This window comes from Tachypleus tridentatus, chromosome 7 (genome assembly GCF_004210375.1).
Source record: "Tachypleus tridentatus isolate NWPU-2018 chromosome 7, ASM421037v1, whole genome shotgun sequence".
Lineage (NCBI taxonomy): Eukaryota > Metazoa > Arthropoda > Merostomata > Xiphosura > Limulidae > Tachypleus > Tachypleus tridentatus.
This window is the reverse complement of record NC_134831.1, coordinates 165,186,783-165,244,436: the sequence shown is the minus strand read 5'-3', so window position 1 is coordinate 165,244,436 and position 57,654 is coordinate 165,186,783. Positions and strand designations below refer to the sequence as shown.

General features: G+C 33.2%; 1 protein-coding gene across 1 annotated transcript; it reads right to left on the bottom strand.

The window, feature by feature from the left end:
* Nucleotides 1-237: 237 nt before the first annotated feature.
* On the bottom strand, nt 238-57,406 carry LOC143257118 (uncharacterized). The gene is made up of 13 exons (XM_076515371.1): nt 57,252-57,406; nt 36,259-36,857; nt 33,673-33,852; nt 28,771-28,860; nt 22,530-22,568; nt 20,391-20,524; nt 19,626-19,723; nt 13,274-13,421; nt 12,729-12,822; nt 10,996-11,254; nt 7,750-8,504; nt 7,264-7,394; nt 238-3,658 (listed from the first exon to the last, which is right to left on the bottom strand). Exons 2-13 carry the CDS (start codon nt 36,850-36,852, stop codon nt 3,460-3,462), a joined length of 2,721 nt encoding a protein of 906 aa, XP_076371486.1. The 5' UTR covers nt 36,853-36,857; nt 57,252-57,406; the 3' UTR covers nt 238-3,459.
* Nucleotides 57,407-57,654: the final 248 nt, after the last annotated feature.

The window sequence follows — 57,654 nt, the reverse complement described above, 5'->3', positions numbered from 1 at the left end:
GTTTTATAAATATTTCTTCCTCCTTTCATCTTCAGCAATAATTATACAATAATGGAAAAAAACTAACCATCTGTTAATCTTGAACTAGTAATAGTTGTGGGTGCTTTTGGTTCAACCTTAAGTTTTTTATGTTCATATGTAAACATTACTTTGCTGTTTTCAGAGATCAAGTGTATGAAATACCCGTGACAAACTTTAAAGGTGGAATTACATTTGGAAAGGCACACCAGATGATGAATCTTTAAATATCTTTTTTTTTAATGCATTAATTACAATATTTAGGTGAGTGCAAGTTTTGTATATGGTATTTGTAAACAAAAAAGTACACAAAAACAAACAAGAACAACAAAGACATCTCTCTACTTAGTAAAATAACTAAACAAAATAAAATTAACTATTTGCATCCATATCACCTTATAATAATTTAAACACACCAAAACCAACATCACCCTATCTCTAAAAAGTGATTCTACAAGTTTAACAGAGAAGTATATTTGCTACATTAAACCTGAACTTTCAAAACTTATTCTTACTGTCCTTGGTACTTAAGTTTGTTTCTAAAATATGAATACCTTTAGTTGAAGGCCTCCTATGTAGACAGTTCATCTAAGCCTTTAACAATGTTAAACAACTGAGGCAACTTGTTTCTAGCATCTCTTCATACTCAACTTTATTTTTTGATATCCCCAACATTTGTTTAATTTTACTCATAGGATTATAGATGAGATACAAAACACTGTTGTTTCTTACTTGTTAATCCTGTAATATAATGTAAAAAGCTAATTTTTCTTAAACAGATTCTAAGGTACTATTAATAATTGACATTGAACTATCATTAAATTTTGTGATGAAGAAATTCTTTGTTAACCTGAAAATTACCTAAGAAGATTGAAACATTGTTCTCTGCTTTATTTTAGTAAAATTGTTAATACCCATTCCAGCCATCCTGAGATACATCATTAAATCTGTTAAAGGCTATGTAGAGTATTTGGTTTAAACCCTCTTTAAAATACTATATGTTTAATGACAGTCTATTCATTAAAGCTGTCTCACACTTTAGTCCAGTAAGTTACTCCTGAAGTCGTCCAGATGGTGTTTTTTAAGTTGAAGTGTAAATTTCTTCTAATTGTGTACTATCAGAGGTTGGGTTTTAATTATTTTGATTTTAATATTACACAAGTAGACCATTCATACTTCTATCAGTTATTATTACCAAAACAAGCTTATCTCTTTGCTGTTATGGTAACAAAATCATGGTCTAACATCTGACTCAGTTTTCAGGTTAACAGAAATTGGAAGGGTCTTCATACATTTTTTTCTTTTCTGGCCACTGGAATTTGAGGTGTCTTAGTACAACCAGTCAGTAGTCAGCCACTCCTTGTTTGGAGACAATCTTAGGTCTTTACAGATCAGTAGCACCAAATTTTGTCAGTGTATTGTATAAAATGGCTCAAGCTATCACATGAATTGATGAAGGAGAAATGTTTCATAAAATTAAACCTAAGATTTATAATGATGTCATATTTGATTTTCATATGATCTTCAGAATACAAGTTCACAACATGAAAAGAAGAAAAAAGACCTCGTGAAGACATTGTAAAAAGGGACAATGACCTGGCATTGCAGGAATATTAGCAAGACAGTGAAGTTCCCAACCATTTGGAAGAAAACAGAACAGTTTCAACTCAGGTTTAATATTCGTATTACCCTATTTGGGTGTGATTTAATCCTTGCATTACCCCACTTACTTTATACTTGCCTGTACAGTCTATATCAGTTTGTTTTATTCTTAAACCAGGTAAGTGCATTTTCACCAATTAGTAAAGAGCCATTCTTGAGAATCAAACTTGTAGTTGAGGTTACTACCACAAGTATTCCATGAAATTAAGGAAATCTTAATGTTTAAATGAATGCCTGACAGTATGTAGAAAACGTTAAATACAAGCTTTTGAAAGGGCTCTTACATTTGAATAAAATTTTTTTTAATTGTAATGAAATTCACTAAATTTACCACATACAGTTAAAATGAAAAATATTTATTTTTAGTCTTTTCACAGCATCTGCATAAAATGCAAAAGCAAGCACTATTACAAATTCCATGAGCATACAGAAAGCACTTATTTTCAAAGTATGAAGTGAAGTTAGATTTGTTGAAGTCATTAAGAAAGAGGTTTATACGTATACTTAACAGTATTTGTGCTAAGTTCTAAGCTTTCACAGACTAGTGTAGTGCTATCATATATGTCAGGGATCATTAAAAACTTATCTATGACAAAATTTCAAAAAAAGATTAACAAATGTCTTTAAAATTAAGCTCCAAATTAAACATTACATAATATCAAACAACAAATGGGTATGAATGTTAAAATAAGCTGTTTATAATTATAGCAAAAAAAAACCAAATAGTTTCAATTATAATTTATTTGCAAAAATAAAATCAAATTAAATTTGAGAAAACATTTTGTTAAACATCAGCCATGATTTCAAAGGATTGTAATATTTTAGAAATAAACTTGAAGTAAGATTAAAATTAGAAGTTTTGTTAAAACATGAAGTTATACAACTGATATGTTCTGAAAACCAATGCAGATAGAATAAAAGACAACAGTCAAGTGACTGGAAACTTCCCTTAATCCAAAAGAGTAGAAAAATTAGTGCACAACAACGACAAATTATCAATTTTTTTATTTTTTTTTTCATTTTTCCTAAGAGTTACTTAGAAATTATCCTTACTGCTTACGAGTACTGACCAGATAATTGGCACATTTACCTTAATAAACACAAAGATATTGTCTCACAAAATTACAAGTTACAACATTTGAGACTTTAGCTAAAATACTAATGCTGAAGACATATTACTATGTACATCACTAAACTTCAAACCTACATTAAGCTGAGCAAAGCACATTTCACACAAAATTAATGTATTTTGGACAAGTGTGGTAGAAATATAGATCATGGACTTCTTTTGCTTTCTGGAAGTTTTTACATTAAGCCACAGGAAACATTAATTACAAAACTTAAGATGGTGATTGTGTGTGTTCAAGATATGTGAAACATAGGAGGTTTAGAGCAGTCATTGGTTATGCAGAAGTCACACTGTATCTATTTATAGACTTGTAGCTCTAACAGTAAGTCATATAGTAACTTGAATTCTCAGTTGAATGAAGGAAAGTCTTTTTAGTTTTACAAACGATTTCATTAAAAAAAAAAAGAAACTTGTTATGAAATTAAGTACTTAAGAGTTATAAAACTTGTAAATTTACAAACAATTTTAACTAACAAATAAATTGTAATATTAAATATTGTATTACATTGAAGTACTTTTCTTTGGGAATGCATATCATTTACTATTAGGAAACCTGATAATGATATAACAAAGCTAAAGCTTCAAGATTCTTAGCTGTATATGGAGGAATATAGTGGCTGGGATCTATTGCTGGATTTACTTATAGAAGTTCAAACTGCTACTTTTTGGTTATTTGTTACTTGATTCACATCACAAGTGTTACCACTAGTGTAGCCTGATGTGTCCTCACTCAGCTCCTTCTTACCATTGTTAATAAATCCATCCTCATAGCTTCCTTTTGATTTGAAATATTGCTTGAAGTGTGGGGTGCAGTAAAACTTGCGGCTGTTGATAGTGTAATTATCCAACCTGAGGAATGAAAGACTTGGTTTTAGATAACAGTACAGTGAATTACAGTAAGGTAGGATGTTGAATGAATTCCACAAATATACACTGGATATTCATTTTCTCTCCTTTCTCATAGTGGGAATACTTAGCCAATTTGCATGAAACTCAGAATAAAATTACTGAGTAATATTCAGCTTTTGCTTTAAATAAATTATATTATAATTTAGATTTATGGATGTTTCAGTTGTTTTTTTTTATGCCACAGAATTTCCAAAATTTTCTTATAAAATATTTTTAAAACCATTAATATACCTTCTTATTCAGGTTTCAGTTTTTAACGTTGATGGAAAGTTTCAATTTACATGTGCAATCAGTTTCAACGTATTTCTTTTGATATTTTATTGTGCTTATTGCAGTAGTCACCACTTCCATCTCAGTCTTAGAAAGCACCAAAACTAAAGATGATATTCAATAAATAAGGATTTGAATCAGAATATTCCGACATTTCCTATTGTATTCATTAAACCTAAGTAGAGTCACCTAATTTCTTATCAAGGGAGGAAATTTTTGTAGCTTTCAGATGAAAATAATTTAACATAAGAATACTTTCAGTACAGAAAATTTCTAAGAAACTGTGACACAATTTCCAGGTCCATGGTTTGTTCAAGTTTTATAAACTACCTCTAGATCAGTGGGAGCACAAGACAACATTTTGCTGGCATGCAGCATGCAATGCCACATCTTAATTGTTTAAATCCTAACACTAACCCATAGTAAATAAATATGTATAATGATTATCATTATTGTCAAATGCAGCAGCAAATGATTTTTTCCAACTTCGGAGTTGAGAGAAATGTTCACAGAAAATGTATCAAGCCCTCTTGGTGCCAGTTTTGTCATAATAATGGTAAATATGCATTTATTTTTTCACAGTAAATATGTGAAGTATATTGTTAAAATTATGTTACTTGGTGTGGCATCATATATATTTGATCAGTAAGTTAATTATAGATTTATCTTTATGTGAATGACAAATTTTCACATGCTGGTATTTTAGTATGTTAAATTACCATATTTAAGTCAATTGGAGAGATATTTTTAAATTGTATTTACCATTTTCGGCTTCTCAGAATGTCAGCTCAACCAGAAGAGAAACAAAAAACGTTCAAATAGAAGGAGCAGCAGCAATGGTTTAAGCATTGTGGACTGAAAGATCTGACATGACCAAGAAGGATGATAAAGCATTATGTATCTTATGTTTTGAAACAGTGGTGAGCAGGACTTCCTCTGTAAAGTGGTATTATGAAACTGTTCATGAATAGATTTGTGATAAGAGTGAGCAAGAACAAAATGAACACATTTCTCCAGAAGTCAGAAACAACATGCAGTCAAATGTTTTGATGAAATTTGTTTCAGATAGTTCCAACTTAGTTGCTGCTAGTTTTGAGATTTCAAAGATTATTGCTCAACATGGATGGGGAGTATATTAAAGAATCATAGCTAGAACACACTCCTTTCCTTTTTGACAGTTTTCCAGAAAAGAAAAAGTTATTCAGCATTATTCAGCTTTGTATGGGCGATGAAATCTGTGACGAAATGGCTAACTTAGTAATGTTACCTGAACATACCACAGGGGCTGAAATATGTAAGGCAGTAGTAAACGAATTATCCAGTCGACAGGTTGACCTTTCAAAAACAGTTTCTGCGACAATTGATGGTGCACACCAAACATGATCGATAAAGAAGCAAGTTTTGTAAATCTATTTGCAAAATATGTTTGAAATTTATTGTGTTATATATGAGGAGGTTTTGTGTGCAAAAACTGGCCTTAAGGAGCTTGAAAAAGTGATGGAAATTGTAATTAAGATGGTTAATTTTATATCTGTGCATACTTTGAAAGAAAAAAAAAAGACAATTTTAGAATTCACTGAGAGAGGTTAGATGTACACAGGACTACTTATGTAAGACAATGTTTGTTGGGGAAGTAGAGGTTCTGTATTAAAAAATTTGTTTGTTTTTGACAAATAAATTTTTTTGTCAAGAATTATCGGATGTGTAGGTTTGTAGTTTGGTGTTTTTACAGATTTCTCCTCACATTTAAATGACTTGAACACCAAATTGCAGGGATCTGGCAAAACACTTGATGTTTTTTTTATATTATCAAACACTTTTGAAATCAAATTGAAATTTTTTTAAACATGACGTTTACAATGGTACTTATTAAATGTTTCCCAAACCTGAAAAGAATACGAGAGAAAATATACATTTAGAGCTTGCAGATGCAATTTTCAAGCATCATTAATTCAACATTTGAACTTATTAAATCTTAAAGAAAATTGTTCAGGTTATTTGAAGAAACTGCATAATTCATAAAGTATGCAGACAGTATAACGTCAGACAAAGTAAACATAAAAGTGTTGCAGTGGATTGACTAGGATAATTTTGAGATGCAACTGATCGATTTATAAAGCAGCTCGATTTAGGGGCAAACAATATGTCGACTTAAGAGCTGAACTACAAAATATTGAAAGATCGGTTAATGACTGGAATAATACCGAAAATGAGGTTCTGAAACTCTGGAATTCTATTCCTTAAACCTTTGACTGTGATAAAATGTCATAATGACAGTATTAACAGTATTTTCATCAACATATTTATGACTCATTATATTCAGTGATGAGCTTTGTAAAGTGTAATTATAGGAATAGACTTGATGATGAAACTAGTGCTGCATGCATAGTTCTCAAAACAACCAAGTACAAACCTGATATAAAATATCCGTTATCATTGGTGCAGCAGTAAAGGTCTCACCGAGAGTAAAATATGCTTAATTTTCCTTTCCTTGGATATTTTACTTTTTATAATATGAACCAAAGCTTATTGTTTCACAAAATGCTTTCTGTTAACAGTAAAACAATGAATAAACATAAATAAACAAAAGGACTTAAAGGTCCATTATCATTGTTACTAATCCATTAATTTTATTTCTCATGACTTACTATAGTTTTAAAGAACACGTAACTCCTGAAGCTGTTCCATATAAAATAACTCAGGACAATAATAAATATTAATCTGCTGCTGCTAAAAGCTACAATGAGCACACAAGAGACTTTTTTTAAAAGATTATCACCAATTTGGGCACATACTCTCAGAAAGGTTCACCATCCCTGCCGTACATTCTATTGCAGTGTTTACAACTACATTACTGACTATATCAAGATAGATAGTCTATAATCTGTTCTTATTGTAAAACAGATTCATTTTTTGTTAAAATCACATCATAATAGGGTACAAATAAGAGGCTGTACCAATAAAATCATCAGAAGTGTGATTAAGTATTTTTGAAGAAAAAAATTTGGAATAGGAATCTACAACTACTGGCAAGCAACAAATTTATGTAACAGCTTTGAAACACTTCAACGACCTAAAACTTGTACTGAAGTTGTTGGTACTTTGATACTAGTAAAACATCATGAAGTATTAGAAACCAAAAGAAATTTCTTATGAATGCTACACATACCTAGTGTTTTAGTGTTTAAACACTAAGGTTTCAGAGAGAGAGAGAGAGAGAGAGAGAGAGAGAGAGAGACACACACACAAGGTTTTGATGGATCCTGTAAACATACCTGAGCAGGCTATTGCAGTGTGAGCAACGGAAACAGTTTCTGTGAAATTTAAATCCACTGGCTTCCATCTTTTCCATTGGGTAAAGTTTCTTCCCACAGAGATCACATTCTTCACCAGCACGACCGAGCTCCTAAAAATGTTATAAAACATTTAAGTTCAATTATTACTCTAAACAAAATCAGAATTAAATTTTCTTTACAAGGAACCATGTTATTTAATGTGACACTATTTCTGAATACTAACACACTTAGCTCCTTACTTTGAAAATAAACAGAAAAAATAGCTAATAATGCTTTGTGATAACTATAACTTTAGGCATCAGCTTAGCATAATTTAGTATAGATTCTCCACATCAATGACAAATTTAAAATCATATGGTTAATCATATCTGGATATAATCTGCTAGAATTCTGTTTGAACAGAGATTCCTAAACTGTACAATATTTTTGTAATTTTAAATTCTGTATACAACAAAAAGTACATACCGCAAACTTTTTTCCTCTGGGCTGTGGTTTCTCAATTGTCCTGCTGCTTTCTACACGAATAGCCTCAAACTTAGCTCGCAAGTTTTTAGTTGTGTCAGACTCTGGTAGACCCTCATCGTCAGCAATCTTATTCTCTCTTTCAACCTCATTATCCCAGTGTTCAAATTTCGCCTTCAGATTTCTGGCTTGATCAGCTTTCCACGTCATATCATCTTCCACCTTGTAGGTGTAGCGAACAACATCAGGTTTGTATTGTGGTTCTGTTGAGGGCCTGTGTTTCTCTGGTATCTTGGTGGCTTCCTGTGAAGAGCTCACTTTACTTATAGGTTTACTAACACACTGAGTAGATAATCCAGCACTCTTGTTCTCTAGCTGTTTAAACTTATCCAACATCCGTTTTGCTGTGTCTGTTCCCATAACTTCTTCTTGGACATCAGAGGCACGAACCACATTTGGATCTCTAGGAATTTCATCACTAACTAATGACGATTTTAGCTGAGGTTTAGTTTCCTTGTAGTTTTCAAAATAATTGAACTTTTCTTGGAGTTCAGCCGGTTCCAAATCAACTTGTTCTTTGGTACCTGGCTTGCTGCACTTAACTACTTCTTTAGCAATAGTAGTTTTACCCCCATACATCAATTCACGGGGCCACTTTGTCTCTCCACAGGAAGACCTGCCAGGAAGAAGAGAAGTTACATTTGTGTTGACTGTGTCGTACTGTTTGAAAAGTGTTCTTGCTCCAGCCACACTGTCTCCTGCAATAAAAGTTCACATCAGTAAACCTACCACCACCTTCAACACTTTCAAACTGTACTTCTTTGAATGAGTTGTTGTACAGGTGATATTAATACAAGTTTATTTAAAGTAATAAACATGTTGCTATTTTAATGCTACTAATACTTAATTTCTGACATTAAAAGTCTGCTAACATTCAAGTTCACCAAAGTATAATCCATTTTGCATCTCATCTTGTTTCTTGTTTAAAATCATTAGATTAGTACTTAGATATTCAATGATGGAGCAGCTTAAGAACACCGAGGTTTAAACAACATTCAGTACTTTTACACTTATGAAGAACAGTAGTATTCTTCATTCATTTGAATAATATGCTAGATACAACTCGTATGAAACACTGGAAGTAAATCAAATAATTTTCTCTATGCCATTTAGCTATTTCTACTATTGTTTGAAACTGCAGACTTGTATTGAAAGGTAACAAACTTCATAGGTCAGTGATGTCGAGAAACCCACTTGTTGAGAAATTTATATGCAAAAACGGCTCGTGTGGGTTGAGAAAATATTTTACATAGAAGAGCGAACAACGTTTCGACCTTCTTCGGTCATCGTCAGGTGTCATCTACATATCTGTAGATATGTAACAAATTTAAACCAATACACACAAATCCAACAAAGACACACGAGACGCAACTGAACAAATTACTACTACAAATGAAAAAAGCCAACACAATTTCACAAACACTTTATTCCTACCTACGTAAAACCGACTCACGCACACCGCAAATATACGGCATCCCCAAACCTCATAAACCAGATTGTCCATTACGACCAATAATGTCCACATATGAATCGTTTAATTACAATCTTGGTAAATACATAGCATGGGCATTCTCTAAATATGTAGCATCAGCCAGCTCATTCATCAAAGACTCTTTTAATTTCAAGTCTAATCTAAATCAACTTAATCATAAAGCCTTAATGGCCAGTTTCGATGTTATATCCCTCTTTACAGAAGTTCCAACCACTGAAGCCTGCAAGATAGCCTTAGAACTCTATATCCGAAACCCTAACCCAACTATAGAAATTCCCAGTAACCCGTTAGCAACCCTCATAGAATTCACCACGATAAAGACAAACTTCATGTTCAACAACCAAAACTATATACAAACAAATGGCCTAAGCATGGGCAACCCAGTATCACCAGTTCTAGCCAATATTTTTATGACACAAGTTGAAACACAAGCAATTAACACAGCATTACATCCACCACTATACTGGTACAGATATGTAGATGACACGGTCGCGGGATTCAAATCTACAGAACACATACTTAAATTTTTTCAATCACATTAACTCTATACATCCCAACATTAACTTCACATGTGAACAGGAAGAAAGCAATCAAATATCATTTCTTAACCTCAAAATTACAAGAACTGACACACAATTCAAAACAGAAATCACCCGTACTGGACTATACATTTCTTGGGACTCAGCACATGAAACAAAACAAAACAAAACAAAAACTCAACATACTAAGAAACCAAATAAACACAGCCATAAAACTATGCTCACCTGATAAAATTAACGATGAATTAGACAAAATAAAACAATACTTCATCAACGTCAATAAGTTTCCTCCACAAACCGTAGAAAACATTATACGCACACACCTAGCCAGAAAGCAAAATCAACCAACTAAAGTAAATACAGCTCACGAATCAAAAAACCACGAAACCATATACTGCTGTATACCATATATTCCTGACATCAGCAAACAAATAACCAACATTTGGCAAAAATTAGCAACAAAATATGACATTCCAGTTAATACCAAATTTATTCAAAAACCAGGCACAAAACTGAGGTCTATACTTTGTAAAAACTACACTGACAAACACCACACCAACATTATTTATAAAATACAATGTGATAACTGCCATGACTTCTATATTGTAGAAACAAGCAGAAAAATGGAAACCAGATTCAAAGAACATAAAAAGTCACCTTCACACGTTTTCGAACACTGCAAGTCAAATAAACACAACATAACCATAGAAAACACTCAAATACTAAATAAAGAAACAAACATAAACAAACGCAAAATTAAAGAAGCCTTACTTATACAACAACTTAAACCCAAAATAAACCAATATAAAGGAACGCCTTTATACCTATATTAATATAATAAAATAAATATAAAATTATATATTCAAACATCTAATACCACCCTCTACATTTCGACACACAGTTACACAACCCCTTTCAAACATGTGGTCAGCTTCCGGTCAGTTACCTCTTTCTTTGTGAACCTGACGATGACCGAAGAAGGTCGAAACGTTGTCCGCTCTTCTATGTAAAATATTTTCTCAACCCAAACGAGCCGTTTTTGCATATAAACTTCATAGGTCAAGTCTGTAACATAAAATAATGTCCGTTCTGTTAATTAATAACTATATAGTTGTGTAGATTGAATGTATACAAAGTGTGAAGTCAGCTAAAACTTACTGGTTTCACTAACAATGCTCAAATCCTCTTCTTTTTCCCTACGAACTTTTTCCATCTTCTCATTACTCTCTTGGTCTAGAACTCCTTTCTCAAATTTTTCTTTAATGCTAACAGCTTTGAGCTCGAGACCCAAACCTATGGACTCGCTACAAGTTGGTGATACACTACTAGACTCTTTACATGCTTGTTCATAGGCTGCTCTCATCGATGATGACCTTTCTGTTCCAATTGTTTCTTGCAAATTTGATGACTGTTTGATCTAGATAAAACAGATTTATATCTTTGGCATATATTTTATAGATCGTTAATCTTTATACGAGAGATAAAATAAGCAAACAAGATATAAACCATTTATTAGCAACAATACAAGTTGTATAATTAACTTATCACTATATATATTAAGTGTTATTTTAGTTATCTCTACAGATAGTATTTTCTGTAAGTATCACATGAACTGGTATATCTTTAAGAAATATTTTTTTCAGGACAGATGCTTCATGATATTAATGTATCTGCTGATACACACATACACACTTTGTCAAGAAGTACCAGTGGTGCTACCATCAATTCAGGGACTAATCATCAAAACAACTTATACAGTTCAATAAACCCTGTGACAGTTTAACTACACCTAATCTAGTTGTTAGTCGTCTTTAAAATGAACACCTACCACTTATCAAACAGCCTTGGGGACCATTGTTTATGTTACAAACAATGATAGCTAATGATTAAACCACAAGGAACAAGATATTAAAAGTAACCCTCTGTTGTTAAAAGCTGTAACTTTATTTGTTAATTTATTAAAACAAAGTTAATAAACACAACAAACTCAGGAGAAATGGGTTGGCTAATTGTATACAGAAAAGATCCTTCTGACCTATATGTAAACACATTAAAGTTACATAAAAAGTAATAAACATTAACAGTCGGTTCAGAGACACATTTACCAATATACGTGTACTTGAACAAATGAACAATTACTGTTCAAACACTAAGTAAAAGTGATACAACAAAATTGTATTACTTAGTTAATCTTACATGCCACTACAATATGAACTTAATGAACACACTGCTCATTTAGTAAGGAACCACCATGACAATTCTGTGCTGAGTACAGTTACTATAAACATAATACTAGTTTTTTCAGCACAGAGCATCTGTGCTCTATCTACCCCATATTTTAGCATTAACTCCACAAACTTACTGCTAAACCAATAGGTGACAATCTACAGAAAGAGTAAAAATACTCCCACAAGTTAGCATGTTTGTTTCACACAACCAACATTTAACCAAAATTGAAACCTAAACCTTTTAATTTTCATTTTACTGTGTGGACATAACTTATAAATAACTCTGTGCTATTTATAGGCTTACCATGTTTTATATTGTTGTGCATACTGATGTGTAGTGTTAAAGATAAAACACATTAAAACAAATCAGTGATTATGTATTAAACTGCTTAATATTCTTAAAGCCAGCATATGTAGAACTTGATTATTCTCAAGCATGGATTTGAAGTTAAAACTCATTTCTGTGAACAGTAGACAAATGTTTTGAATGCAATAAAAATATAACTATTCACTGAAGTCAAAACTAGGTACACATACATGTGGTAGTTAATAAGGACTCTACTTCAGAATATGTAAATGTCAGAACAGAAAAACTTCAAAACATTAACAGGACTCAAACAGAAAACAATAAAACAAACATTAATTGTTTCCAAGGGTCCTCACTTCATCATTGGTTATCCTTCCAGAAATTTGCTCTTCCTTTTCTGAAGATAGGACCTGTTCATTTTGATGACTTTGGCTCGTAGTTGACTGGTATCTAAGGAAATGTATTACATACTGCTTATTTGAAACTCATAAAACACAGACATTACAACTAATGTATGTTTGAAGTACAAAACACCAACATATCTTATTATCACAATCTTCTTGGTCAGAAGAACAGTTTCAAGTAAGTTTTCTGCTTCAGGTGATGCAAATCTAAATCATGTTTTGTTCTGCTGAATATTGGTAGAAAAAATTTAATGGGGGAAAAAAGGGAAATGATTAAAAGTTTTGTTTCTTTAAGCAGCAGCTTTAACTGTATGCTCACAAATGAATAACAGTTAACAACTAATATAAAAACTACTATGAGGAACCACTAGACTCCAAATATGCATCACAAGTGTGCTCTACTAACCCAACTGAAGGAAAATAACTACTATAAGGGCAATATTCAGTATATAGACTGCACTACCAAAATTAAGATCCATATCAGAGGAGAATTATACCTTTTCATTCTATCTTGAATCTCCTCGCTCCCTTTTATGAGAGTTTCATCTTTGGTGGAAAGAGGGTGAACTTCCTCTTGAGATGACTCACACTGATGTCTAACATCAAGAACTTGAACATCTGTAGCCTCCTCTTTCTTGCTGTCATCTGAAAAGACAGTGATTTTATTTTATTTATATATATACATATGTGTGTGTGTGTTGGTAAATATAAACACAAGTTTACCTACTGCTACAATTATCAGTTCCCAATATATTTGTGCCAACTTGATGGTTGGATTTTGATGTATAACAATGTCCAACAAATTTATTGCAACACTGAGACCAAAAAACATTTCCAGTTGATAAGCAACACAAAAATTGAAATTTTAGAAAAACATTGTTTCTAAAAATAAAACTTGACTTATCACAATTCCTTTGTTTAGTATTTGTCTTCACTTGTTGACATGTTACACAACATTTATTTTGTACATATACTAACTAGCTTGATTCAACTTGTTCTAGTACTGTTCTTCATAGTTTGGTCAAAATTTTCTAATGACATAATTAATTATTAATTACACAGAAATGGTTAAAACAAGTTTTTAATGTAATAGGCAAAAGTGGTATATTGGTCTATACTCATTTCATGTTCAACAATTAAATATTACTATTGCTGTTAGTTTGGAACCAGAATCATCATTAGTTTGCAGAAGTTGAGATTTGATGTCATTTTGGGTCTGTTTTGCCATAAAAATTAAACAGTTGTTAATATTATGGATGTTTTAAAAAGCAACATATGCCATATTTGATAAGAATTGGCAGCTAAGACCATCTGTACAAATTAAACTTTGTCTGTTGATTTTGTGTACCCACTTCACATTTCCAGTTGGAAGTTCAAACAACATTACATAGTTGTCATACAGAAATAGTTATAAACAGAAGTCATTGTTAGATGCAAGAAAACTACTTAATATATCAATCAAATTCACAGGTGTTTTTCATAGTCTGTTCTTAGTTCTGTGTGACAGGTGGAATTGGTTTCAAATTTTAAAAAATAAAACCTCATACACTTGTATTGATTTAATTTCTTTTTGTCAGGAAATATAGTTCTTCATTAACTGCAATAAAAGTAGAAACTCCTAGGGCATTGATATTAACTTGAAAAGAAATGTACTTGACATTTTATTCATTATGTCTTTAGTTATAACTTGTACTCACTTAGTTGCCTACATTTATATGTTGATCACCGAGACCTCAAACTTTCTGTAAAGTATGCAGATGGCATGGTAATCAACAATACCGACTGAAGGTAATGACAAAAATACTGAAGGTTCACATAACTTGGGGTCAAGGATATTGCAACAATTGAAGCACAATGTACAATTCATACAGAGTTATGCAATCAAAAGTGTCTTAACCATCACCTTTAAAATAACTACTTTCAACTTTGTTATGAAAAGTAAATATTCATTAAATATGAAATCACCAAATAAACTAAATAATAACTTAAAATAAACAGTCTTTTATATCCAACAATAAGCCCCTCTTCAAGAAAAGTATTTACAGCATTGTTTACATTAGCCTTCTGATATACTCTACACCAACATTCACATCTCCTTTGTCAGGGTCTCCAGTAAAGCTTCACCCTGTCAGGATTCTTGATCTTGTGTTGCCCAAGATCTCTTTCCCAATCTATCTATATACTGGCACAATAGATCTTGTACCTTTTTTGTTCTTGCCAGTTCTTGCCATAATTATACATCTGATCTTAACCAAGTGGTCCACTTTAACTTTATAGTGCATTCTGTTACTATTTCCTATACTGCAAAATGTCCTTTTCATTGCCAGGTGATTTTATAGTTAATTGTGGATAGCAGAACTAAGACTTTCTGTCAAACCTCAAAATGTCAACTATTGGCCTTTTTATTACAGATATATTTCTGACTGCCTTTTGCTTTCCCAGTAGAACTGTTTGATAGGTTCAGTTTAATACTCCTGTCAGGTCCTCTGTTTTGCAAGTCTATTTCCTCTTTGTCACATGCTTAACTTTCACTTGGTACTATCCCAAAGTTTTGGTGTGAAAGGTCTTCCACACTTCTTTCAGTTTTTGCAAACCTACATTTGGGATGTTGCCTTTTGATGCTTCCAAGGACTTGATGTCTTGTTTATTCATCTCTCGAGATTTAGTGGTGACTGAAGATGCTCAAGTCTTCTTTATTTCTGGTTCCTCCAAATATTTTACTGGTATATTTACAATAACTTGGTCATAGATGGCTGTTCTTATACACATGGCCTACAGGTCTCCCACATAATATGGTGTTATGTACTATTGTTTTTGCTCTTGTAAGCTTTCCCACTGTTCCATCAGTTAGTGCATACAAATTTACTTTGCCTGTCATTGTGTCATCAGGTTTCAGACTAGTTCTCACTGCTGCACTACTGCACCTAGTGTCTCACAGGACTTTAACTTTCTTATTCCTGAAATATCCTTCACCTACTGGCATGTTGTGATTTAATATCACATACTGATGTCTGTCACATGCTCCAATCACCACTGGCTATGTTGATCCATTGCTAACTTTAGCTGACCATTTGTCATGTACAGATTAATCATGGATATGGCACTTCCTTATTATGATGAATCAGATGAGTTATCTTAATTCTGTTTCTTCTGACAGAAGCATCCATGGTAAGTCACTTTTTTTTTCTTACCAGCAATGTCTTTGTAAATAGCTCCAGCTGCTTCATGTTGAGATTTCTGCTGTTTCCTGTTAGTGGTGAACTTTCACTCCTTGGCAATGTGCTCTAAGTCATTACAAACATACTACCTCTTCTCCCTTCTGTGCATTAGCCTCCTGTCACCTTTGGTGGACTCCTGCTTCTGGTCAACAATCATTGGTTTTGAATTTAACTAAATATTTATGGACTTATCAGTTGTACTACCTTCATGGTCTTCCATATCTTGTTTTTCCAGCCCGATCATTTCCTCAAATCTTTTGGGGCGCCTTTCTTCAGAAACAGTGACATGTCAGTTGAGCACATGACCATGTACTAGTTCACATACTAGTAGATCTGCTAGTCCATCAATACTATTGTCACACTTGTTCACGTCAGTCCATATGGTGAATTGTTGCAGTAGACATGCAACAAGCTGAAATACAGTTTCTCCAGTGTGCAAGTTTGACTTCTCTGAGCTTCCAATGAAACCTTTCTTCAATAAGTTCATATCTTTTCAGCAAAGCCACTTTTAATTTCTCATAGTCTTTATCATCTTCTAATCTCATGCATGCATATACTTGTAGGCCCATTCCTGTGAGAAGTGGACTGAAACAGACTGTCCTGTCACCTTTGTCCTAATTCTGTTTCGGGCAACTTCATCTCTCTTCAAAAAACATCTATCATCTTTCTCTTCATCAAATATGGGCAGCTTGGCCCTAACCCAATTTTCATTTTTGGGCCCCTCATCTTTGTTGGGTGAGCTTTGCAGTTAAGTGTCCTCTTATTCTCTCTAATTATAGTTTTTCCTATCTCTTCTTTTCTTCTTTCTCAAACTATATTCTTGTTCTCTCCATGCACTTACCGGTTTTTCTCATTTCTCTCCATGTACTTACCGGTTTTTCTCATTTCTCTCCATGTACTTACCGGTTTTTCTCATTTCTCTCCATGTACTTACCGGTTTTTCTCATTTCTCTCCATGTACTTACCGGTTTTTCTCATCTCTCTCCATGTACTTACCGGTTTTTCTCATCTCTCTCCATGTACTTACCGGTTTTTCTCATCTCTCTCCATGTACTTACCGGTTTTTCTCATCTCTCTCCATGTACTTACCGGTTTTTTTCATCTCTCTCCATGTTCTTACCGGTTTTTCTCATTTCTCTCCATGTTCTTACCGGTTTTTCTCATTTCTCTCCATGTTCTTACCGGTTTTTCTCATTTCTCTCCATGTTCTTACTGGTTTTTCTCATTTCTCTCCATGTTCTTACCGGTTTTTCTCCTTTCTCTCCATGTTCTTACTGTTTTTCTCCTTTCTCTCCATGTTCTTACTGTTTTTCTCCTTTCTCTCCATGTTCTTACTGTTTTCTTCTCTCTCTCTCTCTCTATGTTCTTACTGTTTTTCTTCTCTCTCTCTCTCTATGTTCTTACTGTTTTTCTCTATTTCCAGTCTCTCCACCTCTCTCATATTCTTCACTTTCCTTTTATTCTTTCATCCTTTCTTCTGTTATCATTCATCTTTCTCTAGTTCTTGTTTAACAAACTCTCATAATTCACTGTCTTTTAAGAAGACATTCACCTCTTTCTTCCAATTTATCAAAATCTGTTGACATGGTTACATAGAGCGATTGTAATCTCTGCACTATTCTTCCCATCACTACAATTGTGCGTATATAGGCCTACTTGTTCTAGTTTTCCTTCATCACCATTTACCAGTGTATAATCCTGGCTGGCTCAACACATGTCAGGATTTTATGAATATGTAAATGGGCTAAGGATTCTTCTACAGTAGGTGTCTCCAACTTGTTGACAATAAATTTTGTAAGTAGACAGCACATAGTATACTTATTTTAAACTTATTTTTATTTTTTAGTATCTTCAAAACAAGTCAAAATATGTACAATAATTCTTTACACTGTAGGATGTCAGTTTTATCTAAAACTCTAAATAATCCTCCTTTCTTGTCAGAAGTCCACACAGCCTGATCAGTTACTTTGACTAGTTGACAAAACAAGCTGTTTTTCTCCACTCTTATCACAATAATATCAGTGAATAATTCACTTATGCTACCCTGTTGGTTACCACAGTTGTATCATGAATTTAAAATACTTGTCTCCTTTCTGTCAATTGCTTCAATTACTTTAGAACACCCTTTGACAAGACATCTTAACTGAATTAAGACAAGTCTTCATCTATTATTCAACATACCAATGCAGTGTTGTAAATATATTTTCAATTTTAGTTATATAGTTTAAATACTGGAAGCCAGCATAATAATGGAAAACCATTTACAATTAACTAATTTTCAACTTTGTAAATAATCGAAGTAAACATTGCTGTCAGGTAGTTGTGTAATGTTTGATAACTGTTGGTAATTGATAGAGATTTTAATTTATGTGTCTTCATTAAACATGTTGTAACATTTTACACAGTAACTTCAGATATCAAATTGTATGAAAAATTATAAAATAGTACTTGTCATTGTAATATCTATTATGCCTTCCAGTTTTTAAAGCATAGAAATGACAATGTTTTATTTTGTATTTCTATTCACTTTAATATACTTTAAAGAATGTCAAAATTAGCTGAATCTCACTCATCACTATTAATTCTTATATCCTGTGAAAGTAGTATACAACACAATGCATAACTACACATATTGTTGATACACCATGCAATGCTACGTGTGGAAGTGTATACAGGTGCTGACAACATGCTAATCTGGGTTAAATGAAATAGGTTATGACATGTTTTAATCTCAGAATTTATTACACATTTTATAAGTATAAAATGTGACATTTTTTGAAAGTTCAAAAGCATACCAGAGTTTGGTAATAAAAAGAATTATGACACTTGTATTGAACAACATTGTTCACTTATTTTAAAAAAGGGACACAAACAAATATTTTGTAATTCTACAGATTCCATCTTCATTATTTAGAGTAAAATACAGAAAATTAACAAATCTATGGCCAACATTAAAACTGTTAAATATTTAACAGCTTAAAGAAATCAACTGACAGTTTTGATCATATTTTATTGATTGGACCAGAGATTTAATAGGCATATGATAAGTTGTCATTTTGACAGTAACTATGACAAAAGCAATGTTTGATTTCAAATTTCACTCAAAGCTACACAAGCACAATCTGCACTAGCCATCCCTAATTTAGCAGTGCAAGACGAGAGGGAAGACAGCTAGTCATCACCACCCTCTGCCAACTGTTGGGCTACTTTTTTTTACCAACAAATAGTTGGATTGACTGTAACATTATAATGGTCCTGTGGCTGAAAGGGTGAGCACTTTTGGTTTTACAGGGATTCAAACCTGCAACCCTCAGATTACGAGTCAAGCGCCCTAACCACCTGGCCATGCCGAGCCACAAGTAATCTATTAATGTCTTAAGATTGCAAAATATTATTACAGTTCTCTCAAAAACTTTTGAAGATTAGACTAGTATCCATAGAATTATTATAATTGTAACTGCTTACTATTATATCAGGAAATAACTACATAAAAGTACATATTTGACTTCAATTCTTACAAACAAACAAAGATCTGTTTTCTCTTGCTCTAAAACCATTAAAATGTATTATGACTAACAGTATCTAATAAAATACTTTCAGGTGCATACAGTCATATTCAATTCTTTCTCACCTTCAAATATCTCTTCACCATCCAATTTAGGCTGAAAAATCTGTTTGTGGTGAAGTTTGCAGTAAATGTCTCCCTCATGTGATGAGTAGATGTCTGGGCTTAAAAAACATACAGTAATTTCACTAAACAAATGAAATGTCTTGTGGTTTAGGTAGTATAAAAATTAAATTAATGCACAAATTCCTATTTTCAGTCTTGAAAAAAAAATGTTATTGTTACTAAATGAATTAAAGCTGGTTTAACTTAAGGGTTTTTTTTTTTTAATATATAAAAGTTTGAGAAATTTACAGCATCATAAGCACTTACAGCTGGTTCTTATGTTGGGAAAGGAAGGTTAACACTTCAGTGTTTTCAAATTCAAATTTGTAGCAACCTGTAATTGGAATTATATCAATAGGGCTAGAGGTTGTGTGCCAAGAGCTCATGCTTAGCATGGGCTTATAGCTCACCAGTACATTATAATAATGAAATACAATGCAGAACAACAGTGCAAGTAAGAGGTCCATGATCAGGCTGCCTCTTGGGACCCAATTCATCTTTAATCCATCCCTGCAATGATTGGTTATCAAGCAGGTGACCAGTTACAACCAGTTAAATTCACCAAATGATTATAAGGTATAATTCCAGTGAATGTTTACAAACAGCAACAGCAAGTAAAGCAAATGATACTGTTTTATTAATACGTTAAATTTATGTCTAAAAAAATGTGCACACCAAGTCTTATTTTCAATTCAAAAGTTAAAAGAAAACTACAAAAATACATACTCGAGTGATTTCCCACATTCCTTGCAATTAAAGCAGCTCTTATGGAAAGCACTTTTGTCTGCTATAATTTTATCTGTCAGGTGAACATATTTCCCACACCCTTTACACAAGGTATCTTGTTCCTCCAGCTGATTCTACACAATGATAACTTGTGTTAATATAAAGCAAATAACTGTTTACATGTAACAGTATGTATCACAGACTCCTACTGTATTAAACATTTCATCTCAAAATTAATGCACAAATTCCTATTTTCAGTCTTGAAAAAAAAATGTTATTGTCACTAAATGAATTAAAGCTGGTTTAACTTAAGGGTTTCTTTGTTTGTTTTTTAATATATAAAAGTTTGGGAAATTTACAGCATCATAAACCCTTACTAAGTGCAAGTGAAAGAAACTGGTGCTCAAGAATTATCCGGAGGAAGGCGTTTCAGATATATTGAAACAACATTGGCTTTAGAAAAATGTGGTTACAAGGGTTGTGGAACTTGAAGATCAATAAACTGAGTACCAGCAGAGGTCAAGAAACTAACAGTATCTTTAACAACATTCTACAGAACTTGAAGATCAATAAACTGAGTACCAGCAGAGGTCAAGAAACTAACAGTATCTTTAACAACATTCTACAGAACTTGATCAATAAACTGATTACCAACAGAGGACAAGAAACTAACAGTATCTTTTAACAACATTCTACAGAACTTGAAGATTAATAAACTGAGTACCAACAGAGGACAAGAAACTAACAGTATCTTTTAACAACATTCTACAGAACTTGATCAATAAACTGATTACCAACAGAGGACAAGAAACTAACAGTATCTTTTAACAACATTCTACAGAACTTGAAGATTAATAAACTGAGTACCAACAGAGGACAAGAAACTAACAGTATCTTTTAACAACATTCTACAGAACTTGATCAATAAACTGATTACCAACAGAGGACAAGAAACTAACAGTATCTTTTAACAACATTCTACAGAACTTGAAGATTAATAAACTGAGTACCAACAGAGGACAAGAAACTAACAGTATCTTTTAACAACATTCTACAGAACTTGATCAATAAATTGAGTACCAACAGAGGACAAGAAACTAACAGTATCTTTTAACAACATTCTACAGAACTTGATCAATAAACTGAGTACCAACAGAGGACAAGAAACTAACAGTATCTTTTAACAACATTCTACAGAACTTGAAGATTAATAAACTGAGTACCAACAGAGGACAAGAAACTAACAGTATCTTTTAACAACATTCTACAGAACTTGATCAATAAACTGAGTACCAGCAGAGGTCAGGAAACTAACAGTATCTTTAACAACATTCTACAGAACTTGAACAATAAACTGAGTACCAGCAGAGGTCAAGAAACTAACAGTATCTTTAACTATATTCTACAGAACTTGAGGTAAATGTGATTTAGAAACCACTACGAACCTGTCATATGAAGATACAGAGCTGGACAAGATCAACTTCTATTGTAGGTCAAACATTAGCTTCTTTTACTTGCTAGAGGCACAATGGACATAGCATGAAGTATGAAAATGTCATGCTAGTAAATATCTGAGAAGTCTCTAAAAATGACAGACTCATCAAACATAGGTTAAACTCCATGTATGTCAAGTTATGTGCATGATTGAGGACATCTCTTAAGAAGAAAGAAGCTACATGAGAATGATACATTCCAAACCTCATGAAGCAAGTAATAAACAATATAGATGAATTTTTCATAGTTAAGAACACCAAAATGAAGTATATAATAAACAAAAGTGAAATATAAAAGTTTAAGAGAATCTACTAAAAATGACTAAATATTCTGTCATTACATTGCATGGTCGTAAAGTTGTATTGTGCTTACTTGGTTCTAAAACCAAAGTAGTTATATCACTATATTTGGGAACTCAATTCATTTCATACATGTCAAGACATGGTTTTATGTCCAAACATGCATTCTGAAAATATAAGCAGTACTTAACACTGGTTTTGGAAGATTAAGAAAAACAAACTTAAACATAAGCTATCATTTAACTTGTATTGTTTTACTATTATTGACATTTAGATATTGTTTCAGTGCAGTAACATTATATTATTAATCTCTAGTTAAAGGTCAAAGAAAATAAGCAAACCTTACTTCAAAGACTTCCAGATTTTCTGGAACAGGTTGTGATTCCTGTTCAATAAAAACAGAAAAAAAAAACAAAAAAACATGAAAAGAAAGTAAGAAAGAATTTATAGTAATTTTTTTTGTCGTTTTGTATAGAACTGCATAGTGGGCTATATGTGATAGGCCCAAATTAGGATTGGACCCCAAATTTAAGCATGGCAAACCCTCAAGTTTACTGTTGAGTCACAAAGCTGAGATAAATCTTTTGTTGTACATTAGTGTAATCTGTAGTTAGCAGAGGTTTTCCATTATATTTAAAATGCACAAATGTCAAACGTTTTAATGTTGTGTAACACAAAATATACTAGTAAAAAACAATTATACATATAAACTGTTATCTAATGAATAGGACATTTCAGAGTAAGTATCAGTTGTCGCAAATAGCAAGAGTAGACTATAAAACATTTAGATAATTAGTGTAATAAACATACCTTTAATAAAGAAACAAAAGTTATATATATACAATTTGTAGTTATTAACAGAAAAGGAGAAAAATATTTTAAAATGACCAATTAAGAATCATCCTAACTCTCATCTTAATACCCAAGTAAGAGTTTCTGTAACTTTTTCTTGATTGATATACTGTGTAACTTCCTCATATTGTTGTGTCTTTATAGTTTCTTTTTGCTGTTCAATCAAACTGGTTTTCTAGAATTATGGGCATGTAATAACGTATCTATTAACACTTGTAAATTTGATGACAAACACGTACAACTTTTTCTGATATTCGTTTTGTAGATGTTTAAAAATTCAATACCATATCTTACAGTGTATATGATGATCCAATGTACAAGACAACTCTGGATTTTTTTGAACAAATTAAGTATTTTGCTGACGTTCAGTGTACAGGATGGCCTCTTGTCAATTAAGTCTAAGATGTCACTTTTATAAATAAATGTTTAGACATTATTTTTAAAACTGTGTTAACCTGCATTCTGGGGTAATCAATACAATCATAAGTATGATTTTGTTAAGCTATACAAATACTACAGACAGTTCAATGCAGCATAACGTAAGTCACAAACATGTAATAAAGAACTTTATAAAGTTTTTCACATTTCTATTTTAAGAGATACAAAACTTTAAGATATTGTTACCTACTATAAAAAATGTTTAAAATGAGTATGTTACACAAATTGTTTACATATAATAATAGCAAGGTTTTAGTGTAACTAGCATATGACAAATAACTTTTAGTTATGAAGGTTTGATGAAAATGATACAATTATGTTATTGTTACCCAATATGAGGTACAAAGTTAACCACTTTTTCAAAAAAGTAAAAGGAACAATGCAGTTGTATGATTAAATACACCATTAACCAGGGAGTTCTTACTGAAACTACCTTTGAACCTGTATGTAAGACAAGAGGTATAATCAGGCGTTTTATGAGTAAAACTTATCTTAAACACCAGCAAATATAGTAACAAACTAACACTTCAACATACATATATGCCAAGCTTGGTTTAAGTTAATAAAAACAAACTATGATATCACAGAACATTACTCTGTCCTAATGTGAATAAATATTGAGGAGCATTACATTATCTACTGAAATTTGTTCAGTCTCAGTTTGAGTACTTAACACCTCTCCCATCTATCAGTATGGTCACTAACAAGTAGAGTAGCTAACTTAAAAATATTCTTTTGTTAACTTTTTTCTTTTTGTACCAACTGACTCTCATACACTCTATATAAATAACCATATTGTCTTCCTGACAACTGCCAAGACTCTTGTATTATTTCTATTTAAAATAACTGTTAGAAATAATAAAAATAACACATAGAACTATAAATTATCTCCAAAAAAGAACTGTGAAAAGTTTTCCAAACTAAAGTTCAACATCTCTGAATATAACTTTCTGATGTTATTTGTCTCAAAGCAACTTGGAACTTTTGTTGTAAAGAAGCTGCAAATTCAAGAGAACTACTAAAAACCAAATTTTGCCAGATCAAAGACATGTGAAAACTATTTACATGTACATTTAAAGTATCATTTAACTAAAATATTAATCAATACATTTAGATGAAAGGACTATTAGAGGCAATCTAGCAACATATTCTGTTCTACCACTGTTTACACGTGGCTGATTAGAGTTAAATATAAGATTGCTCATAAACGTCAAACGTATAATTTAAGATTTAACAAATGAACTATCTCTACCTAAGCATGTCCTGTTTTATTAATTCCACTACACAGTTAACAACTACTACGTGTAATGTACTTAGTTTCAATTTGTTGATTTGTTGCAGAGTTACAAACCGTGTCAGTTTAGTTCAAGTTTTTGTAATTTAGTTTCATGTAAAGAGTTAGTTTAGGTTTCATTTCGTTACTCAGTTACCATGTGTTCAGTCACAGGCATAAGTACAGTATTACATGTTAGTTATAGATCTAGTGTTATTGACAGTTGAATTTTAAGTACAAAACTAACTATAAATTATCGATCTAATGTTAGCATTGAAAAGAATTTGGTTTGTGGAACATACACAATGCTTTAGGTCTGAGAGAGAGAATAAGCTATAGGAAAGGTCAATCTTAGTATCTAAACAAACTGGAACCTAGTTGTGTGAATTAAGGTAGAGGAATTTATGGTCAACACAGATTAAATCTTCAAGCTATGCCACAAAGACACACATATACTAGATAGAGTGAAGAGAACACTATCATTGTTTGTTACTAGAAGGTGGAAACAACATGGAAATGCCTAGTTACTAGTGATATACAGAGTTGTTAAGCATAAAGTTGGAGGATATTTACGTTTTGCTGGCTAGAAATTGGTTACCTAAAGAATGACCTCAACTGTCTTGTTAGGAGTTCTTAACAAGTAGCAGTTAAAATAAAACAGCACCCAAGTGAGTCTTCCACTGATCAACAGAAGGGGAACCAAGACCTGAACAATGAGGTAGTAAACGATGAATGCTTGAAAATGCAACATCCTCTACCAGTGTTGCATTATAATAGGTTACTGTAAAGTCAGAGATTATGATGAACAACTACTGCCTTGAGAAGTTCTGAATTTTATTAGTTCAAACACTCAGAATTTGAAGAGTTCACTCTTACTGGCTTTAACTTCATACCATATGTTGACCTAGAAGCTGAGATGACAGGAACATTCATTTTTAGTATACTGGAAGCTTTCAGTAGACAAACATCATTGTAAGATACAAAACACTCACACAACTCATCTGAAATTAACCACACACACATTTGGTGTGTACTTGAAACAAAGTAAATCATGCTCAACAGTTGAGGTTCCTGCCTGTTCTGTAACTAAGTGTTTAAATAGTGATAGAACTTTACCACAAAAACATTTTAGCTGCCATGTAAATGGAAAAAAAATTACTATCAGAAGTTAACATTCACCACAATATAGTCACCAAGCTTGTACTTCTAAAAACTTATATAAAACCAAAAAGAATGTCAAATACTTGTGTACAGATCTTACTTTTACTAACTCCACCTAAGACATCATTCTCTACCTAGCACAAGGGATATAATGTCACTAGTGATCATTTCCTGTTAGGACACAAAGATTGCAAGACAATTTTATAAAATAATCTAGAAACACATAAAATTACCAAGTTTTTAGTACTGTTCCTACCCACAAGCATCTACTATCAAACATCAATTTGTGAAAAACAAAAACAAAAAAACGTGCAGTCAATCCCAGGCTAGATTCATACAGATAAGAAACAATCCATCTAGATAGAGGTGATAAGGATTGCATGGAATAAAGCCTATGCTCTCCAAAACCAACAAACTTCCAGGTTACAAGACCAGAAATGAACTGTGGAGCACTTCTTTCTAGAAATTCTACAAGTTTGTAGCTAGCACAAAAACCAACGACACAGTGAAACTCAAAAATTGCAAGTATTATTATGGTGAGTGATTAACTTACATTAATACAATTTGGAACTCTCATCGCATGTCAACACATTCAACCATGCATTATGTGAAGACTGAAGTCCTTGTGATGGTCTATTTAAGTAGAAATTAGGCTGCAGGATCAATGTCAAGATGTACAAAGTTTTGAAAGCACAATAATTACCTCCAGTTTGCTTTCCATAATTAATTTAGGGTATAAGAATGACATTTCCCTAGTATCTATTTCAACAGCACTATTACAAATCCATAGGTACTGTATTTGGCAATTTGAACATTGTGTCTCCATACAGAATAGCATGAATAAGCATTTCTATTCAACTGCTTGAGGTATATGATGTTTGATGGGGCGTGTAATGAAACAATTTGTGGAGATCCTTCTTTAAACATGTTACCAAGTGATGTTTGAATGGACGTGCAATGGAAACAACTTGTGAAGATCTTTCTTGAGCATAATTACAAAACAAACCAGAATGGTAACATATTTCACCAAGTGTTCACCACTTACTGAAAGAGATAATTCACGGGATGGTAACAGAACAAACCAGAATGGTAACAAATTTCACCAAGTATTCAGTACTTACTGAAAGAGTCAAATTAAACAAATTTAAGAATAACAGAGAAGGGCAATATTCAGAAAATGACAAATAAAAGTAACAGTTAAAAAAAAGGTCTAGAATAAAAGAGTGTCTGTAGGAAATAAAACTTGTATAAACGACATGACTTAATTAAAATCAGTACGAGCAAAACATTTACAAGATACTTTACATTGATGTCAGAGATTTAGGCCTCAGGTTGGAGAAAGAGAAGCTTCCAGAGTTCATTGGACACAAATGGACTTAAACACAATATCATTCACTTTATAAATTATATTCAGTGTTAACTCATGAGGCACAAACCTAAAGCATACAACCCTATCAGTCAATCAAAACCAAAACAGCCAAATTTAACCAAATGAAACAACTTAGTATCTTGTGATTTTTGTATAAATCAAGCAAAAAAACTATTAACACAGAAGAAAATATTAATGGCTGGTAGATGCCCATTTGTTATTTATCATTTACTTCATTTTGCTGCATTGGCAAATTTTAAGTCTGAAAATTTTGAGTATTACAAAATTTCAAAACCATTTTAAAAGTTGTGTTTGAAATATACAGGATAGTTAAGATGAAACATTTATACAGAAGCACAAATTGTATGTTAAAGTAAAGAAATGAATCCATATATTTTAAACTGATTCATTATGAGAGACAGTTTTATTGGGTTCTTAAATTAAGGTGCACTATTTAAAAACTTGTATAGCATTTATAATATTGTGCCTTTAACAGTAAGCGAGAAAAATATTTTGATGTAAATAATAGTGCAAAGGAAAGAAATATCATATACAAGATTTTATCAAAACCTATTCTTTCACAATAAACAATTGCATGAAGGCTACAGTCACTTAGAACATGCTCCAATTTCTGTAGTGTGTCCTTACTACTTCATTATGTCCTGGTTCAAACTGTTATATCAAATCACTCTCCATGGTCTAGTTTTTTTCTTGTGTAAATGACAACAGAAAAAAATATTTTCTAGGAGAAAAATGTTATTTTTATGACATTTCAATCGATTGCATACCTTAAGACATTAATATTTCTAAATATAGAGCCATGCTCTTTATTACCTCCCCTCTATTCTATTTTCACTGTAAGTTGATTATATAGTGTATTAATTACTGTATAATAGAACCAAAAAACTAAGATGAAACACCATCTGGGATTTTTTTTTTTTGTGGCATTTTCAACTAACCACCTACTTTCAGAAATATACTACCTAGGTCTAGTTGGATTTTTAAAAATTTACTGCAGCAGAGATAACTATTTGACACAAATTCCTTCTATTAATATTTAAAAATGCAAACTAAGGATGTTTTGGAATTATCAGTCATTATCTATTAACCAATATACCCATTTGAATTTTAAGATGTTAATACTGGTGGACAAGCCTTACAATGCAACAATGCTTGATAATTCAGGAGCAATGTAATGTATGTGAATACTATAATCAAGTCTAGAAGACAAAAAATAGGTTCTGAGAAAATGAACTAATATTCAACAAATAACATCTGTTCTTTCTCAATTTTCCAATTGTCATTATTTGTACTACAGTTTAGATCTGAAAGTAATCTATGTGGAAGTTTTGATGCACCTCTGGCTATAGAGAAGCAGCTTACTAAGTACAACTCTGTTGTTGTATTTTGTAACAAGTCCTAACAGAATGTAACCTGCACTAAACAGCACAAACCAGCTATCTCCCTTAAGATAGAATTAAATATATCACTGACCAAACTCTCCAAGTTAACACTACTTTCCACCTTTTCTGTAGTTTCTGACTCAACAGCACTTTCTTCAACTTCAGTGTTGTCTGTGGTTTTCTGAAACTCAAAAAGTCTGAATATTAAACAAAATTGATCATGACATTTATAAACTTCTAATAAAATATTTTAATAGATATTATAATACATATGCAGATAAACAATGTTTGAAAACTATTTTGAATAATACATTATTTGATAAATTAAAACAAAGCACATGAAGCACCTGTAATACCAGAACAAATGCAGTATTTTTTTGTGAATAACTTATTTTAAGTACACTATCAACCAGTTAAGACATTTTGTACTTAATTCGAGCAATACCACAGTTTTAGGATATGGGATTTCAAAAATCATAAAAAATTTATGTTTGTGATTACAAATGTTTAAAATGCCCAAAAAGAGAAACTTATAGAAATTGACACAGACACTAAGTTTCCTTCTTATTTATCAAATTATTTTAATTTCCAAAGGAAAAAAAAATATCCAAGGTTAAGAAATTTTTAGAAGCAGCGTATTTAAACTGACTAATTTGCACAGAGGATTTCCGTAAAACTTAGTTTGTGGAAGGGTGTCATACAATAACATCTTGACTAATGGTCAGATTACACACACGCACACACCCTCTTTTGGCATATGCAAAACCCTTTTGTAATATTTCCTTGAGAAATAAAAACAATCAATTTATATATAAATTCAGCTATCACATGCACAGTCTGAAATAACAGTCTTAAAATCTATGGATTATCAAACAGCTTTCCTTTTATAGATGATGTAGGTAGAGTATCTATAATTAACATAGGTAAAATTGTAGAGATAATTATAGAAGACTAATCTACAAAAATAGTTTGTCTTCAGGTCAGCTTTCACTAGTTTTCTTTGTTGTTTTCTTCCCCTCAGAGATTCAAGTGCTATTCAGGAGAACTGAAGTCAATGAGATGCGACTGGCTAATAGGTCTGTAATGTAAGTGGTGGAACAAGTTATGGCTTTGGCTAGTGGTGGCCACAAACAGATTTGGAAGATTGATAATCTATTTAACAGTAGTTTCATAATGCTGGTGTAGAAATATTCATTGATCTTTGTGGTTTTACACAGCTTATCCAAGTTCATTGTTTAATTTTTTCCAGTCTATTTCATATTCATTCAACCTTCTGGGCTCTGGTTAGTATTTATAAGATGCTGAGCACTTGTAAATACAGCTAAACTGTAGAATTAGGATGACATTGGTTCAAGAATAAAAGAACAAAGACTGTACAAGACTAATAAAATAGAATTCAGAGCTAACAAAATCATTACTTAGGCCTAGAAGTTAGTAATGTGTGAGTACTGTTGGTCAAACCATCACCAGTTCCATCCACATTACAAGAACCAATCACTTCAACCCTCCTGAATGCTACGTAAACCCCTGTAAGCCAACCTGCAGGTGAAAGATGGAAATCTTTGTCATCCTTTGTAGATTAGCCTTTGAAGGTTTATCTACATCTGTCAATCTACCATGTTCTGCCCATTTCACCTTTGTTGAATAACCTTTCTTATAACACTTAAAATATGTGATTAAAACCATGTACTCTTTTACTTCAATTTAAATTTTATGATGTTTAGATACTGTAAATGAAGAAATATTAGATGTCTAGAGTGTGCACACAAAATTTAGAGGTGTTTAAAGATAGAAATTCTGTATATTTCACAAATATTCATATATTCGATGATTTATTTTAAATGTTTTACATAGATTAACTTGTGATATAGTAGAAACACTTCCAGTTTGGCAGTTCACACCGACCAATCACAAGAATTACTTCAATACAGCTGACTAACAAAGTAAGATAGTGCCTGGACAGTAGCCCAGTTTTGTGGTTCTCTGGTAAACTGATTTGCATGCATGTCCTAGATAAGTCCACTTTAGGACAGGAGAACTAAGCAGGAAAGTCATGGAGCCAATATGAATTTATTTAACACTCCTACGAAAAGACGTTTCTAGTCCTGATTTCTCCAAGCCCGTTCCCCTGGCTGTGGTTTTGCTAGATAGTAGATAGGGACAGTGGGAATCTCATTAATCCATTCATTAATGGATTTAAATGGCAATTTCATTTAAATACAAAATTATTAGCCTAATATTAATAACCTTTCAAGTTGCTCTGGGGCCTATTAGGCCCCACTTTTCGTAGGAGTGTTAAATAAGTGAATTCTGACACTTGCACCTTCTCACAAAGAGACTGGACTTATGATGTGAAAGTGCAGTTTTTATCAAATGCAATATAAAAAACTGTTTATACTTAACACTGGACAGTGAGTAATTCTGATTCATCTGATTCAAAATAACTTATTCATCAGGATGAATCAGTTACTCAGAAAACAAGTATGAGCAGACTCTGCATGCTATGTTACAGGGGTGGAGAGGAGATTAAAAATGATAAAGCTATAAAAAGAGAAACGTAAAAGTAATAAACTAAAGAGCAATTACCTCTCCCCTTTTTAGACCCCCATACTCACAACATGTCTTTTCATTTATCATCTAACTTCTCAAAACAAACAGGAGTAGATGTAAATCTAGTGTGCCTAAGATGTACAAAAAGTTATAACAATTACTATGCTACTGATTATTCTTGTACCACAGAGATAGGCTGTAAAACCTATAGATGTCATCAACTTGGCTAGCAAAGAACATTGCTGTAAATGTCCTATTTCTACACAGTGTTAAATTGTGGCAACATTACTGTGGGCAAAGATGATAGTCTTCTAAAGAACAATTTCATCAGTTATTTATACCAAGTGTGTTTACACCAAAACTGCACAGAAACAAGCTAAACATAATAATTTTGAAATTTCCATGTTTACAAGCAACTAACTCACACCCATTCAATATAGAAGGAGAAGAGGAGGGCAAAATCCTTTTGCATGTCTTTCAACATCAATGTGTTTTTTAAATTTATTTCTTCAGCAGCTTTATCTAATTATGTCAGTTATTTCCCCTCTGCCTTAGTTATCCTAATTTCTGCTAAACGTTTTTGTCTGTCATCTGTCCACTTATTTTTCTTCTGGCTAACAGAAGTACGAGGTCTGTTCAAAAAATACGCGGACTGATGTCATAAAACAAAATGTACTTTATTTAGAAGTTACAGGTCTGGAACCCCTTCAAAGTACTCTCCTCCCCAACACACACACTTATCCCAACAGTGTTTCCACTTGTTGAAACAGTCATGGTACACTACTTTTGTAATGTCCTCCAGGTCCTTCGTCTCATTTGCCTTAATCTCGGGAATTGTCTCACATCTTCTTCTTTCAAGGGTCTTTTGAGTTTGGGGAACAAGAAAAAATCACAAGAAGCAAGGTCAGGTGAGTAGGGGGGTGGGGGTGGGGAAGAACAGTGATCGAGTGTTTGGCCAAAAACTCACGAGTTCTGAGGGCTGAATTTCGCAGCAACGCGGTGCATCTTCAATTTTTTTGGTCAAAATCTCGTAACAAGACCCAACTGATATCCCACACTCTTCAGCAAGCTCCCTGACAGTCAGACGCCAATTTGCCCGCACCAGGGTGTTGATTTTGTCGACGTGTGGGTCGTCAGTTGACGTGGAAGGACGTCCAGGACGCTCATCACCTTCAATGGACTGTCGACCATCCTTAAAACGTTCATGCCACTTGAAACATGCCGTACGCTTCATAGCAACATCACCATAAGCCGTGTTAAGCATAGCAAAAGTTTCAGTCGCAGATTTACCAAGTTTAACACAAAATTTCACAGCAAGTCGTTGCTCCTTCAGGTCATTCATTCTGAAATTTGCCAAACGAAAAAATCGCACTTCACTTAAAACCGCGTAGCTAATACACAAATGAAGATATCTGCAATCGAGAAATGGCGTCGTAATCAGCTGATCTGAGCAAACCTAGCGACACCAAGCAGATTCCCCTGGAACCAAATGGAGCCACGCAATTCAAACAGTCCGCGTATTTTTTGAACAGCCCTCGTATTGTTTGTGAAATATTTTTTAGTTTTATTCAGAATTGTAGTTTGCAATTGATTTCATAGATGGTGTTTAACTGAAATGAGAAGCTGATGTGGCTTGGTTTTTATGGAACATGTCATCTTTTAATTTGAATGCTAACCAATAACTAAAATCCTTGATTTAATCTATAATCTATAATTAAAATCATGATTTAACTGGTATTTTAATGCAATATTTTCACACGAGAGTCAAGCACAGTAACACTAACATCTAGTCTCTGAAATCTAGTGTTAACAAATATTAAATTATGATATTAGTGTGTTTATACAAAGTTATGATATTAGTGGCTTTTCAAATATTGAAAAAGTTTGCTTTGCACAAAATTACTTATCAACAGAAAGTAACAACTTTAATATGTTTCACAGTTGTATCATCAAATTATAAAGTTTTTATCTGTCTCAGTGGTAAAGTTTTGTCCCATGTTAATTACTACTTTCAGCTGCATGGGAAGGAGTTCCAAAGTGGGGGTGCTTGGTCAGACATGCAGATTTTACAATTAGAAATATGAAGTACAAGAGTTCCTATGCTGCCAAAGACAACTCATCTAGGGTGGACTGGGAATATTCTCCCCAGAAAATTAATATAATTTACAGTTATTATACAAGTAAAAGTGGAGATGCTGCAACTAATAACTAACAACCAAGAAGAAATTTGGTGTAAAAACTTTATGAAGAGGAGGAGTGAGGGAAACTTTTAATCTGCATTTAAAGGGTACTTTTAAATTTCAATATGAAAGATCTATAAGAGTATGGAGACTTCATGTGTTTACAAAATCCATTTTTGTGAAGTACAAGATTCCTCAAATTTTCCATCATCTATCTCACACATTGCAGACATTTTTGTGGTTATGGAAAATAAATCAAGTACCTCTCTTTCTGAACTTGCAGTACCAGTCTCAGTCCTGGCTAATTCTGCTTCTTCCATCACATCACTGTGTTGAGCTTCCAAGTCTCTATCTCCAATTTCCATGTTGTTCTCTGATGAGAGCAAAGTAACATTTTGTTCTGTGTTCTGATCACTAAGAACCTCCATATGATCAAGTACAAACTAAAAATAAAAAAAAACTGCAAATTAAACTAATGAATTAACTCACTGAATGAATAGATGTTAAAAGATGTAATTTCCAAAGTAACTAGAAAGACTTCAAAACAAATTCTAGACAACAATGATCATAGAATTTATGGTAATTATTTCAAGAGATTAACAACTACAGTAGGTTGAGTAAATTATATTAAAAATATATTTGATATGCTAACCACTATGTCACATTAAAACAACAGCTGTAATAAAATATTGATGGAACAACAATGTATCAGAACTACATCCTTACATTGTTTGGTATGTTGTAGGTAATGTCAAACACCGACTATTTTTGGAAGGTAATAGCTCTGTCTAACACAAAATGTTCATCCACTCAGATTATAGATATTGTCATATTTAAAATATGAATACATACTGACCATCTTGCTTGATGTAGCATCTATGTATTTTTGTGGTCAGCTTGTTGAAACACGTATGAAAAAACAGTTGTCCTTCTACATTATATTGGTTATAGAATTCACCATGCTTTGGACATGAAAGCTTTTTGCAGTGAAAACTCCACTGCATGGTTATTGGCAAGATGCACATTTAGATAGAATATGACTGTATGTGGCTATACAGACCGTAATATGCTTAACTGACATAAATCTTGTTGTTAAATCAATTCCATTGTTTGAAGAATAATTTAATATTCATGTCAATGAAGTCCATGGGCCACAGTGACCACTTTTTATTTTAAAATGTTACCTACTTCACATGTGCCAAATGACTGCCTTAGCTGTATTACCAATAAAATAGTTACATAGTGAAGGATAATGGCTAGCAGCAAGAATTTGTGCAACCCATACCTAGTGGCAGTCATGGTGATCCTGGCTTGTGATAGCCCATACCTGGTGGCAGTCACAGTGGTCCTGGCTTGTGATAGCCCATACCTGGTGGCAGTCACAATTGTCCTGTCTATCTCATTGCTCACTGGTTTATTAATCAATTCTTTAGAGTAATAAATGTACACTTCTGACCAAGCTTTCACAAAACTTTGCACATCAGGATAAAGTTTTAATCTAAATTGCTACCAGGTAAGCGTAAGATGAGCTTCAAACTGAAGAAACTTTTTTTTTAACTTAACAGACAAAATATTACTCAAAAGCTGAATAACAATCAGGACGAGACACCACGATAACAATATCATTAGTGTTACTGTCACTACCTTGCTAAAAGTAAAGATTCATTATCAAAACAATGACAATAAAATTTATTCATAAATATGTTTTCTTCTGAAACAACAGATTAAACTGATATATTACATATTAGCCCATAGAGTACCAACACTGAAGAGTATTTTTCAAATAAATCTTATGGTATAAAACAAAAGTTGGAAAATCAAATAATTTAACTAGTTCATATCTTGACTATATAGGTAAACACAATCCATTTTAATACTCACCCAAGCTATGTCCACACTAACGAGATACTGTTACAATTGTCGAGTGCAGCTAGTAAATAGTCAAACTGATTAGAGACTATAATGGAGGACTTTCTGATAGGGCATGTAGAGGTATATGTATCATTGTTTACAACTTTAAAAAAACAGAAAAGGAAGACACAGCAGTGTTAATGTTACAAAAAATTCCTTTAAATTCTTATGGATGTAAAATAATAAATGAAATAAATCATTACTCAGTTTGCTTTTAGAAACAGTTACTGGCACAGAAGTGATCAACTTCTGAAAGTTTTGGCCAAAAAAGTTTTTTTGCATGTTTTTGTTGGAGTTTTTTCTGGTCACCAGGTGGTAGCATTATACAGTACATTATAGTTTAATCTCAGCATTGATTTTGTACTTCACTCATTTGTTCAAATCCAAATAATAAGTTAAAGATAACCAATGTTCAGAGTACTGTGGATAATTTATGGAGATACTGTTACAAAACTTTTGGTTTCTTGCCAATTAATTGGTGTTATTCTAAAATTTAGTTTTCTTGTTTGTTTTTTTATGGAAAAATAAAAGTGTTAGTCTAGCTAATTTACATATTTTTTGATGGGATATCCAAGGATAAATGAATTCCTATGAAGCAAAACTATGAATAACACCAATTACCACTAAGCATAAGCCAAGAACTGTTTTTTGTTGTTGTTTTTTTATATAGGTAATTGCATCCCAACAGTATAACATGCATATATATTTGAATAAATGTACAACGTAAAGACCTATTGATTCTTTAAGCATGTAAAAAGTACAAGTCAGAGTTAGCTTATTAAACTAACATTAAATTACAAGTTTGTCTTAATTATTTTAGGTAATGTAGCAGCTGCTTCTTTGGGATCAAAGCCTAAAATGTTTCCAGTAATCAGTAATACCCCTGGTTTACAGCAGCTTTGGACAGTAGAAACTTTCTGGTCTCCATTACAACTTACATGTGGAAGTTCTGTTTCTCTTTGGGAGTCCAATTCTTCTCCCAAACCCATTTTGGAAGGAGTTTGTTGAATATTCCCCTGAACTACTGTGGTTATCTCAGAACTATCCAAATCTGTGAAAACATTAGTTTCTATTGTGTTTGAAGAGAAGTGTTTTGGTGTTTCATCTTTGATTTCTTGGCAACTTTCAGAAACTTCCAAGAGATTTGAAGGAATGGAATTATCAAAACTCGTAAATTCCTGCTGACAAATCAGCTCATCTACATAGGAGGATGTAAACTTTGTGTCCTTTTTGCTGGAAATATTCAAATCTTCTCTGTTTACCCCTTTTGGTGATATCTGGTCAGGTTCTGGAGACAGGGGATCAAACATGTCTAAATCAACCAAACTTGAAATTTCTTGGGTAACTCTGAATGTTTGACTACATTCAGATTTCGTAACTGACGATTTTGATGTGGTTTCATTAATTTTAAAACTCAAAGGGTCAAAATCCAATATCATATCTTTAGTATTTTCAACACCTGATGACAAAGGAATTGAAGTACTGATGGGAGGATTGTCTTCCATATCCATAAACGAGTCCATTCCTAGCATTGTAGCTGGAAAGGAAACAATAAGAACTTTTACTTTTGATACAATAACTCATTTTAAAGTTCCTTAACTTTGTTACACAAATGGCAACGACATTTGTTTTTACAGAGATGAATTTTGCGATCCGTCTAGTTTGTTTTTTTTTGTTACAAAAATGGATACACTATTTAGTTGTTGTTGTAAAGATGAATTATATGATTTGCTGTATATCTTATTTTTTGTCTCAAAAGTTTATTGAAAATAATTTTTTAAAGATTTAGTTTACAATGAGTTTTAGAGTCAGAAATGTGCCAGTATTGTGTTTGCATAAATATTAGAACCGATTGATAGTGATAGACTCGAAGTTTAATTGCTAGTTTGTGTGTGACATTTCAATTTTTCATGATTGTTTACTAAATTGCCCACATATACAACTTTTGTAGAAACTCCAATCGTAGTTATTCTTGATAACCATGAAAACGTGAAATAAGTCTTTAATTTCAGGCTTATATAACGACATCTACGTATACAGTTTATCGTTTTACACATTGTACACCTTACATTTTTTCATACGTTTTACTTGCAAGTATAATGATAATAATAATAGTAGACTTTTTCTAGTTAACGAATAATAATTTTAGAACAGAATTAGCTAAGTCTTATTATAAAAACTCAACTTAACAAATTACTCGTATCTTTATATTAAAAACTGTTGTCAAATCGTTATTTCGTACTTGTAATATTTACAGAACTAAAACAAATTAATTATATATTTAGTGATGCTGATTATTTATTTAGGGTTATGGACATGTTATAGACTGAAAAAATGTGACGAAATCCTCACAATATCATATTATCAAAAGTCGACATTATTTACAGAAACGTGTAAAATACTGCGATTAAAAATCAGAGCAAGAAAATACAATTTATTTTGCGAGAGTAAAAATAAAATGTTAAATTTATTCTAAATAAAGTATGTTTTGGAAGTGTTTTGTAGGGAATTTTTCCACGCATATTTCACACGAACGAACCATTTATACAACGAAAATCATTCGGATGATCATATAGGAATATCAAACGGTTTCTTCCACCTTTCTTACATTTTTATATATAAAATGCTGTCCTGTTTAGTCTGCTTAGATCTCCGCTGCCGCAGTTATATGTGTATGTTATTATATTCTTTCCAAGTAGTATGGTCAAGTATAAAGGAATTCACTCCTTCTCCAGCAATGTCTAATGAATTCTACAATATTTCCTAAATTGTTTACTACTGCATGCTGCATTTTACTCCCAAAATTAAGTTTGTTTCTTGCATGTAAATTTGTGGTAATTATTTTTACAGTACGTCTCCTCGCATCGGATGTGAACCTTCTATCAACCAAGAGAATGGCTAGCACTCGCTAGTAAAACACAACTCAAACTACTACATTGTATCTCAGAACGGCTGGTATGCGTATTAACAGTTTTATTGATAAGGAGAAAACAATATTTTAACCTGAATATGACACCTGGGAAGGTCGAAACGTTGTTCTCTCCTTATCAATAAAAGTGTTAATACCCATACCAGTCGTCCCGAGACACATTTTTATTTCAAGTGGGTTTCTTGTCATCAAGAAAAACTACTACATTTTCCCCTTCCCACAGAAAATGCAGATCATCAGGTCTAATACCAGGATCATGCAGTTCGGCATCAATGTGATAATATTTTCATTGTAATTCTCTTCCCGTCGATTTTGAAACAATAACCTAAAGAGGTAGCACCCTAGCACTTGCTATTTGACACTAACAACTTAAGAGTTTAATCATCAGGTTGAAATAATGTTTAGAGATAAGTTTTAGTAGAAATTGAACTCAAAGTAGATAGTTTATTTAAATTGCAAGTTATTTTCTTGTATAATCGTTTTATTTTTATAATATATTGAGGTCTTAAACTCAAGTGAATGAAAGTACAGAGAAACGTTTAAAAATACGTACTGATTTGTATGTTGATATAAAAAAGACGCGATGGTTCATCGATGTGGTGGGGTACGAAACGAAAGGAGGAAAATAAAAGGAATTATTTTTCCGTTGTTGGAATGTTTTTGTAAAGATATATAATTTTGTATTTACTTCCAGTATCAGTCATGAGACGACGCCAGAATCTTATCTTTGTGAACCACTACACTATTTGAAAATACCGATATATATTAAAAACATTAATCCTCGAATAGGAGCTCTTGTTTTTCTAAGTACATTCGCAGTCATAAGCTCTATTTTATCTCATATTAGAGGCACAAGAAGTAGATATTTTCACTACGAACCGTAGTTTATGATAATTAACTGTCGTAAAAATCAAGTGTCCTGTAGTGTGATAAAAACGTTATAAGAAGACATTTCGGTGATTGAGTGTTTTAATACGACAGTTGGGCGTTCTAAACGTTTTGTGTTTTGGAGAAGTAAAAGAAATAAATAGAATATTTGGAATTCAAAAAAATCCACAGAAAAGGAGCGCGAAATTTTACGCTAGTGAATTAGACGAACTTAAGAAACATATTCCCCCCCATCTGGCTGAAAATGAAAACTAATGGAAAAGCAAAACATACAAAAGACAGCGATGATCGGTGTATAGTTGAAACATCACCCTAGCAGAAGTGGGCAGTGTGTTGTTGACTTTTTTTCCGAACTTGGGAAGTCAGAGGATACAAGAACAACTAGGGTGTACCGAAGCCATATTTCTACACTATTTTCCAACACATCCGTAGAAAATTAAACCTTGCATTATGTTATATCAGTACTTTAATAATAATAATCAAATAACTTTTTAAATTGTTTCTCGAAAAAAATATTTAATTGCATATTAAATTATGCCTCCAAAAATCACATACTCCGAATTATTTGAACCTGAAACGACAGCTGTGCAGTTAAACCATTAGAAATCTGTTTATATTCAGTGGTAGACATTATATTTCGTACTTTTCATACGACTTAGAATCTCTATGATTTATCTTAATTAGTCCTGTACAGCTTGGAATCCCCGTCACACCAACATGCTCGCCCTTTCAGCCGTGGGTGTGTTATAATGTTACAATCAATCCCACTATTCGTTGGTAAAAGAGTAGCCCAAGAGTTGGCGGTGGGTGTTGATGAATAGCTGCCTTCCCTTTAGTCTTACATTGCTAAATTAGGGACGGCTAGCGCAGATAGCCCTCGCATAGCTTTGCGCGAAATTCAAAACAGATTTCAAATTAAATGTGTAAAAACAGCTTTATTTTAATTACACCTCTTATTTCGAACTGTAACAGCCATTAAAATTATTTTTACACTATTATGCAAAATTCATGACGAACTAATAAATAATAATGTGAAAAAACAATCTAGCATGAGAACTTAGGCCTAAGAGTTTCCATTGATTCGACAGTCTTTCGCGTTTAACTCTGCAGTTGTTAAACAAGTTTATAAATCGATAATTCAGTCATTTATTTGTTGGATTTAAAGAAAACTACAAGATCATTATCTGCACTAGATGTCCGCGATTTAGAAAAGATAAACTGGAGTACATGTATTCTAAAGACAGCTGGTATGGGTATCAAAACTTTTATTACAATAAAGTAAGGGTCATCTTCAGGTTAATGTAAAAAGACAGTTTGAAACTTACAGTTGCTGGCCACGAGGTTGTATTTTGCGTTGCAGTTTGGTTTTTAATTAATTATTTAATTCATATAGATATAAAGGTGTTCCTTTATTTTGGTTCAGTTTTGATTTGGGTTATTGTATAAGTAGGACTTCTTTAATTTTGCGTTTTGTTTGCATTTGTTTCCCTACTTAGTATGGTTAAATTTATTTGACTTACAGTGTTCAAAAATACGTGGTGCTTTTGCGTTCTGTGAATATGTGTTCAATTTTTCGTTTCCTTTCTTCGATATAGGAGAAACTAAGGGAGTAAAAGTCAAGAGTTGGTACAAAGTGGTGTGCGCGATTGGTTTGTTTTACTAGACGCGATTTAATTAATTTACGGGATTTAAAGGAAGGCTTGAGAAATATTTGAGCGATTAGGGCTGGATGCGCATTTTTGTGTTAAATTTCGTCATTCCATGAAATAGGACAGGCTAGATTAGGGGTCCCCCCAAAATGGTCAATGAGACATTTCTAGGGGCCACTCGGACGTCGGTTAGAAATTGTTAATACAGACGCATCATTGCACGAATTATCAAATATTGTTGGGTAAACCGACATAATATATTGTGCAGAAATCAAGAGTCGTATAATCAAAGAAATAAAAATGCCAGCTGTAAATTAATTGTACAAAAATGCACGAATCGTTTACCCTCCATCCATCCAACTGACGGTTGTAACTGAGCCAATCAGGAAGCATTGTGAGCGTGACGTATTCTTCAATATGTTTTAGGTTCATTATGGCTTACATTCCTGATGATTACCAATGAATTTAAAACGTTAAAACACTGATCTGTGATTCTTGTAGCCTGTTGATAAAGTTCATTTATATAACTTTAGCCACGACACCATTAACTGTAATGGCAGCCGCAGATCCTAAAAAAGAAGTGACAATATTCACTAGATTACTTGAAACTTGGATTCATACTTTCGCTTACAAATGTAGGCTTACAAAGCCTATGTGCCTCCTTTGCGAAGAGGTTTTTAGTAATGATTCTATAAAACTGCAAAGATGAAAGACAACCTTCAAAAATTCATCCATATAAGAAAAATAAAGATCTTTATTTTTTAGAACGTTGAAAGAAAAATATAAAAATCGACTAAATATAATGTCATTTATGAAAGCACCTGCTCAGGTTGATAATGAAGGAGGGTTAAAGACACCATGTAGTATTTCTCTCAATATAGCAAAGAAAGGAAAACCGTATACTATAGCAGAGGATATCATAATACCATCAGTTAAAGTGATTGAAACTTATGAAAAAAAAGACAGGTCCTGTTTTAAAATGCTTGCCTTTAAGTGCAAATACAGTTCAAAGACGTGTTGATGAGATGGCTGAAGATATGGAAAAAACTGGCATCTGAACTTATTCATTGTAAGTTTTCCATCCAACTTGATGAATCAACTTTTGGTAGTTCAAACATTCTCAAGGCTTATGCGAGGTATCTTAGTCAAATTCGAAAACCAATTATTGACGAGTTTTTGTTCGCAAGGTATCTTAAAGGTGATGCAAAAGGGGTGACGATGTTTCAGTGCTTGGAGGAATAATTAAACAAGCACAATATTCCACTCAGCAATATAATTGCGGTTGTCACAGATGGGGCACCTTCAATGGGTGGCTGTTACAGAGGATTTGCTACCTTTCTTAAGGAAAAGGTTTCCGATGTGCGTACTATTCACTGCGTATTACACAGACACCACCTTGTGGCAAAAAATTCTCAGTGACGAATTGCATGATACTTTAAATGGTGTACATCAGATCGATGAATAAAATTAAAGCACATTCCCTTAATTCGCGACTGTTTGCTAAGCTGCGTTAAAAAATGATAAATTGATGAACCATTTACTGTTGCATACTAAAGTGATGTGGCTGTCAAGAGGCGTTTGCTTGCAAAGGCTTGTTAAGTTTTACGACTCAACTGTGGAGTTTCTTACAGATGTGGATTTCTTTCTGTCTGATGAGTTAAAAAAAGAATAATAATTAATCTTTTATATTTGGCAGATCTATATTCAATATTTAAATGTTGTATAGACTTGTCTACAAGGTAAAGATGTAACAATTATCCAAACTCGAACAATCCTCTTAGGCTTCCACGTCAAAAGAGGTATTTTTAAATCTTCATTGCTACGAAGAAAGTTTCAGTACTTTTCAAACTTATGGCAACTAGAAGATGAAGACCAAATTATTTCTGATGATGACTTTGATATATACATAAAATTACCTTGAAAAATTTAGTGAAGACTTTAAAGTGCGCTTTGAGGACTTGGAGAAAATGCACGTACCTGACTGGATTTTTACGCCATTTTATTCTGAAATAGAAAAGGTAATTATTGAATCAAGATGAGCTCATTGAACTTTTCGTAGATCTCGAGGCTAAATCACTGTTCAAAAATACGACCCTCAGCAACTTGTGGAATAATGTAAATATTGTCAATAAGTATCCAGAACTTTTCGTAGCTGTGAATCCTTTTTTTACTTGCATTCCAAAGTTCCTATATGGTTGAAGCTGATTTTAGCCATGTAAATTCAGTCCTAACAAAGCAGAGGAACAAACTGAACATAGAAGAGCATGGTGAGTTAAGACTAAAACTCGCCAATTTACAAACAAATATTATTGCTCTTCTCAAAGATCATCAACCACATCACTCCCATGAAACATGTCACATGATCAATAAAAAGGTAAAGTTCGTTTATCATGATATATTATTATTTATATTAAGTTATTCTTCCTTTAACTATGACTTACAGATTTTTATTACTTAAAAAAACTGGAGGGGTCGATAAAAGGTCAATGATTCCATGAAGGGGTCGATAGACAAAGTTTGGGGACCCCTGGCCTAGATGGGCCAACAGGTCCTTTTGTTGTCCTTCAATGTAAACTGCTTCAGCGTGGGTACAAGATTGTTATCGCTTTACAATTTACTCAAGATGAGTTGAATAACCTTTTCTAATATGGAAGAAAAAAACTGAATTCGAAAACAGATTAGAATGCATTAGTGTTTCATGGTACTAAACCTATCATCAATAAGACAGCATTTTTAACAGGCTTCATTGTGTAGAAAAACAAATTTCAGAAAGAAAACGTCAAATAAATGCAGTAAGTACGGCTAAAAGAGCAAGTGTTTGTTATGCTGGTGATTAAAACTCACGTCAAAAATCAAGATCAAAATTGTGAAGCTGTAACAAAACCAGTAGACGCATCCAGAAACGAAGCCCCCCAGTAGCGCACACAAGCTGGCCAAGAGAGATTTCACACACAAAATAAAGTGAATTGTTTTTGTCATTTTTGATGTATCAGGTGGGAAATCAAGAGAGAGAGTTTTGTTTTCAAGCGCTTTGGGACATGAATCTAACATGTGATACAAACAATATACGTATCAAACACAACTGAGAAATTAACATTTGTATTTGTTCTTATTTAGTTTATAAGTCACAATTGTTCACGACGTCAGCTTATTTGATTAATTTGGAAAACTTAAGTGTGAATGTAGAGTAAAAGATCCTTTGATATCAATGAACAATTTGAAATTTCGTAGTGTTTAGATACATAAACTAAAAGTTTTTCTTTCACTCAGAACTAACCTGTGTGATAGAGTAGTTTTACAGTAGGCCTGCAAGAAATAAATCATGTACAAATAATTTCCAGTACCCACAAATAAAATTCAATAACCTATTTCATGAGGAAGTTATCTTCAAACATGCGATTATTTTTCTTCAGTTTTAAAGTTTAACGAAATAAACCGAAACTCATTCATTTGGTAAGTTGTGAGGGTTAACAATACCCCAAAGTCGTGTTTCAGTTTAAGACGTTATATGCAACAAATAAAATTGAAACTAGAATTTTGCGAGAAACTAAACAGTCAACACGATAAATGAAGTTTGCTGCCTTAGGTAACAGCTAAAAAAAAAAAAGAAGTTTTAATGACGTTAAATACAAAACATTTTGTATCAGTCTATTTCAGCCTTTTAAATAGACATTTTAAAACATTTGTATACCTGCCTCTGCAAAATTTCTCCAATGGTTTATTCCTTCCAAGTCCATAAGTACCTGGAACTAGAACTATTCCATAAGATAATACAATATCTAAGAAGCATTGTTTGTCTTACCACTAAGTGCAGCGCAAGGTTTGATAAAGAGCTGATACGTAGTTTTTCTTTTGTGTTTTAGTGAATGTTACAGGATATTCCCATGGTAAATTGAAATGTGTTTATTGTTCATAAACGTACTGGGATATTAATAATACGCAAATAACGGCCTTATAAACAGTGGGAATTGAGATTTATCCTTATAAGGAAACTTTTATCCTTTGCGTAGAAGATATTAATACCGTTAACAGTCGACACACACACACATACAATTTATATAAGGGTGAGTAATCGTTAACACTGGGTCTTCTGTCAGCGTGACGCCACGTAGTTTTAAAGTTGGGATTGGTGAAAGTGTAAAAACCGAAAGTCTACTTTCCAGCCTCCTGCTCGAGAAAGTGACTCGTGGAAACCGCGACACTGGCCACGTTGCCAACTGTTCCAACAAGAGTAAACTTCTGTACTTATCAAAGCTGATAACCAATAGACCTTAAAATCAGTTTAGAAGAATCACTTTCCTGGTAAAACAATTACACAAGAATGTAACAGTAACTTGTAGTCCTGAAACAATAATTTATAAACATTTATAATGTTTGTTTGGATAACTAATTAATGTAAGCCAAAGTGGCTTAAGGACGAAGCTATGACTGGAAGTTTACATCACTACATATTGTTAGTTACACAGTATACTTACTATCTGCTTAATGTTTAGTTTTGATTTTTATAGGCAACTCTAATAAAATTTAATGACAACAGTTTGACAGATTGTGCCTTAGGAATACAAAACCTACTAATGTTCATTTTAATGTTGACCTGTCAGCCATTGTTTCCACAAACAAAACACTTCGAATGGTCTGGACAGGACACTATAAATGTTGAAAACTATTGTGATTCGGTGTGTGTCAAACCGACCAACTTCATGTATCAAGGCAAGTAACTATAACAACTTCATGGAATCATTCCTCCATACTTCTACAAAAGGGGTTGCAATGAGATTTATTTTCCAGCCACATTTTGAACACTAAATTCACAGTTTTCTCTCCTATCTCAATATTAAATACGTAATGAAAAGAAACTTCGCTATCGCCAACACGGATACGAGTTCAGAAGTCAAACTTCGGTATCCTATTAACTAATAGTTTTAGTTACTACTGAAGACTCACCCAACATATTACTGATGAGACTTTCAGACGTTAACAAGAGCCATATCTCAGCCACATTCCAGCGACCTCTCTTTGACACAAGTACAGTCATAGAAATTCGTATCGTCGTGAGAAATGTACAATATGATAAAAACATCAACGATCACCGATCCTCCCATCTGAAGGATTAGAAGCATCCAAAGCTGTTGGAGTTGGCACTCTACCTTCGCTCAGTTTTATTTTTGGATTGTTATTGAAGTGCAAGTGAAGTGGGTCAACATGCCTTTCTTGTTCTGTATCTAACACTGCAGTCAACTTAACGTTGTCACATTACCGACCGAGGTTTCACCAAAATGAACTTCATCGATGTCCAAGAAACCAGTAGGACTAATCAAAGGAGATGCGAACCACTGATTTTCGGATCGACATTCTGGTTGGCTGTCATACCACGTACACAAAAATGGGAAAAAAGGGAGAAGACAATTTCTCCCCAAAATAAAGTAATTAATAAATGCAGAAATATTTTATTTTTTTTATTTAATAACCATCCCCCATATTTCTACTGGTGCCATTTTTTCTCTCCAATTTGATTCTTACAGTTACGACAGAAAGTGTTCGTACCCCTTCGTCCCGAGTAATGTTTTGCTCATAACTTAAAAAGTATCACGATTAGACTAATAGACGTATGATAATTATAAATATTATACTAACACACATCTACATAAATTTTTATGCAAATTAAACGACAAATAAACTGTTTATAAAGAAATAACCAAAAATAGGAGGAGCAGAAAGTATTCGTACATTTCAGAACGTGTGAAAAAAACTGATATTCCCGTACAAATTTTGTTCAGTTTGGCGAATAAACTATATTATACCATTCCAGAACTAGACACTGGGTTCATAATTATTGGAATTTAGCCACCAAAAAATTTACTTCCGGCAATTTAGCGCCGTCTCCATCATTATCTGCTTGGTCATCATGGCGAACAGGAAACAACTGTCCAGTGGTTTAAAAAACCGAATTATTGTAAAAACACAAGTCTCGCGTGTCTCTTTCTGGTGTTGCTACACAACTTAATGTGCCGAAATCTACTGTTCAAAGCATAATTGCCAAGGTTAAGCTTATAGGATCAACTGCTAACCTCCCTCGTTCCGAACACCCCACCAAAATTCCAGAGAAAACCAAGAGGAAGGTTCTCAGAGAAGTTAGTAGGAACCATCGTTTAACACGTAATGACATACACAAACTGGTAAGGTAAACGGGTTGAAGTCAGCACCTCTACAGTTATGAAAATGTTACACTCTTCTGGGTTCAAAGCATGCCGTCTTCGTAGAACTCCATATTTAAAGCCTGTTCATTTAGAAGCACGATTGAGGTATGCAAGAAAGCATGTAGATAAACCCTTTACCTATTGGAAGAGTATTCTTTGGTCAGACGAGACTAAAATCGGGCTTTTCGGCCACAATGATGTTCGCTATATTTTCTGTAAGATGGGGGAACGAAATCTTCCAAAGAACACCGTCCCTACAGTTGAACACAGAGGTGGCTCGATCATGCTATGGGGTTCCTTCAGTTCTTCTGGTGTAGGCAGTTTTCACCGCGTCAACGTAATCATGAAAATAGAAGAGTACGTTGATATATTAAGCACTTATATCAAGGTTGATGCTCGGAACTTGCGGCTTGAGCGTCGTTGGATCTTCCAGCACGACATTGACCCTAAGCGCACATCGAAATATGTGCAATACTGGTTGCAGAGGAACCATACAAGCGTTCTGGAGTGGCCATCGCAGTCACCCAATTGAAAACGTTTGGCATGAGTTGAAGACAAGGGTTCATCAGCGTCATTCGAAAAACTTGCAAGATTTGGAAGCCTTCTGTAAAGAAGAATGGAAGAAAATACCAGTCGAGTACTGTCAAGCGATCATAAAGGGCTATGAGGAGAGATTGTGCCAAGTAATTTACCTGAAAGGCTACACAACTGACCATTAAAGTAGACACACGAACACTTTCTGCCCCTCATATGTTTGGTTATTTGTTTATAAACAGTTTATTTGTTGTTCAATTTACACAAAAAATATGTAAATGTGTGTTAGTATAATATTTACAACATACTATACTTTCATTATCTTAATCGTGATACTTTAAGTGATGAGGAAAAAAACAACTTACGATGCCGGGGTACGAACACTTTGTCGTAACTGTACTAGTGCCATCTTTATTAGTAGCATTATTACTAGAATTGTTTTTCATTGTTAAACTTGACGCCGTTAGTCAATTACAGGTGAGATTCGAAAATCAAACTTTTCTTTAATCAGGTGTGGCTGTAAAATAGTTAGTGCTGTCCTGTATAATAACAGTTCTACAAATTACCCGTGTTGTGTACGTGTTTGTTTTATTCACCCGCAGTTTATCGTGTTTTGCGTGCGTGTGTGTAATATATCAAATATTTAAACCTGAATTTCGAATTCAGTGTCCGATTTTAACGCTATTTTCGTCGGTACGTGCCCGTTTACACAGAAGTGAACTTACGGTCATGCACTTACGTTGTCATGGAGACTGCTCATCTGCGTTTCAGGAGAACAAAGTGCTGATGTCGCATGCCTAGTTTGCTGCAGTTATTGTAAAACAAGTTCTGTCGGCAAAATTATAATACTGATTAACCTACGCATACACAAAAATTAATAAAGTTTATTCTTACATCTAACGTTTATTTCACAATCAAACTAAAATAATCGCCAGAGTTAACTCAGCAGTCAAACAATTCAAATTTACAATACAAAAATAAAATATTCAAATAACTCCAGACTTATTCATGGAGTCCACATGCACCCAGTCGGTTTTTTTGTTATTATTATTATTTCCCTGAACTATTTATACAAAGTTGTTTATGGGTCCCTACTAACATAAAGGTTGCATTTGATCAGAAAACAAAAATCACCATCAGTATAGTAATTAACCCTAGTAATTATTCTCAGGGTCCACCGTGCATTACATTTTTTTCTGTTTGACCTTTATATATTGAGTGTTGTAACAGACAGAACACATCTTCATTCACTATGATACGAAGTGTTGACCTCAACGGTAATGAATTATTCAAAAACAAATCTGAGGAAATTACAATCAGTAGAAAAAAAACTGCGAGACTAAGACGTTGTTTCAAAAGTTGAAACAAATGCCTCAGAAGAGAAAGTACAACAGGATTGTATTTAGAAGTTTGTCTTGAATAAGTGTAAACTACAGTTAAACTTAACAAGCACTGTAAAAACAACCTAGAAGATAAGAAAGGGTTAACAAAACAGTTAACTTTACCCCCTAAACTCAGTGCACATTATACCTAACAGGACAAAAAAAAAATTAAGGAACCATTCTTTGGTGCAGCTTAATGTTTCATGCGTCAAATTGAATTCGATCAAAATGCTCAACTTTCCTTCGATTTAAGGACAAAGCGACCTTCATTCATTAAAATTGCCTCATCTTCAATATTTAACGATCCATCATTTAAAGACTAGTTTTATCGACATGTTAAAAAATTCATCTCATTAAAAAGTATGATTCAGAGTATTGAAGTTACGGAACCGTTAGAAGGATGGCAATTGAAGAGAAACTAAGGTGCACTGGTAGTCCACACATCACCAGCTCGTCATGCATTTTTCAATAACCCATATCACGAATTAAGCTAACATTCACAAACATGACACGTTAACAAAGAAAAAGGAACCTACTTGTGTCACTTCAGAGATATCAAGTTCGGCTTACGACAGTCCAGATGTAGATATATTATAAAATATAGTATTCAGAATAATCTATACCACTAGCCGCCATTATCAAATCGGTTCAACTTACTGCAAGAGCCAGTTTCTGCTAACAGTGACTATCGCAGATCAATCACGTTGCTAGGGGCAACCAAGCTGGTTGTTGGTCCAGCAGTGTCTGCAGGTCTCGCTTTACTGACTAACTGCACGTTTTTTTTTTTTCCTTTTCGTTTTCCCTTTCTCGTTTGTCTGCACTAGTCAACCCACTAACAATCAAGCCGTAACAATAGCGTTAAAAACAATCACGCAATTTTTTTTCTTAAAAAAAGGTGTTTTCGCTGTATGATTGTTTATTTACAATCTGTCTTCCAGAAATGTTAGCAATCTATACTATCAAGGCCATTATTTAGAGTAAATTTATCTTAACGTATTAAACAACCAATAACCGTTTAATTCCTGGTATAATATAGCAGCACGTGATTTTATTATAGTTATTTATCAGCTACAGCGACATTGACACATACACTTATCTGTTTACAGCATTGAAAAAAATCTGAAATAATACTAATGATACAATTTCTTAACGGACAGCACAACTAAACATTCAGAGCAGCCTGAACTTAACGACTGCAATGTTACCACACAGTTCATTAAAAAGTCGAAGATACCATGCCACTTACTGATGTTCCAGGATGACCAGTTAGTTACCAAGAAAAAGAGTTCCCCAAATTTGATCTTTTTCGGACATGTTTGCATAATTCTTTTATGCATTAAAACCAGCCATTAAACAGTTAATGTTGATCCACTGTCTCTGCCCACTAAACTTTAAGAATACTCAGAGCCAGCCTTCATCATTGAAATATTTATGAAGTTTCCCTTAAATTCCATTAATTGTATCCGCCGTTTGTTAGGATATGATCCGAGGGATCTTTAATTAATCTATGTTGTTTTGTAATAAAATTTTACACATAAGATGTCCGATGGCTGAATGATTGTAATGAACTTTATAAGAAAGGTTGGAAAAATCCAAGTAACTGTTGTTTGGGCGGTAGGCAGTGCCGGATTATCCTAGTAGCAAAAGTAACATATGCTACGGGCCCGCTAAATCTAGAAAATGTAACTTTCAAGCTATCAACATGAGCTGGCTATTCCCAAATTCTATGTTGATAAAAATGGATTTTTTATTTCGTTACACACTTTAAGCGAAAAACAGAAGATCCATAAATCGTTTCTGATTAAACAAATTATGAAAGGAATGCTTTATAAGTGGATTTTGAAGGCTTTAAACTTTACATGCCGAAAAGTGGAGTATTTGCGTACTTGTATTCTTGGCGATTCATGGCTGAAAATAGTTCGCTAAAGATAATTTACGGTCAAATTTGCTGGCAAGACGTGAAGACTGGTAGGACATGTACCAATATTATACACACATAGATACCACACTGGCATGCAAAAAGTGGTCTCAATAGAATGTGAAAATATAAGGCCAAAACCGCTAAACTCAGACACACAGTTGCTTTTCTAATTTGCTACAACAATGAGCAGAATAGCCTACGCGACCAAAGTTAGAGCAGAAGGTTACAATTTATTATTTTAAAGTTAAATAATCAACAAATTTGCTCATGCTAAATCTAACTGTAACTTTTAAATTGTAGTTTTGAAACTTTTGACGTTTGAAACTGATACCTACATATAAGTAATACTACTACTGAAATGTCAGATATATTCGTCGTACTATCTGACTGTATAGCAAATGAAAAAAAAATACAATCGCTTTCGAAAGCAAGTTAAAAATGTGTGTTTTATTATGTAGGCGTTTGTTTTTTTAAATTTAAGGCCCATTTACAACACATGCTATAAGCCCGGCAGTAGCTTAATCCGGCCTTGGTGGTAGGTGGTTGTGCATAATGGTCGAGTCAACCACTTAGTTTTATGGTTTGATTCTTTGAAGTGATTTTACCAAAGAACAGCAGTCAATGATTTTAGAAGTCAAAAGTCAAACATTACAAAACATTTGTTTTTCAGTTACCATGGACTTCCATCAATACAGATGAGACTTTGCACAAACGTATCTTTCAACTTCCACAGACTGAAACAAAAGATGGAGACTCGTGCTTTGTTAGAAGACAAAATTTCGCCGAATTAGTTTGTTTTTTTTTAGCAACGGGACAAGAACCGTGAACCTCTGAATTCATAGCCAAGGCATACTTAATACTATATCACGTTTACAATGATTAACGACCTCCAGCCCCCTTCCTAAATGGCTGCTGCTACAAATACTGTCACAGTATTCTAACAGATCGGCATGTACCATGATAAACGGAGAAACTGCCGAGACAACCGATAAGACTGAACAAACTCGTCATTTTGCTGACCATAAATCTTAATGACAGATGACCACAAATGGAAAAGTAAAAACGCAGTTACTATACAGCTTTGGAAATTAATTCCCGATATACTGTCAGAAAACGAAAGATGGAAGATTGACAGATACTAAAATTACAAACAAAATAAGATAGTTATCATTAGGCGGCATTTTTCAGCAGTAACTTTTAATATGTCAGAAGTTAGAGTCTAGTCATAAGTGTCATATTAAATCCTAATGAAAACTTCCGACAGATGAATTAGTCTTCGTGTTCCAACTGACTATAGAATGTATAAAATATGAATCAGACGATCAATGTAGTAAGGATACAAAACGAAAAATGAGGTTAGAGGATTTGGAAACGGAAGCACAGAGTTGAGTAAAACAAATGGTACTAGCTATAAAAATACGATCTATCTTAAAACTTAACATAATGTTAAAACGATTTCTATGCATTTTCTAAAGTTAAAACCTACGACGAATTCAACAGCGGATACTATATAGTCTATACAGTAAAGATAACTAGGTTACTATTTTAACCACAACATTGTTTCAAACTAATGCCAACCTTAGCCTCTCCATTGTTATAGAAAGCAGACATGTAGTCATTCGACCTATATGTACTTATCCTCAAGTTTTCTACTGTCTCTTGGACAGTATGAAATGTTTCAAACTGTTCATTACTGTTATCATGACTTGTTTGGGGCCACTTCACTTTGACTGCTAGAGAATGAACTATCAATATCCTTTCAGACAATACAATAGAAATACAACAATAGTCAGACAATAATAAATTTACTTAGATACACGAAGTATTAGCAAGGTAACCATAGAAATATACAACTACCCAAAAGTGACTGTAAGAGGGGAGGATGTTATTCCTATGTAATCACTTTCACAACGAGTTTGTTTTTCTAACTTATTACTATTACTTCATTAGCTATGTTAGCTCTTTGTGATAATAGATTTAAAGCCTTCATAAAAATACATTTATATATAACATTCACGTTAGAGATCCGAGTATTTTGTACTATTATTCCTTAATCTGATGTCTGATGAAATAAATTCACAGAATATAAATCCAGTCATTCCGCGGATCTGAATATTTACTGGTCGTTCTGGTTATATTTATACAATATTATTTAAGTCGCTGAATGACTTATAGAACTGTGAAGTTTTAAATCAGGACCTTACAAACACACAAAGTTTTTAAATAGCATTTTGTCTTTCAGCACTTATAAACCTAATGGTACTGATAGCAATAAAAGTACCGGTTACTAACTTTTTGAGTGCCTGTTTATTGGTATCCAAGTTTAAGCCTCAGTAAAATCATCCGGTAAAAATACGTGCAATTGTTTTTGAATATTACACTGACCACTTCACGTGCATCTAGATTATTAAGAACGGATACTGATTCAGAAACCAGCCTTCAAGTAAATGGGCATGCAATTAGTCGTCTCATCCGCCATGTGGCTCAACGGTAAATCTTAGGACTTGTAACGCTAAAAATAGTCTCAATATCTACTGTGGGCACAGTACAGATAGCCCATTGTATGGCTTTGTACCTTACAAAGTAGCTTTCTCAAATGGGTATATTCAGAGGGATCGTGCCCAAGCCTTCGACAGCTAAAACCCATAAGACATCTGGAGAAGTGGAAATCCATAAAATCCCAATACAGTGTCGGGGTCTTTTTTATAGTGCAGAGACAATTCTTTAAAAATCCAAGCATGATGTTTTATTGTTTTAAATGAGCTTTAAGATTAAGATTTTGAACAGCTAAATTGTTATTGCGTTTTTGGACGTTTAACACTTTTTAACCATCTCCACTATTGTTGTTTTAACGAAATTCACCTAATTATGAAAGTTACTTTTTGCAACTAATTTCCAGAGCTGTAAAAAAAACCAAAAACATCCAGATTACATCCAGTGATGTAGATGGTGCTCTACAGTAAATCAAACAGCAGTTACTCAAAGGTGGTTAAACATTTGCACTATAAACGAAGAAACAAATACTGCGGTTAGATCATTAACAGGCAAGCCTATTTTATGCCTTGTTTTTAGAGCAGTCTGATAAAAACAGTTATCTACTAAACTTTCAGGATTCTATGGCGACGCGTTAACAAGACAAACAGCATCAAAACCACCCTAATGTCATTTCACGGTGTGGGCATGACAACGCTATTGAAAGATATAATTTAAGTAGTAACAAACAAGCTGTTAGCAGGGTTAAGTGTCTCGTTTATCAGTTATTGTAATTTGAAACTCATGATGTCACTTGATATATCCAAAAAATAATCATACGTAATATTATTTTACCCATCAGCTTAGGTAACATCGTGATGTACACTAACACAAAGTAACTTTACCGGATGTCCGGAGTAAAATTTAAAGATGTACATTAACCAGGAGGAGGGGTGGTGTAAAATAGTTACTTCAAACAATGCAGTGAAGCTCAAAATATGTGTACCGATTCTAGTAACGTTTTTATTAGAAGGTAGTCGAGTTGGAAGCAGGATTTTGTCGTTAGTTTCATACAAAACAAATATTCTAAACTTCTCATCACACGACGACAGAAGTTTCGATATCTACCAGTTTAATGCACTGAATAAAAACGGCTACAAGAAACAAAAGAAAAACTGATTAACATTTATTTCCCCATCTTAAATAACAAGGTTACTCCATTCACAGAAATGGTTAAAACCAATAGTAGTTTACATTAGTCTAGAACTATCAATGTAACACTTGGTATCTTCATGTAGACATTCCATTGCCTGAATCAACATTAAAAACTACCTTTCTTGTGATATCAAATATATTTGTTTTTTAAGTACAAAAGAAAGACATTTCAGCGAAACTTAGAATCTATAGTATTATTTTTTCGTCCACTGATGGGCGAAATGGGCTGAGAAAAAACGTTAGGCTTAGCAACGTAGCCGTATAACTGTCACCTAAACTAAACAGTAGCAATGTGTATGTTTTTTTTGTTTTTTAATACGTTTCCAAAGAATTCTTTAACACCATATATTTGACAATCCCAACCAACATGTTGTTCCACAGGCTTGACGACCGCATGTTACACATCATACTATCCTCCTCCTACACTGCCCTTAAAACAAAGTTTGTTGTTATATATTAACTACTTGGTTACTTGGCATAACTCATCAAAATTTTCAAGCAAGTATATCATAATTCATGAGATAAAAATAAATACTTATGAAAACTTGGACTAAATTCGAAATGAAGATCAACTTATAACATCGCATCGACTTAAATTCATGGGAAAGACTTTGTATGACACAAGAATTATGGAAAGTAACAAACAAAATATTTTTTCTAGTAAATAGAATTACCATCTTAAAATCTCGAAGCCAAAATAACCTGATTGTTTTGCAAACATTCCGTATCAAGTGACTGTTTTATAAACACGTTGTGTACTACCAAACAAACGTCTGTATCTCTACCCAAAATCTGAGATTAGATTACTTACAGAAGGTACACAGCAGACGACCCCACCACCCACCTCCGCCGACTCAACCACATTTCCTATTCTTAAAAACGTACGAACATGCCCACACGGCTCAATCTCTTATCCTTTGGAATGTACCCCAAAACAGGCCACCAGAGTCTCTACTTCTGTTTTTAATATTGTAGAAAGAAGACGTGCTGACCTCGCAAGTCTAATTGTTGTGGTAATAATATATTTATAGTAAATGTTTGTAAAACCCCGGACGTACTCTGAACGATTGTGAACACGTTTATACATAGTAAACATTAGGTTGAAAATCTTCTAGAATATAAAAAGTATGTTGGATAAAATATAAATTAAAGAAGTGATCCATGTTATTTTTTATCTCGAGTCTAACACCAAATATTAATTAACAAACATACTAAAGAACATTACAAAATAAGCTTTCCTATTTCTTGTTTACCAGCACTACAAATATGGACTAAAATGTAGTGCAGTTCTTTCAAGCAACAAGTTGTACTTCAATATCATTATATCGAATGAAAAAGGTAAATCACTGCACGGACAAACAACACGATTGCAAGATTTGATACCATTATCTGACACGCCTACCAAACACCTTGTTCAACCTTCACAAATCACATAGTTTAAGAACCTCAAATCATAACTAAATTTCTTTAGGGCAAGGTTTCCAAAACTGTTACACTTGTAGCTAACATCAGTGGTACGCAATAAAACAGATATGAAAATTATAAAAATTTTTACAAGTCCGATCTAGATTTCCCTGTACACAGTGATATACACTAGTATTCTGACTTCTAGACTTTTCAGTGTTTTCTTCTCTTCAAATTCACGAAAAATAGCGCCAGATATTTTTCAGTACAATCACGTGTTTGCTTCTAGGTTTTTCTGTTTTTTTTTTAATTAGGCCTGAGTTTGTACTTCGAAAGAAACAAGTGGAAAGCGAGTCCGCAATGTTTGATAAACAACTGATTTAACGTTTAAAGGGAGGGGTTCATTACAGGACAGACTTCTAAAACTGGCATTTAAAACTATGTCATCAGAGCAGTAATTAGTATAGATTAGACGAAAGTTACTGAAAACTAAAAGTTAAACCTAGATGTAACCTGGGAAGATATCTAATATATGAACTACGAAAGTACCATTGTTTTCTATCTCCTGGTATATAGTTTCGCACTATGTATAGGTGATTTATGATCAAAATAAAGCTTGCCTCAGAACCAAAAATTTTACTTCAGTATATACAATTTATAGACATTAATATGGCAATAACCTAGAGATAGAGAAAAAATACATAAACTATAAAGTAATTACTCTTTAACTGTAAATAAACAACTTCCTGTTTAACATATTTATCTCACTGAGGATCTTCACCCATTGGGAGTAAAACTAACAGAATCAATAATTAAATGGCGTCCATGGGCCGTAAATCTTTAAAATATTCTGTCTAATGTATTCAAGTCAAACTTAATCATTTCAACTATTTATCCAAAGACTCGTAGCTTAAGATACTTACTGCTTCTGGAATTTATTATTTTATCTATATACGGTTTTTTTTTCCCTCTCTGTTCTTTAGCTAATTATTCACCTTTCTGACTTGGTACAAGTTATTACTTCCAACACTGTGATACAGAATAGTAAAAGTACTTGCTTTGTGAAAATTCATAAAAAATAGCAAAAATACACCAGTATATCAAATAATGATTTGATTAATTAACAAAACAAAGAAATACAAAAATATCCCGACTAGTTTCGACAGATGAATCTACTTGTGTTTTAGTCGTATGCTTTGTTAACTCTTTACTCATCTGGGCATTATTATGTTGGTGTGTTACCGCTTTTCGTTATCGCATGTACTAATAATTTTTAACCCATACAGAAAGGTTGGTATTTGACCGTAGAGTTAACAAGTTGAAACATTCGTAAATCTTACCAAAATATTTTCTCTGTCTTGCCGATATCTTATCACAATCTAATTCAACACCAACAAAACACAAGAATCCTGCCACACTCGAACACCCCAGCTGGTTGCTTTCGAATAGATGAAAGAGTAGGTTATACTGCTTTATCCACAAAGAGCTGGTATAGGTTGACCGGTCGCGCGTGAGCTTAGAAAAGGTTGCGCATGTCCTGTCAACCTTCCATATAAGGACTAACACATAACGCTAACTTAAGGATGCTCATAGGTCTGTTGGGCCTGTTTTTGTTTTGTTTTTTAATTTTCGCTATTTTATTTTATTATGGCATATCAAAGAACCTCCGCGTATTAAATCAATAATAAGCAAAGCGACGAGCCAATCTCCAGCAAAACAAAACCCTATTGTTTATGTCATTTT

Coding starts and splice junctions, on each gene's coding strand:
- LOC143257118 (XM_076515371.1), bottom strand. CDS start 36,852: ATGCTAGGAATGGACTCGTTTATGGATATGGAAGACAATCCTCCCATC. Junction 33,853..36,258: donor GAGAAACAGAACTTCCACAT/GTAAGTTGTAAT, acceptor TTTTATTTTTAG/TTTGTACTTGATCATATGGA. Junction 8,505..10,995: donor GAGCATTGTTAGTGAAACCA/GTAAGTTTTAGC, acceptor CTTTTATTGCAG/GAGACAGTGTGGCTGGAGCA.